Genomic DNA, 72089 nt, shown 5'->3' with positions numbered 1-72089 from the left:
AATTGGGCTTTAAAAACAGTCAGTATGAACCGTGTTTGTTTGCAAAAACTACTGGGAAAGTTAAGATAATTGTCGGGCTCTATGTAGATGATTTTCTGATTTTTTCAAACAGTGATAGCGAAACTGAAAAATTGAAAAATGTATTAAGTTCACAGTTTAAGTTAAAGGACCTAGGCCCTGTAAGACAGTATCTTGGCATGAGAATAAATTTAAATAAAAATAAAGATGTAATAACTGTAGATCAAGAACATTATATTGAACAGTTAGTATGTAAATTTCAGATGTCAGAATGTAAACTGCAAACTACTCCTATTGAGCCTAAGTTAAATTTGGAAAAAGCTGAAGGAAGTTTACCTAATGTGCCTTACCAAAAGTTAATAGGAAGTTTGATGTACTTGGCGGTCTTAACAAGGCCAGACATAGCATATGCGGTAAGCTATCTAAGCCAATTTAATAATTGTTATACCAGTGAACATTATAATTATGCAAAACGAATTTTAAGATACTTACAGTGTACAAAAACCTATTGTTTGAGGTACAGTAATAATAATTGTGATTTGCAAGGTTTTGTAGACAGTGACTGGGCAAGTGATGCTATAGACAGGAAGTCTTATACTGGTTTCTGTTTTGTTATGTCTGGATCAGCTGTTTCTTGGCAAAGCAGAAAGCAGAAGACTGTTAGCCTTTCAAGTACAGAATCGGAGTACACAGCTTTGTCAGAAGCTTCTAGAGAAGCTGTTTACTTAAGAAACTTATTACATGAAATTATAGGTGAATATCATGTAATTAATTTAAATTGTGATAATCAGAGTGCTTTGAAATTAGCATCTAGTTGTCAAAGTCATAATAGATCAAAACATATAGATGTACGCTATCACTATATTAGAGATGTTGTTAAGTGTAACTATGTGAATATTAAGTATATACCTACAGAGGAAATGCCTGCTGACGTACTTACCAAAGGTTTGTGTTCTGTTAAACACTACAAGTTCATGAAAATGATTGGTATTGTTCCTTTGTAGATTTATCTCATTTACCCAATTATGTATGGGATTTTTGTAGTTGAGTTTTTTTTTTGTTTGGATGTGTATCCATGTATAAGAATTTAGCTTATTTTGATAAGTGGGGGTATTGGTATGTATATCAAAATGTTAATTATAGTTGATTCGTTACTGCTAGCGCCATCTATGCTCCCAATGTATAAAACTTATTGAGTACCGTTACTTGTCAAATAAATCAGTCTGTTGCGAATATTCACGGTGTTTTATTAACTTTACACTTAGAAAACTTCCATGACTCAGGAACAAATATCTGTGCTCATCACACAAATGAATGCCCTTACCGGGATTCAAACCCGGGAACGCGGCTTAGCAGGCCAGACCGGTCGTCGAACAAAGGATCTTTTCAAATCAGTTACACCATGGCTGTACAAGTGTTAGTACACCCCTCCTACCTCAATAATCGACATTGTATATTTACAGCCAGGGCCAATAGCCAACCTTTTACCCTTCCCGCAATTGACAAGGTTAAGGAAATCACGCAAGGCCCTCTCGGTTGGGCAACTATGGGAAGTCCGGGCAGATTTGGGAAAGACAAAAAATGGAAATGGGGTGTCTAAGGGAATAATGGTATATTGGGTTAGTAGTACATGATGGGAAAGACGTCATTTATTATGTTCTGGGTTATTAGATAATTAAATTAATTTATTTAGAGATTTTAGTTCATTAAATATTTCAAACATAAAACGCAAAAAAATAGAGTAAGATTTTTTTTCGTAAATGTGTTTTTTTGTCATATTTTGGTAGTTGTGGCTATAACCTTTCTATTTACTATAATGGAAATCGCATATGTTTCGTAACGAACGAAACACGATTGCACTAAATATGGATAATCAATAATGATAAGCGTTTTGCTTCCACAACACACACCATACAATGTGCTTGAATATTTTGTGTGGTCTAAATTATTTCCAACAATTTTTTGGCCAACAGCAAAGGACCATAAAGCAAATGCGGTGACCCTTTGATTTATGGTTGTATTGTCCTAGGCTTATGGGAAGCAAGGGTCCACTTGGCAAGAACTTCCTAAAATTGTTTTAAGTACAATTTTTATAAACGAGTCCCTTGAGACCCGGATCCTTGCGATTTTTTCTTTAACCAAAATCATTTTTTTTATTATTATAAATGGGCTTACTCCTGTCCACAGACTAGCCAAAGGCAAAGACGCGGCCTACAATGGAGTGAGCTCGCCCAGAAGATGCCTGGTTATACAAAACCTACACGTGATAACAATTATGTAATGCTTTCAAGTAAAAGGTAGAAAATAATTTTGACGCTTACCATAAGAAAGAAGTTAGAAGATAATAAGATTAAAATCATAACCTTTAAAGCGTCCATGTTCACTTTATTTCATCATTATTCATTGAAACATTAGCACAAAAGTTTACAGTGTTACACCAAATCACTCATGGGGTAGGTAATACCTACCCCATGAGTGATTTGGTATACCTACTAGGTATACCTACTAAAACAACAACGTAGTTACATTAAATAAAGAGACAATTATAACAATGAAACTTAAACATTTATAACAGTGAGATCGAAGATTATATCAAATCAATGCAATACTTGAGACACAAAACTTTTTCCTACCCACTGCCTTGCCACTTCCTTATTTTTAACAAATCACTTTTTTGTTCATTATAATTATTGACACTGCATTTTATTTTCTAGCTTCTAAAAAAAAATCTTTCTTTCTTTTATTTCTTCTTTCTAGCTTCTCTCTTTTTACTTCCTGGGCTTCACGGAAGACCAGCGCTATAGCATTATACACCGTGTTTTTTTTTTTGTTTTCCGTTAAATTCGACACGTTGCGTTGTTAGGTTCGTTATCAGGAACTTACCTGTATATCAGTTTTAGTTGAATTCGCAATTTTTTTTTTATCGTGTTCATACATAATAAATGAATTAATCAGTGTGAGAGACCCTTAAGGATAACATTCCAGTTAGTGTCAAGTAATTGACGTCACATGTCAAAACAAATAACATTAGGAAGTGGTAAAGGCTGTCACACACGTACGCAGTAATAATTTTTATTCTTTTAATAAGATGCTAGTTTCTTAAATAAACTAATCGTATTTGATCTAAAGAACCTTCCAAAGGTAACAGAATTCAATAAAAACACGGTGTATGCTGGAGCATATGCTGAGTGGAGTCCTTTTGTGGCCTCTATCTGCAGCATCGGCACTTTTCGTTGCATGCTAATAATAGTCAATTAATATAGTTTTAAGTATTTAGATCAGAAGATCTCTTTCCTTCTTTTTTCAAATGTCTGCCGGATTTTCAAATGTGGTGCTGCATGTATATGGTTTCTGCAATAAACATTTTTGTCTTTCTTTCTTTCTCCTTTCTTTCTTTCCAGAGAACGGCACAAATCATAATGCTGACTGTATTTCCTTGTTTACTTTATTGATGAATAGAAATAGCTTTCAGTAAGCAATTTCGATGGCCCCTTCGAGTAGCGGAGGTTACACGCAACCGCTGCCCTTGGCCAAGAACCTTGATTAAGAACAATTTGAGGGGAAAAGTGGCCAGAATGGTACAGTAGGGAAACGTGAATGAATCTCGTAAAATAAAGTATGTCATTTTTATACAGCCGGAGAAAAGTATTTTATAATAATTTTATTATATTTTAATACTTACTCAAAGTAAGGAAGAGGTAATTAATCATTTTCAAAAACATTAAACAAAAATACGAATTTAATATTCCATTTTTAAATGTTTCAAAATCTTAAAAGACTGGTTATCCAAAGTTGCAGGAAGCCTAAGATCACCTAAGGACGTTATACCGTTTCAATCACCTGGCGTTTATAAAATTGATTGCAGTTGTGGTAGCTCCTACATTGGAGAAACTAAGCGCACCATAGAAGAAAGGGTAAAGGAGCACATCGCGGCTGTGAAAAATCGTCAGGTCAACAAGTCTGCCGTGGCTGAACATTTGTTAGAGTCAGGGCCAAACCACTGGATCGAACTACATGACCCTAAAGTCCTTTCCACGGAACGCCATTTCTACAGTAGAAAAGTGCGTGAAGCCATTGAAATCAAAAAACATCGCAATTTTAATCGGGACGAAGGTTTCAGGATCTCATCCACATGGAATCCTGTCATTAATAAGTGTAAGCCGAAAATAATATCGACAGTCGTTAAATCAAATATCGTCAGTGTTGTATGTCGACAGAGTAACATCCCTAGTGCGCAAACAGTTCAAGTTGATAATCAAAACCAAGTGCGGGTAGTTCGAAAAACTCGCGCGGCTGTCAGAAGGTGTTGATGTCATTTCAAGCCAGTCTTCTCCGAGACCACGGGGACAACGCCGTCCTTGAAACGTTGGAGGTCAGTTTAATATGTAGTTATACGCGATTAAGTCCCGATTTTAAAAATAATGATGTGTGATAATCGTGAAAGTTTAAATCAGTGTTCTTAAAAGACTGGTTGTCAATTTTGATGTAAGTATGTTTTTTGATGCCTGAAATTAAATTTTTCTACTCGTCGACTTTAATCTGTCAATTAGGACACCACAGACTAAACTATATGTGCCGATTTTTCAGTGTTGGATAGTCTTTGACACTTAGTAAACTATAATATTTCATTACACTTCACTTTAGTTAAGTGAAAAAATTTCAAAAATAGAACTTCATACAAGTTCTTTACTAATTTGCGATACCTGGCAAATTTTTCTGCATCTGAAACACATTTTTTTTATATCTATCGTGTTATCGACCAATCAGAGACGGTTATTACAACCAATTGGTTGCTAGGTAATTCGATGTTGAAACAACGGTGAACGACGCTATTAACATTAATTTTAACTTGAATGATGATACTTTTCGTCCATTGATGATGAAAATGATGACTCATAGAAAAAGTATTGTATACAATAGTGATATAATTAAGCTTTTCACTCTCGTACCGTACTATTAGGCCACTCAGCCTAAACATGGTACTCGACTGAAAAGCTTTGTATTATATCACGATTGTATAAAATACTATAAATTGTCATGATTACTTGCTACAAGCAATCCTTGCGCATAAATAAATAAAATAAATAAATATTATAGGACATTCTTACACAGATTGACTGAGGCACTCGAGTTAGTAATATTCATACTCCCCGAGTTACACACAATGTTTTTCATCACACTCGCAATGTAAAAAATATGTAAATTGATGTAAAAAAGTTAAGTACGGTACAAGAAATTTCATTATTCCCTTGGGAGAACGATTTTTCTATAACTCACGTTCCGTCTGCGTGCAATAGCACATTTAAAGTGCGGGTGTGATGAAAAAGTATTTGTTTATTATATAATGTCGTTGTCCGGGTACTCACAACACAAGCCTTTTCAAGCTTACCGTGGGACCCAGTCAATATGTGTAAAATTTTTCTATAAAATTTTTCTATTAATTCTTTCTTCCCGTGTGGTGACGGGTTAAGAATTTCACCACCCCCTTTCTTCCCGTGGGTGTCGTAGAAGTCGACTGTGGGATATGGGTTGAATTGTGGCGTAGGCGAGAGGCTGGCAACCTGTCACTGCAATGTCACAATTTGGATTTCTTTCAACCCCTTTTTGCCAAGAATGGCACTTAAACTTAGTAATTCATGTGCTCTGCCTACCCCTTTATGGGATACAGGCGTGATTATATGTATGTATGTATTTTTTTTACATAAGAAACGTAAACGAAAAAAGGTTTCCTATTGTAAACCTACGTAAGCATGGTAAAAGTATATCAATCTCATTCTAATAATACATAAGTGGAAGCAATGGACGCACGCCATCGCTGCCCTTGGCCGAGCCTTGATTGGGTAACAATTTGAGGGTGAGCGCGGGCAAAATGACCCGGAAGGAAAAGTGGATTAGTCGACCTTCGAGATTGTTAATATGAAGGAGTAGTTAGTTGCTATATTAGTATTGACATTTATGAGAAAAAGGTATATAAAATGTTTTTCCCCTCACTAGCTCGGAAACACGTGTTTTGTCCTTTAATACCAGCGGGTAAAAACGCATTTTATCCACTAGTGGGTAAAGTAATTTGACCTTGAATAAAGTCAAATTAACTGCTTTAAAATTGATAAAAGTAGGTGAATTTAGTAATAAAGATGATTTACCACCTGTGGAACTACTGGAAGCAGTGATAAACGCATTTTTTTCGTTGTAGTTTCCTCGCTATAGTGAGGGGAAAAGTTTTGTGTTACACTCGGGTGCAAATGTATTTAACTTCTCGTGTGTTAAAAAACAACTTTGCCCCCTTGTATAACAAATAACTATTATTTTATTTTAGAAACCGGACCAATAATTATTCTTAGGACTATAATTAGTCTTATATCAAATAATAAAATACGTGCCTTTAACCTACTTAAATAAACCCACAAAAGCAAGAAATAAATGAATATGAATATAAATTGAAAAATTATTACCTACTTAAAAATAAAACCATATGTGAGTGTCCACGGGAAAAGGTCCCACTTTGTCGATTGCTATAAAGCCGCTTTGTCAGTAATTTATATAAAGATACAAGTAAATTAATGGTTACCGACAAAGTGGGACGTTTTACTAAACACACTCACTTATTTTTCAATTGAATATTTTTATACCCGTTGAGGCCACAGCCTATTTCTTTATACAAAATTATTTATAATTATGTGAAAATTATCGGTTCTAATTTAAAAAAAAGGCGCTTACGTCCTTTTCTCCAAGGCTATTGAGCTCGTTGAATAATACAAGCAAGTTAATCTGCGGCGGGAGGCCGGCATATTAATGTGATGATAAACGGATTAAGCGTAACCAGAAGGGTTTTACACTGGTAAATACGTGGATTTTTTTTTTATACTACGTCGGTGGCAAACAAGCATACGGCCCGCCTGATGTAAAGCGGTCACCGTAACCTATGGACGCCTGCAACTCAAACAGTGTCACAAGCGCGTTGCCACCCTATTAGAAACTTGTACACTCCCTTTTGCTGTGTTAAGTACACAGCAAAAGGGAGCTTACTTTTTTAATCGAAATTGTCTGAAAATTAGAGACATTTTTAGTTGACATTAAGTAGTAGCATCAAAAACTTTATTGTACAAAACAAATAAAAAAGTGATACTGAGTGTGTACAAAGGTGAACTTATCCTTTGAAGGGATCTCTTCCAGCTAACATTTATTGGGTTGAAAGAGAGAAATTGGTTATTATTGTAAACAAAACAAAAATATGAAAGATTAAGTCCAACATGTTAATAATATTTAATAGAAACTTATAAAAATATTATTTTACAGATTTCGCACTGAAAAATGTGTGAAATTTTAATGTACCTTTATTTGAATTATCTATTAAATTAATAAAAACGGTACATTAAAATTTCACACATTTTTCAGTGCGAAATGCGCGTATTGTGCGTATTTGAATTATCTATTAAATTAATAAAACTGTCTAAATGAGGAGGCACTCTGACGTTTTATCCCGCCAGGCCTGTCACTGTCATTCATAAAAACCGCTCAAGTGCGAGTCGGACTCGCTCACCGAGGGTTCCGTACAAACTTTCAATAGTTGAATCATCAAAATGTTATTCATAGAACTCTACAGATTTTACTAAATCCCTCAAGACTTAATTTCCCACATAACAAGTAATATTTTAATATACAATTTTATTGGTAGACAACGTCCAAATAAAATCAAGACTATTAGGCTTCAATAGTTTACGACTTACGACATGTCGCAACGACGCTCCTGAACCGACCTCATTATATCAGGAAAAACGCGATGTAGGAAATGAGCGTTCAACGTACAGCGACATCTATCGGCAAATTGAGTAAACTAATGTGCACGAGCTAGTATGGAAGATGATTTTTATGGAATATTTGTTTATTGCGTGAACCGATTTTAACCATTTTGCCTCTATTTGAAAGCAGGTAATTTCATTGTTACTATGTTAAAAAATACAGGTACAATAAACACCCGCAAGGGTGTTGAAATTTAAAATGTAAATCTGAAAGGTTTTGTATAAGTAATTAAAAAAGTTTTCAAGATACGTGTACGATTTTATTTTTCCTGTAATATTCATTATAATACCCATGTTTGGTGAACATTTCATACATTTATGTTGGTAAACTTCGGAGATAAGGGGGGGGAACGGTATTTTTTTTTACATTTTCCTTCAAAAAACATTTTTTTTCCACAACCAAAAAATTATAAAATAGTTTTGATATGTACAATTTGAGCTCTTTCTAACGATACCCCACTTGACCTAGTTACTTGAAATTTTCAGTTTGCCCCCCTTTCATTTTGGCCATTTTCTATCATTTATATTAATTAATTAAAAAAAAATACTTTTAACTTATAGAGGTTCACAATGTTTATAACTATTCCAAATTTCATATCGATAGCATAAGTAGTTCTCGAGATATTTAACAATGTGACAGACGGACAGAGTCGCACCATAAGGGTTCCTGTTGTACCTTTTTGGTACGGAACCCTAATTATGTGACAGAGAAAAAAAAATCATCTTCTCGCTTTCACGTATGAAATTATTTATCTGTGCAATGGACTAATAAGGTGGCGCCATCTGTCATAGCCTTTGAGTGTGCCTACTCATTCGATCTATAAGCAGTCAGAGAAAAACTTGGTGTGAAAATTAAATTACATCTATAACGGTCCAGCTACGACATTGGTCTAAGCGCGACAGTGGTGAGCGGCGGCCATACATTGGAGCGAGACACAGCGATGGGACTTTTCATTCGCACGTATGGCTGCCCCTCACCGCTGTCGCGCTTAGACCAATGTCGTAGCTGGGCCGTAATTATGAAAAAAAAGGCAATACAACCACGTTTTGTAATGGCAATTCTTTTCTCAATTTTAAACGTCCCTTTCGCCAAAATGACAACTTCATTACTCACTTTAATTAGCAAAACCTCATTCTTACGGGACCCTCAACTTTATTGGACGTCCCTTGCAATTTCCATTCCATCTAAGTACCCGAGGGTCGTGGAAGTATAATCAATGCCTTTATCATGGAGATTGGCAGCAAATGGGTTCTTTTATGCTATTCCTATCAGCTCATTCCTATTTCTTGACCACTGGCGAGCTATCGCTAACAAAACCAGGGTACACTGAGAGAAAATACAACCAGTTTTCATGTTCGTTCAACAAGTTTTTTGGTTAAAATAGCGCCTACGTGCTCTTTGGTTCAAACTACAAGCTACTTGTCATTTGAATCGGCAATATATTTGAATCAACAAGTCGATTTTATAAAAACAACCTGACATATATTGTTTTAAACATACGTTTGGCTGATTCAAACAGATAAACCGCAACAAGTCGAACTTGTTAAATTCACAATGCAAATTTCTCTCAGTGTAGGGTTAGACCGGGGCTAGTTGACTATGTAGGCGTAGGTTGAATAACTATTAAAAAATTGAGCCAAAAATCAAACTTGAGCCAACCAGTGATACGGTATGAGGTACGAGAGGCTCACCGGTGACTGAGCGGAGGGAGGGCGACGGGCTGTCATACCTCACTGGTTGGCTCAAGTTTGATTTTTGGCTTAATTTTTTAATAGTTAGTCAATTTATCCCTATAGTCAACTAGCCCCGGTCTTTCCTACCTGGATATGTAGCTGAATGCACAAACGCTCACGACAATATCTGTTTCGTAAATATCTATCTCTATCGCTCTTGCGTATTGGCGCGACAGAGTCAGACTGCATTTCTGTCGGTGTTTGGCGTCAACGATTGCCATTCGGCAACGCAGGCTGGATCTAGGTAAAATGTTTAAATCACATTTTTTATGGAATGTTTGAAAGGCTGTCGTGTAAATCAGAGATCATTAGGTCTATCAACACCATCTACGTTGAAATGAAAGAGCTTATTCACTATCTCGAAATATTATATGGAACTACAGTAAATAATGCATAATATGGAAGATATTTCGATTCATTGGCCTACAGTTACTATTATGCCGACTGACCTTACCTGGAATTAAAGCAGTATACTGGTTCTTGGTAGTTGGTAGGCGAGAGGCTGGCAACCTGTCACTGCAATGTCACAATTTGGATTTCTTTCAACCCCTTTTCGCCAAGAGTGCCACTGAAACTTAGTAGTTCATGTGCTCTGCCTACCCCTTTATGAGATACAGGTGTGATTATATGTATGTATGTACACTTAACTAGTTCTTCTACGGAAGAAACTCTCGAAGGGCTGTGTACAGGGTAATTTCACATGACTGAACTTTTTTTTCGCAAACACGGTTTGGGCTTTTGATGAATGGACTCAGTAACGCGTTTAGACTTCGGAAGGTCGTTTCTGAATTTACAAACTTGTCATTAATTTGTGATCTATTTTGATATGACTTTGACGGTAAACACAGCGTTTAGTGGCTCATCCTGATTCAGCGTTAGTGAATCATTCGGATTGGATATGAAAAACCCCGTTATTACATAATAATATATTTTCAGCGAGGCCACATCTAGTTGTTTCTGTTCAACGTTTTCCTTAACGCCGGTCCGATCAACATGCGAGTGCCGCCCCGCGCGCCCTGTTGTCCATTTACCCTCAACCACAAATAATGATACTATGTATCTACTACCTATGTGTGAATGTGAATTTTAAACATGTAATTTTTATTTTTGTATGTAGCTCTTGTCGTGTATTTTGTTAGCATTAATAATAATATCTGGGCGACCGAGCTTCGCTTCGACCGTTCTATTTTAATATATCACGTCTTTAGATAAAAAAAAACTCTTATTGGTACAAAAACAAAAAAAAAAGACAAAAACAAAAACTTATTTGCTGGCTGGGATTCGAAACCCTGACACCTACGATCTATCTGCGTACATTAGACCGACCTCGTATGACTGAGCTAAGCGGAGTCGAAACGCGCGCAGCGAAATTAACTACCATATTTTACGTTTACAAACGCGAAAGAAAAACTCATGAAAACTCGAAAATTCGCGTTTTCCGGGATCTAAGGCTACGTCAGATCGATTTTTCACCCCCGAAAACCCCCACATAACAAATTTCAGCGAAATCGTTAGAGCGGTTTCCGAGATCGTCGGTATATATAAATAAATAAATAAATAAAGAAATAAATAAATAAATATACAAGAATTTCTCGTTTAAAAGTATAAGATTTATATTCTCATTTTAAGTGAATTGTACAAATTCTTATGGGAATAAAGAATCTTTTAACCTAATATATTTTCGTCATATTAATTTTATAAAAATATTACGGATTTTGTATACATACTTCCTAAATGTGTCGCTTAATTCAGGAAAGAAACCAAAAAAGTAATAAAACTTAAAACACAGGATTACAACAAACAATAAATTAAAAAAAAACACTTGGTAGCTCAATGTAAGTAAAATTTAAACCTCATAATTATTTATTAGCAAAAGGCCGTAAAAAAATATTGAGTAGAGAAACGGATCAAATCAAAATGAAAAGCTGCATACTCAAATAAAACGACTTAAGATAAGTACAAAATAAAATGAAAACCACATCAAATTGTGACAGCAGAATTTATTTTCGTATGTAATAACGTGTTTATTGGCATGTCTAATAAAATTGAACACGCATTGAATTATTCAGTGAATTTAAAAGGAATTGGTTATTAACATTTCTAAGAAGCGGAGCGAATTAGATTTAGATTTAGATTTAGATTTCTTTATTGGTAAATTTATAACCAAATTTACAGGTCAACAAAAATTTGTACATTACAATTACAATGTGAATAAATAATATAATATAAAGACTTCATAAAAGATGCATTATTAAACGTTAAAATATATCAGAGAAATTTCAATTTTCAATCTATTCAACATTAACATTTGCCCGTGGCTTCGCTCGCGTTAGAAAGAGACAAAAAGTCTAACTATCAACTCTACTCTCTATCTCTTCAACTATATCTACTTAAAAAAAATCACGTCAATTCGTTGCTCCCTTTAGCCGTGAAAGATGGATAAACAGACGCACACACTTTCCCATTTATAATATTAGTATGAATTACACGTCATGTTCATCACAAAAAAGATATTAATATCATTTCAATTTGATTTTCCAATATCATTTTTATACGTACATTTTATTTACACGAGTTTAATGTAGGCAATTGCAACTGTATTAGACTGTGTTTTTTTTATGGGCATAATTCAATAAACAAATAAAATAAATGTCCAAGGAGTGTCTTCACGAGAAAACGAGAGTTTTGCACAAGTATATTGAACTCAATATCTATAAAACACAATACCTATAATAAATTTAAGTTGCTTAAATAAATCGTTATATAAACAAATAAAAAATAAATCATAAAAAAACCTGCAGACTGGGATTTTCAATATACTAGTAACATTTTACATTCTCGCGTTTAGGGCCAGTTGCATCAACCATATTTGACAGACACATCATCGTCAAGTAGCAGACGTCTATGGAACTTTCCATACAATAAAATTTAACGAACACTATAACGGTGACTGACGGTTTGATGCAACCGGCCCTTAATATACGCCGGTTAAAATGTAAAATAATGATATTTATTCACGTTCGACCCTGTTAGTGATTTTAAATCTATAGATCTCAGGCTCCCATGAGCCGTGGCAACTGCCGGGATAACGCAAGGAGGATGATGAGTGAAGGTTAGAACCAGTCTTGACCTCATGTCCACAACCAGGGTCCTGAGCGAAAATCAGCCTTCATAATTTTCGGAGTCAGAGTGTAAAGTACAGATGAACACAGTGAAAAAGAGGAGAAATTTTGCCATTTTTATCTTATCCTTATTTAAGTCGCAAAAATGACGGGGTTTTATAAATTTGACGTATCTCACTGATTTAAACTTTCAGTGTTGCAGGTCAGTTTAATATGTAGTCATACGCGATTAAGTCCCGATTTAAAAAAAAAATATTTTACGTATCTGTTTGTCTGTCTGTGTCATTGTAGCTCCCGAATGTCTGAACCGATTTAGATTTAGTTTTTTTCAAGCTGAATTAATCGGGAATGTTCTTAGCCATGCTTGATGGAAAGCGGTCTGCTATGTCGGGTTTTTTTTTTTTCAAAATTTAAATTTTGTGGTTGGGTTATTTACATAATTATCAAACGCTACTAGACAGTATCAACCTCTTACAATACAATATAATATAATACACGTACTCTGTGAAATACACTTTATTGCACACTTCAATACAGAAAACAACATAGTAAGAATAAACAACAACTTAATTAAGTAAAACTAGAGGCGGTTTTATCGCTAAAAAGCTCTTATTACTTCACTGAGAGAAATTTAAATTATGAATTTTACAAGTTCGACTTGTTGCAGGTTTATCCGTTTGAAACAAAAGTATTTTAGTAAACGGAATTTGGAATAAATCACAATATTGCTGATACAAGTCGAATTTGTTCGAACAACAAAGTCAAACTTGTTAAAACATGTTTGATTGAATCAGCCAAACATATGTTTAAAACAATATGTGTCATGTTGATTTTATAAAATGAACTTGTTGATTCAAATATATTGTTGATTCAAATGACGAGTGACTTGTAGAATATACTTATTACACTTAAAAAAATCTAACTTTTTTTATGAACATGAAAACTGGTTGTTTTTTCGCTCTGTGTTTATTTACATTCAGTTGACGAACGGTTTGGCTCAGTCGGTAGTGATCCTGCCTGCTAAGCCGCGGTCCTGGGTTCGAATTCCGGTAAGGGCATTTATTTGTGTGATGAGCACAGATAATATTTGTTCCTGAGTCATGGATTATCTATTAAAGTATATATATCGTCGCTTAGCACCCACAATATTATACAAGCTTTGCTTAGTTTGGGTCTATGTTGATCTGTGTAAAGGTGTCCCCAATATGTATTATTATTATTTATTCGTTTAATAATTTTATTCTGTTAACTGAACTGTTCACTCAATATTCGCACATTCTGACACATCATATTTTATCTCCGTTCATCATTAAAAAAGTTGAATAACCTTCGATATTAAAATCGAGAGAAATTAATTAACTTCACGACATATAACTCAGGGCGCACGTTTCTTTGATGGCCCCAAAGTCGAGGGCTGAATTCTGCAAATAACTCGATTCATATTAAATTCAAGCTGATTCGAAAATGGAATGAAATCGGAATGATTTTGAATTTCGAATGAAAATTGTCGTTTGATGCGCTTCGGAAAGCTACATTATGATTGGTTGCTGAGTATGCATCACGCGCGTCATTGGTCGCATAGACACGCTTGGCACGCTTGGCTCGCATTCGTGCACAGATGTATTACTGACACAGCTGTGCCGGCACCATTTGCCCCGTATGCCAGGTGCTCACGAAGCAATTTAATATTGATGAATTATTCCGTTTCAAGTGCATTTTTGGATGACCGATTGGTTGTCGTCCGATAAATCGACACGAAGTCAAATGCACAAACACGTAACGTAAGGGTTGCCACAGGTATTTCTATCGATCTTCCATAATTATTGGCGTGACAGAGCCAGCCTGCGTTTCGATTGTCATTTGGGCTTATTTGGTTGGTATCGCTGGGAAGACCTGCGTATCTGCTTTGTCTCCACGTTGGCAAATGATCCTGCCAATTACGCAGAATCGTTACAAAAGTGCTCTTGTTTTGGAGGCCAATATGCATTTTGGACCACTGACCCAAAACATATTGTTAAAGAATAACCCTGAAAATCAGCGCCATGGCTAACTTAGTCATTGGCATATGCTAGGTGGCATCCATTTTGGTGTGTAAGTGCTATAGACTAAGATGTAATAGGTTAAGTTTTAAAACATCAAATAAACATTTTCTATTTCTGTTTTCTAAGTTTTGCATCTCGACCGAACCAATTTTAGGAAAAGCACCAGCAATATGTACGAAACTGAAAGATATCGGTCAGATATCGTACGATCTTTGTGTTCGAATTGGCCTGATTGATCGTTAGCATATTGAAAGGTGATGAGCTCTTTGAAAAAACGGGTCGTAAAAGTTGAGAAGATACTCGTTACGCTTGAGGCAATGAAACATGTTTCCTATACCTACTTTACCCTTTTAAGATGCCGTTTACACTCAAACTGCACTGCTTAAATATCCTCCCGTCTCGATATAACTTTTAGTCTGAGTAAAGAATATCAAAATTTACTGTAAAGTCGACCAATTTGAATCATATATCACTGTAGAACCTTCTCACAGTAAACTTCAAAGTCACCTCTATGGCAAGTAAAGCACGGTGTCAATAAGATTAGGTTCTAGAGTAGCTTAGGATTTAAATTGGTTGACCGTACTTCAAAGAAAAGAGCTTCAATCATCGCCAATACAATTCGTATTCAATTACTTTTCGATTCTAGCAGTGCAGAATAAGTCTGGCTCGTAGCCAACCATTGGGGTGTTAGGAATCTTCATTTTATTGATGTTGCAGAATTCTTGAGATATTTTAGATATTTTTTTCGAAGTAAATGACGTCTGTTGACAAAATTAGGAGTAGTGAACTGAGGAATGGAGAAAAAATGTCGCCTTAAGACATATTTGAATTTTAAATTCAATAATTGAATGATACGTCAAATTATACTTGACTTGAAATGAAATAGGTATAAAATAAAACAGGAATCAAAATATACCTATATGAAATAAAATGCGGTTGATTAAGGTGAAGACCAAGGTTCGATTACTGGCTCAGCCACCGATAGACTTGTGAACCGGTAGCCGGGTGTGGTTAGTATCCATACAAAATAATTCGGCCCGCAATGTAACAAACAAATTCGTATTAAACGCTCGTTGGCGGTTATTGTCATCGCAGCCATGTTTACAGTACATTGCTGCTGAGAACATTTTCAATAACCTACACTGAGAGAAAATACAACCAGTTTTGATGTTCGTTCAACAAGTGTTTTGGTTAAAATAGCGCCTACGTGCTCTTTGGTTCAAACAACAAGCTACTTGTCATTTGAATCGGCAATATATTTGAATCAACAAGTCGATTTTATAAAAAAAACCTGACACATATTGTTTTAAACATACGTTTGGCTGATTCAAACGGATAAACCGCAACAATTCGAACTTGTTAAATTCACAATGCAAATTTCTCTCAGTGTAACCACAAAATTTAAATTTTGAAAAACCCTCGACATAGTGAACCGATTTTCATGAAACATAGCTATAGTATGAATTTTCTGAGATGAACTTTTCGCTTTAGCCGTAATCTGTTAAACAAAGGCCTTTGTGTCTATTGTTGACGGCGGCTAGCTCCCGTTTAAACGGCACGTGCTATAGTCTCAGTGTAGTTAGAAAGCAACTATCATGGTAGTAATAAGGTTCAAATCCATAAAAAGCCCTTTCGGAGATAACACGTTTTGTCATCTTCAAAGTTACCTGCATACTACAAACTGTTTAATAAATTTGAACCTTATTGCTATCATGATAGTTGCTTTTTAACTACACTGAGACTATAGCACGTGCCGTTTAAACGGGAGCTAGCCGCCGTCAACAATAGACACAAAGGCCTTTGTTTAACAGATTACGGCTAAAGCAAAACGTTCATCTCAGAAAATTCATACTATAAGAACACTCCCGACTAACTTAGCTTTCAAACAAAAAAACTAAATCTAAATTGATAAATTGACGACCGGCCTGCCTGCTACGCCGCGGTCCCGGGTTCGAATCCCGGTAAGGGCATTTATTAGTGTGATGAGCACTGATATTTGTTCCTGAGTCATGGATGTTTTCTATGTATATAAGTATTTATATCGGTTTCTGAGTACCCACAACACAAGCCTTCTTGAGCTTACCGTGGGCCTCAGTCAATCTGTGTAAGAATGTCCTATAATATTTATTTATTATTATTATTTATTTATTTAAATCGGTTCATCCGTTCGGGCTATGATGCCACAGACACACAGACACGTCAAACTTATAACACCCCGTCGTTTTTGCGTCGGGGTTAAAAAGGAAAGGGCTTGAAATGAAAGGAAATTTTTAATAGGGGTGACTTAAAACAAAACGGAATTAAAGGACAATTTTAATAGGGGTGACTTAAAACAAAACGGAATTAAAGGACAATTTTAATAGGGGTGACTTAAAACACCTTAATTAGTGAATAGAAGACCGCAGCCAAATAGCACTAGACCCTACTCATAGTGTTGTGTTCCTGCCGGCGAGTAAGGCTGCCAGAGCTCAACGAGGGTGCGGTGTGCTGGTGACGGAAGGGTCGACGGAACTAATTTGTTCCGTCTCACCTTTGAGTCGTCGGCAACCCGAACCCTCCTTGGAACTTGTACTCTTTTTTGCTGTGTACTTAACGGTTGGCAACGGTTCACGGTGATCGCTTTCCATCAGGCGGACCGTATGCTTGTTTGCCACCGACGTAGTTTAAAAAAAAAAGAATACACATCTTATAAGCTTTATACGTACAAAAATTAAACGAGACATATAATACATATTATACATATATGTCTCGTTTCATTTTTGTTCGTATAAAGCTTACAGACTATAGAGAGACATAACTTCGACACGCTAAAGATTGAGCTCATGACTAAAAGGCCAGCGGGGCTATCATGCTTGCAATTTTATACTTAGAATAAATTTAAAAGTGGAAAATGTCTGCCCTGGGTGAGACTTGAACTCACGGCCTCTGGATCGATACTCCAGCGCTCTGCCAACTGAGCCACCAAGACTTCAACCAAGCCAGCGAAATTTTCCACTACTAAGGTCAATGGGACCCGTAGCGACATCTACCGTAAGAGTGTTAAACTTCTTAAACGGCAACCGGAGTTCCAAGTCATATTGGAAATTCACCAGTTACGATCAGTCAGTCAGTTCTAAGCCTAACGGCATCGATTGCAGACGTTTCTGCTAATCAGAAGTTAAAATTTTATACTTATCAACGTGGATAAGACATCTGTCACTATCACACTGACATACTTGCCAAAGAGCTACACGAGCTTATTCCACCGTCCCCATTCTACCATCGGACTCTTAGATGAACGTAACGGATGCTTTATCCGTTACGTTTTTTAGGGTTCCGTAGTCAACTAGGAACCCTTATAGTTTCACCATGTCTGTCTGTCCGTCTGTCCGTCCGTCCGTCCGTCCGTCCGTCCGTCCGTCCGCGGATAATCTCAGTAACCGTAAGCACTAGAAAGCTGAAATTTGGTACCAATATGTAAATCAATCACGCCGACAAAGTGCAAAAGTTAAAAGTGGAAAAAATGTTTTATTAGGGTACCCTACACGTAAAGAGGGGAATGATTTTTTTTTTCATTTCAACCCTAACGTGTAATATATTGTTGGATAGGTATTTAAAAATGAATAAGGGTTTACTAAAATCGTTTTTTGATAATATTAATATTTTCGGAAATAATTGCTGCTAATGGAAAAAAAGTGCGTTCCTCCCCCTCTAACTTCTGAACCACAAGTTTAAAAAATATGAAAAAAAATCACAAAAGTAGAACTTTATAAAGACTTTCTAGGAAAATTATTTTGAACTTGATAGGTTCAGCAGTTTTTGAGAAAAATACGGAAAACTACGGAACCCTACACTGAGCGTAGCCCGACACGCTCTTGGCCGGTTTTTAATAATATTTCCGTAGCGTATCACACAATAGGCGGCTTAGAAACGTATTTCGTTATCGGAATATTGCTGAAGTGAGATTGCACGATTGGCACTCGAAAAGGATTTGGCAACGATAATATGTTGGCAGTACGAGAATATGTAGGTATGGAGTACATAGACAACGTACCAACGACTTTAACTTGTTAAGTATGTAGTTCCGTAGATCCTTCGGTCACCAGCTCACCGCACCCTCGTTGAGCTCTGGCAGCCTTATTCACTGGCAGGAACACAACACTATGAGTAAGGTCTAGTGCTATTTGGCTGAGGTCTTCTGTAAGGCGGAGGTACTTCCCCAGGTTGGGCTCTGCTCTAGATCCGAGCGAGATGATATCCGCTGTGCTGTGCCCTACCACACAAAGCGGGATATCATTCGCTATGCCCTACCTCCTTCTCTATAGCACATCTAGTCATATGTATAACCTCATCTGCTCTCGTACAAAACCTGCCTTATAATTTCCGCTCCGCGCATTACCAAACCTCACGTGGCGCATACAATTTATTCCTTACTGTTGAGGACAGCCTGTTCACTTTAAGTTTCCTGCCCTCAATTATTTTGCAATGAAGTCATCATCCTCCTTGCGTTATCCCGGCATTCGCCACGGCTCATGGGAGCCTGGGGTCCGCTTTGACAACTAATCCCAAGATTTGGCGTAGGCACTAGTTTTTACGAAAGCGACTGCCATCTGATTGGAAGGCCGAAGGGTAAACTAGACCTTATTGGAATTAGTTCGGTTTCCTTACGATGTTTTCCTTCACCGAAAAGCGACTGGCAAATATCAAATGACATTTCGCCACATAAATTCCAAAAACTCATTGGTGCGAGCCGGGGTTCGAACCCGCGACCTTCGGAACGAAAGTCGCAGGTACTTACCGCTAGGCTACCAGCGCTTATTTTGCAATGAAGTATCATACGAAATTAGTACTACGATACAAGTGAGTAAAGAAAGAAAGTTACAAACGAGTGTTTTAAATCGACACGAGTTACGAATTTCCTTTCCGCACGTGTATCGTACGTCACTAGTGCGAGAAGTATCGGGTTATATGTCAGGTCAAAACTTCGGAGGGCCATAGATGTACTGAAAAACGTCTTACGATACACGTGCGAAAAGGAAATTCGTAACTTTTGTCGATTTAAAACATTTCTAACTTCCTTTTTTACGCACTTGTATCGTAATGTACTATTTTTTTTTACTTTAGTATTAAGTTGACGACTTTTTAGCAAACCGGATAATTAAAAAGAAAAAACCGGCCAAGAGCGTGTCGGGCCACGCTCAGTGTAGGGTTCCGTAGTTTTCCGTATTTTTCTCAAAATCTACTGAACCTATCAAGTTCAAAACAATTTTCCTTGAAAGTCTTTATAAAGTTCTACTTTTGTGATTTTTTTCACATTTTTTAAACGTATGGTTCAAAAGTTAGAGGGGGACACACACTTTTTTTTCCTTTAGGAGCGATTATTTCCGAAAATATTAATATTATCAAAAAACGACTTTAGTAAACCCTTATTCATTTTTAAATACCTATCCAACAAGATACCACACATTGGGGTTTGATTGAAAAAAAAAATCAGTCCCCACTTTACACCACCACCACCACCCTAACAAAACATTTTTTTCCACTTTTTATTTTACCACTTTGTCGGCGTAATTGATATACATATTGGTACCAAATTTCAGCTTTCTAGTGCTAACGGTTACTGAGATTATCCGCGGACGGACGGACGGACAGACAGACATGGCGAAACTATAAGGGTTCCTAGTTGACTACGGAACCCTAAAAAGGATTGTATAATAAGAGTACTTAATTGGTACAAGTAATAATAAAATAAAAATAATAAAATAATAAAGTCACTTAAAGTATTGTTTAAACATTCAAGTTAATATTTTAAGAGAACAAGTCCTGTAGAATTGATGGAAATTATAATACAATGAATTGTTAAAGTATGTTTGATATTAAAATGAAATAATTCTCTGAAAAAATTGTATCATAATAGTCATACTATATCAGTCATAAACTATAACTGTTTAATGAAACATTTCCCTACTAAGTAATGTTATGATACAATTTGATTACATAAATAATAATCAAATACAGTAGCATAATTGGCGACATCCATAAAAGCAATTCAGACAACAATAAAAAGTCACGCGTTGTTAGTAATCTAGGACCGTCATAAAAAAGCAATAATTCTGTAATAGCACTACTCAGCTCTGTCTTTTATTTTCAAAACGTCACGGCAAGACAAAGAGCGGTATAAACTTATAAATAATAGTATTTTATGCAACTGGCGTTTAAGTGAGGTCAAAAAAGACGAGTGGCGTGAGTAACAATTTGAGGCGAAGCCGAAAATTGTTAATAAGTAAAGACGCCACGAGTATTTTTTGACTCAGTTAAACCCCGTTGCACACAATACTTTTTCTATGACCATGCACTTAGTTTTTAATAGTTTTCTAGCCTCCTGAGTCCCGGGCCAATTTTTCCGATTTTGAATTTGGAACTTTCTTTTATTTGTTTAAGAGTTCAAAACTCGAATTTAATTTGTACTTGTACAAGTACGCGGGGACTCAGGAGGCTAGAATAACTTTCGTGAAATTCGCACTGTTTCCTGTATTTTGTCTTGTCGGCCTCCCCTCTGTTCCTGCACTCACCCTGTCGCTCGCACTCCCCCGCGTCGCCGCCAGCCCCCGGCGCCCCGCGCCCCCGCTATATCCATTAAAGGCCTCCTAACAATACTTTAAGAGCTATATCGTATGCGTGGGTGCGCGGGGCGCCGGGCCCCGGGTGGCATCTTTTATGTAGGGTTTTAAAGATCTATGCACGACACTGTAAATGACGAATAACACTACGGGAGTAGAAAAAAAAAAAAAAAATATTGGAGACACTCTTACATAGATCAACTCAGCCCCAAACCAAGCAAAGCCTGCTAGGCGACAATATACGATAGATAATATACTTATATACATAGGAAACATCCACATGAAACAACTTTATTGATTACTAGCTATTGCCCGCGGCTTCGCTCGCGTTAGAAAGCGACAAAAAGTAGCCTTTGTCACTCTCCGACCCTTGAACTATCTCCATTTAAAAAATCACGTCAACTCATTTGTCTTTAGTATTTTGTACTGATTATAATAAAGGTATTAACGAAGAAAGAAAGTTTTAAGCTAAATTTATTACTTACGAAAACATGGGTCGATAGACCTGAAATAAAGAATTTAAATTTCAATTATTTAGTTGAGATACAATCAATTTCTCTAAGAAACTAGCGTCTTAACTCTTACGGTTATCAAATTATTAAAAAAATAAATTTAATTACTGAACATGTGTGTGGCATCCCTTACCACTTCCTAATGTTATTTGTTTCAAAAACCGTCAAACACTTGACAATGACTTTAATGTTATGATTAAGGTCATCTCACACTAATTCATCCATTTATTATGTATGAAAACGAAAAAAAAATCTTAGAAAAAGATACAAAATCGCGCAATTCTTCTGTATTTAAAAAGTTTGTTCTCCCTGCGCTCTTGGCCCGTTTCCAAAATACTCTGTATGCCAAATGAGGGTCAGATTTGACCTTCACCGGCGGATCGATGAGGAATTTTCAGCACCAGCCGGCTGCCGAGTGAAGTTTCTGAAACCTGGACTTTTATGGAACATCACTTACTTTTTATGATTGTTCAAGTTTAAACTTCATGAATATACCTATAGTATTTTATACAATCGTGATATAATACAAAGCTTTTCAGTCGAGTACCATGTTTAGGCCACGAAGCTTGCTGAGTGGCCTAATTATATCACTATGAAAAGCTTAATTATATCACTATTTAATTGTATACAATACTTTTTCTACGAGTCATCATCTTCATCATCAATGGACGGAAATATCATCATTCATGCAAGAAAAGTTAAAATTAATGTTAATAGAGTCGTTCACCGTTGTATCAACATCGAATTACCTAGCAACCAATTGTTTGTAATAACCGTCTCTGATTGGCCGATAACGCGACAGATAAAAAAAAATGTGTTTCAGATGCAGGAAAATTTGCCAGGTATCGCAAATTAGTATAGAAATTGTATGAAGTTCTATTTTTGAAATTATTACAGTAAACTAAAGTCAACTATAATGAGCTTATTATAATTGAGTTGGAACTGCCATAGAGTATCCAACACTGAAAAGTTAGCACTTATAGTTTAGTCTGTGGTGCCCTAATTGACAGATTACAGTCGACAAGTAGAAAAAATATTTTTCTGGCATGAACGAAGTGACACGAGTGACTTCCTTCCGATATTTAGTTCATCGATAACTTACATTATAATATGTCATTAATTATGTACCTATCAATAAGCTGAAAAAGTGGATACATCTCTTTGTAGTCGACTGTACATATATGTCGGAGAATGACCAAAATGTGGTTTAAGATACGTTTTATGACGCTATATTTGACAAATAGAGCAAACAAGGCTGTCAATCGATCTGCAGGGGAAATAGTTGAGAAGTGCTGGCGTTGTTGGGGATTCATCGGTCTAATCCGGTAGTTTGCTCGAAATAATAGGCGGAATGTATTACTATGACGTGATTTAATGTATAATTTAGATTAGTTTATTTTAGTTACTTTCACAGCATTATGTCATATGGTATTTTACTTTGGGGCAGTGCTTCAGAGATAAATACCATATTTATTCTGCAGAAGAGGGCTATTCGAGCAATATATAAAATGAACCATAGAGACTCACTTAGAGATAAATTTAAGGACATTAATATAATGACAGTGCATTGTCAATATATTTATGAGAATATTATGTATGTACATAAAAACATTTGTAATTTTAAGAAAAACTGTGATGTACATAATATAAATACTAGAAATAAACATAAACTCGCGGTGCCCTTCACACGGCTCTGTAAAATTAAAAAATCATTCATGGGTAATTGTGTTCGATTTTATAATAAACTTCCGAATCATATTACTGACTTGTCAATTAATAAATTTAAGAATCATGTAAAGCGTGTACTCATTTCCAAAGCTTATTATACAACACAAGACTACATGAATGATAAAACAACGTGGGATTAATTGTTATTCGAAATGGTTTCTTATTTTTACGTTTATTATTATTATTATTGTTGATGAAATTAATATTGTATTTTTTTGGACATTGGATTTTTCCTAGAAATATTCTAGACATGTATTTTTATATATACATATACCTAATTATATATTTTTTGTTTAACGATTATTTTTATATGAAATTGTATATTATAGACTCAATATTATTATGAACAATAATTTACAACAATAAATTGCTCTGATAATTAGGTTAGATTAAGATCATAATATATATGTAATGAACTATTCATAAGAGCTTGTAACTAGGCCTACATGAATAAAGATATTTTGAATTGAATTGAATTGAATAATCGGTTTTGTCCAGTAAATTCTATGATATGGACATGGTATTTCATTGAAAGCTCTCATAAACAACTACGGAAGGTCCTGACAACGATTCTGGTATGATACGCCCACGATCTGACACGGCCTGGTATTCGATTCTGTTTTTTAGACAGTAGCGTATCTGACGTTTTGGCAGAACTCAGTCGAATACCAGCCAGGTTGTACAAAGTTGTAAAACCCTTGTTTGCTCTATTTGTCAAGCATAGCGTCATAAAACGTATCTTAAACCACATTTTGATCATTCTCCGACATATATATATCGTTTTGTATTTAGATAATTTGAAATTAAGTATTTATGATTTTACCCAGAGAAACAAATCATGATATTTAGGTACACAATTATTATACTTAAACAGTGCAGACGCGAAGCGTTTCGTGCGCTCGCCCCCGCTCCGAGTCGTTCCTGGTGCAAAAGCTTTCCATTGTTATCCGACGCGGGAATGCATTAAGCGTTATGGGCACTTTTGCATCGGGAACGGCTGGGAGCGGCTTTTTGGTTTAAATTGTTTATATACTTATTTTTAATTTTAGTTTGTACGTACGTTTATTTTTAGTGTAATTTTAGTGTAATTTTTGTTTGTATTTTGTAATATTATGTTGTACTTTTGGTTCATAATTTAAGATGAAATACCTAATAAAATAATAAATAATACTTAAAACATTCATGTGTTTATATACAACATGAAACACAACCCCAAAAGTCAGCGCTCTATAATATTTTCCAAGGGCGAATAAATTTGCAGGGTGATGAAATTTACGACTTTTTCGGCACTAGAGCATAAATTAGGGTGATTACAGCCATGGCCGTCAGACTGCAATTTTGGGGAGATTTATTAGTTATTACGAAGGTTTTTTTACAAGCGTCTGTTTTTTATCAGTATCCTGGTTTCTTCTATAAACTTTTTTTTTATGATTTGGTTTCCTTAAATCCTTTAATAGGGATACTTAACGAGTAGAAATAAATTAAATGATTTATACTACACCAACGGTAAAGGCTGTCTTTGTTATTGGAAAACAGATAGCAAAATTGCATTGCCACATGAGTGCAAAGTAATTTCATACAAATTCTAAAGGAGTGGAATGCCCTGCCTGAGTCTGTGTTTCCACATGAGTACAATCCAGGTCTCTTTAAAGCAAGAGTAAATAATCTCATAGGTAAGCGTGCTCCACCGTAGACCGCATCATTACTTACCATCAGGTGTGATCATGGTCAAACGTCTACCTATTCATACTAAAAAAAAAAGATGTCTAGTATAATTTACCTATAAATAATGATTTTCAATAATTAGCTCATTGGAACCTGAGATCTGATTTTAAAACTAATTCCAAGACTTGACGTTGGGACTAGTTTTATTTATGAAAGCGACTGCCATCTGACATTCCAACCCGGAGGGTTACTAGGCTTAAGGATTAGTTTTTTTTTTAATTATAAATGGGCTTACTCTTGGCCACAGACTATTAGCCAAAGGCAAAGACGTGGCCTACGATGGAGTGAGCTCGCCCAGAAGATGCCTGTTCACTCTTGATTTGAAGGTTGCCGGGTTATATGAGCTCGGAAATATAGCCGCCGGAAAGGAATTCCACTCCTTGGCAGTGCGCATAAGAAAAGAAGAAGCAAAGCGCTTCGTGCGAATTCGCGGAATATCTACCAAGTAAGGATGGAAACCGGTAGTTTGGTTTAAGATATTTTTCGTCACCGAAAACGACTGGTAAATATTTTAACATGATATTTCGCACATAAGTTCAGAACAAGTCATTGGTACGAGCCGAACCTGCGACCTCCACATTAAAAGTCGCTCGCTCTTACCGCTACCTAGACCATCAGCACTTTTTTGACAGATTAATAGGTATAAATATAGAGGATTAAGAAATAGTAAATCTGATAATAACAATAAATTGAGATGTACATAAGGTACAAGGTACTGTTAAGTAAATAAAAATTAAAATTTTGAAAACACCCCCAACCGCGACATAGGTATGTAGTAGACTGATTTTCATGAAACATGGCTAAGAACACTCCCGACTAACTCAGCTTTCAGACAAGACAATTAAATCTAAATCGGTTCATCCGTTCGGGAGCTACGATGCCATAGGCAGACATACACACAGACATACAGACAAACAGACAGACAGACAGATACGTCAAACTTATAACACCCCGTCGTTTTTGCGTCGGGGGTTAAAAATACAAAATAGAAAAATTCCTTCTTTTCACTGTTTTTTTGGAAAAAGTACCAATCTGTTTACTACGTTTAAAGCTTAAACATTTTTTACCTACTTTTATAAACCTGACAAGGTGCTTCTTACCCTGATTACCTTAGGGAACATCACGTAATATCGCTGTCATAACATTTTGCGTTGCGAATTTTTACCAAAATAAGTATAATCTTATCAGAGAGCATATAAAAACTGGCTATTTTCTTATCTTCTTCTTTTTTTATTTTTTTACGTGGCATCTCTGTCCCGGAGGTCAGAGTCTACATGTATTTAATACAAGGGGGCCCTGTAATAAAAGCAAATAATTAAACTGTAGGCTTACTACATAAATTAACCGACTTTTGTTCAGAGACTTTTAAAAAATATGAAGTCATCAGCGACGAATTGACGTGATTTTTTAAGTGGAGATAGTTGAAGGTATGGAGAGTGACATAAGCTACCTTTTGTCTCTTTCTAACGTGAGCGAAGCCGCGGGAAAAAGCTAGTACAAAATAAATATTGCCTTCAATGTTCACCATTAGTGTCAGTTGTCATTGACGTTGTCCATCATGCTTTAGACTTAACAAAATTTGCAAAAAATACCCCGTAGTACGAGTATAAACTTTCAAGGGTGATAAAAATCAAAATACCAATTCATTATTTTTAAAATCGGGACTTAATCGCGTATAACTACATATTAAACTGACCTCCAACGTTTCAAGGACGGCGTTGTCCCCGTGGTCTCGGAGAAGACTGGCTTGAAATGACATCAACACCTTCTGACAGCCGCGCGAGTTTTTCGAACTACCCGCACTTGGTTTTGATTATCAACTTGAACTGTTTGCGCACTAGGGATGTTACTCTGTCGACATACAACACTGACGATATTTGATTTAACGACTGTCGATATTATTTTCGGCTTACACTTATTAATGACAGGATTCCATGTGGATGAGATCCTAAAACCTTCGTCCCGATTGAAATTGCGATGTTTTTTGATTTCAATGGCTTCACGCACTTTTCTAAAAAAAGAAAAAAAAGAAAAAAAAAAAGAAAAGAAACGGAACGGACAACGCCGTCCTTGAAACGTTGGAGGTCAGTTTAATATGTAGTTATACGCGATTAAGTCCCGATTTTAAAAATAATGAATTGGTATTTTGATTTTTATCACCCTTGAAAGTTTATACTCGTACTACGGGGTATTTTTTGCAAATTTTGTTAAGTCTAAAGCATGATGGACAACGTCAATGACAACTGACACTAATGGTGAACATTGAAGGCAATATTTATTTTGTACTAGCTTTTTCCCGCGGCTTCGCTCACGTTAGAAAGAGACAAAAGGTAGCTTATGTCACTCTCCATACCTTCAACTATCTCCACTTAAAAAATCACGTCAATTCGTCGCTGATGACTTCATATTTTTTAAAAGTCTCTGAACAAAAGTCGGTTAATTTATGTAGTAAGCCTACAGTTTAATTATTTGCTTTTATTACAGGGCCCCCTTGTATTAAATACATGTAGACTCTGACCTCCGGGACAGAGATGCCACGTAAAAAAATAAAAAAAGAAGAAGATAAGAAAATAGCCAGTTTTTATATGCTCTCTGATAAGATTATACTTATTTTGGTAAAAATTCGCAACGCAAAATGTTATGACAGCGATATTACGTGATGTTCCCTAAGGTAATCAGGGTAAGAAGCACCTTGTCAGGTTTATAAAAGTAGGTAAAAAATGTTTAAGCTTTAAACGTAGTAAACAGATTGGTACTTTTTCCAAAAAAACAGTGAAAAGAAGGAATTTTTTCTTTTCTTTTTTTTTTTTTTTTTTTTTCTTTTTTTAGAAAAGTGCGTGAAGCCATTGAAATCAAAAAACATCGCAATTTCAATCGGGACGAAGGTTTTAGGATCTCATCCACATGGAATCCTGTCATTAATAAGTGTAAGCCGAAAATAATATCGACAGTCGTTAAATCAAATATCGTCAGTGTTGTATGTCGACAGAGTAACATCCCTAGTGCGCAAACAGTTCAAGTTGATAATCAAAACCAAGTGCGGGTAGTTCGAAAAACTCGCGCGGCTGTCAGAAGGTGTTGATGTCATTTCAAGCCAGTCTTCTCCGAGACCACGGGGACAACGCCGTCCTTGAAACGTTGGAGGTCAGTTTAATATGTAGTTATACGCGATTAAGTCCCGATTTTAAAAATAATGATGTGTAATAATCGTGAAAGTTTAAATCAAAATACCAATTCTTTTCAAAAATCGCTTCAGAACAAAATGTTGGAGTACGTAATAGGTATGTCGTAGGGAAATAGCCAGAACAGAGTTTTGATCAAATATCTGAGGGATATGATCAAATCACGCACGATGTCAAAATGGCGAATCCATTTCATCATTTCTCTAGAAAATTTCAGTGATTTGATAAATCCCTGACCTGTTTAGTGAAATCGTAAAATCGGCCAATAGACACGCCACGTTTCGTCATTTAAATAGATTTGATTAGGGGTTTCATAAAATCCCTAAACCACGACAGTAAGTTGACGAAACGAACTTACAAAGTCAACTAGTTTTATGCTCTTCACTTTATTCTGTCTTTTCTTGTCTAAAATACCATTATTTTCAGGAAAATTACTAATTTTCTTATCACAAGCAATTGACGCTTTATTAGGTAATTTTTCACTTTATCGCTTTAAGTTTCTTTGAGAGTAATGCCGTCTACTTTAGGGGATAATAAGTTATTATTTCAATAAGTTATCTACACTTTATAAAATGAAGTCCGTCGTTGCGTCTGTCTGAATTTCTGTATGTTTGTTTATATGGAAGTCAAAGGACTCTATTCGGATTTCCTTGCGGTTTTCACCTATGAATTTGCTTGAGGGTACTTTGAATAATTTGGCAAGAGTTTTTGTGCAGTACTCATTGTGTAGGTACACTCGTAGAAATATCACATCCATTTTTGATTTTACTAATCTTCTAAGAAGTCTTAAAAAATCACGGTAGCTAAAGAGCGTTTTTCAATAACGTTGCCCAGTCCGTTTGAGACATAACAACACATTATTATGATGAAATTAGGTATGTATCTTTTATAAGCCTACCAAAAAAATTTGCTATAATCCAACCTCTAATAGGCCACAGTAAAAGTACGTAAGCCTATTTGACTTTAGATATTCGAAAGCGGTTAATAAATATTTATATTTTAAGGATATTAACTTAAATTATTATTATGCTTTACTCCTAGTGCGAATCCAGGGCGGGTCGCTAGTTACTTCAATAAATTTAAAGTCTAATTCTGAAATTCTCGGCACTTAGGTGGCGGAGTAATTTGTCTTCGTTTCATTATCTTGTTCGTCCCTTGTCATATCATTAGCTAAATGCTTCATTTGGAAATCTTTGCGAAAGTTTCTTGTAATATTTTATGAGTAATAAGGGTCCTATAGTATAGACCTGAGGTACACCAATTTTATTTTCAATATTTTACGGAAACAAACCATTGTTTAAGAATTATTTGGAAAACCAAGAGGGTTTTGATGTCAAAAGAAAAAGAAATTTTATACTCTTACTTAATGTATGTCTATTTCCTTAACGTTTTTAATATCTATACTAATATTATAAATGGGAAAGTGTATGTGTGTCTGTTTGTTTGTCCATCTTTCACGGCAAGACGGAGCGACGAATTGACGTGATTTTTTAGGTGGAGATAGTTGGAGGGATGGAGAGTGACATAGGCTACTCTTTGTCTCTCTAATGCGAGCGAAGCCGCGGGCAAAAGCTAGTATAGTAATACGAGCTAAATGATCGCTTCACTAGTCTGCTATGTAACTATACCTAATATGTAGGTACGGAGACCTAAATGAACTCGGACCCAACCTCAGATTATGAGCTTAGGTCGAATCAGTGGGCGGTGAGTCCAATTCGGTCATCTAGAATGAATTATGAGTATAATCTACTATAAATTAGCCTAGATTATGTCATTTAAACAATATATGTACTATATAGAGGCAATGTACTGGCCACCTTAATAGAGAGTGATTATTTGGTAACTTGCAAACATTTCTTGGGTATATAAAAAGTCATACTAAACAACTCCATAAAGATTAAAAATAGTCTGTTTCATACATTTTGGCTATCTGACTATAATGTTCCATAGATGATTTTTTATTATTATTTTGAATTTGGTAATAAGTTACTCAAAAATAATAAAACGAACTTTTTAAACCAAATCCTAATTCACTTCCATATTCTATTATTTAATGGCGTCCAACTTCCGTTAATTAACGATTCTTGTCAAATGTAACAATTTCATTGAGATATTTTATTATAATGAAATTGTAAATTTAATTTCAGATTATATTTAATCCGTCTTTGATTGTTATTGCAGTTCGTGAAAGGAGAAATTTCAAATATACCTACATAAAATATGCAAATTCTTGTAAAGGTATTCAAAATGTATCCTTAATACAATTAACAAGAGCTACAGAGAATAATGAGCAATAGAACTCGACGATTTATATTTTATGATAGCCTCTTTTCCATAAGTAAATTTTCCCTTCTTATGTTTTGGTGATAAAGTATTTGTTTTGACCATTTCCAATTAACAAAATTAATGCCTACAGATAATAAAAGGTTATAAGATAAATAAGGTCTTTTCTGACTTCCGGTTTGAACGCCATCTTAGCTGTCTCGTGTCTTGAATAATTTATTTTTCTTTTGCTCATTAATGTTGTTTAAAATGTAATATCGATAGCATATTATGCAGTAAACTAATGTTGTAGTGAGAAGCTGACGAATAATTAATCTCGAAACGCGTTTAGCCACTTTTATGTCGTCAACGGCCAGTAGTCCACGTGCTCAAATCTAGCTATCAATTTACAAATGCTGACTCAGTGTACACTGTCGTACTTACCGTACCAAAATCACTAATTAATATTGGCTCATATAACCTTAACACTGGCGAAATAATCCCAATAATGGACTGAAGCCATTTAATTTTAAAAAACTAACTAAGGTCTTTTCTGTATCAAGGCGTTTATGATTGAAGTATGAAAGTATTCCGATATATGTGGTGGTGGTGTATCTTCATTCGACGCCCCTGCTGTGGTGTGAGTGGTCCCTTCCGCACTGGGCGCTGTGGGGGCTGTAGCGGGTCGCGCCTCTTCTTCGTGAGGCGGTCTGCCGTCATCTTTTGGAGGATGACTGAGCTTCCGGTAATTGCTAGCCCTACCGCTACCGGCCGTTATTCAACCCCGCGACCCCCTAGCCACGGTGATACCGTTTGAGCGGGGCCAAGTTTCGGGGCCGCAGTGAAGGCGACCGGCAGCTCGGGCTAGCGTGGGCGATTCAATGTGTATCAATCAACTATTCTACGTAAAATTAAAGAAAAGTATTTTTGGAGAGTGTATTATAGGTACTATCAGCTGCAAAAGTACATGGCGAATTTATCAATGAATTCATTCATAATTTCTCCATGCACTTTTGCAGCTGATAGTACATTAACTATGTTGATTTAATGTGAGGTTTTCTTAGAAATATAGAGGCTGGACCAAAGTTTAAATTTCGTCCTTTTGTCGACAGATGGCGCTCTTCGCAGCGAGGTAGAACTGCGCGGGCGCGGCACCGAGCCAGCGTTCCTCCACGAGCTTCACTCGACGCTGGCTCCGCCCGCCGCGCCCGACCACCACTGGCACCTCACGCTCCTGCTCATCATCAAGGCCCTCATCTTCTCCACGATCATCCTTGGCGCCCTCTTCGGCAACGCCCTCGTCATCATATCAGTCCATCGGCATCGAAAACTTCGCGTCCTCACCAACTATTACGTCGTCAGCTTGGCTGTCGCTGATATGCTCGTCGCCTTATGTGCGATGACGTTTAACGCCAGCGCTGAGCTCACCGGTGTTTGGCTGTTCGGACCTCTAGTCTGTGATATGTTCAATTCCTTTGACGTTTACTTCTCAACCGCTTCCATATTACATCTATGCTGCATATCAGTAGATCGCTATTACGCTATAGTCAGACCCTTAGAGTACCCAGTCACAATGACACACAGAACTGTATGTTTTATGCTTGCTAATGTCTGGGTCTGGCCAGCTTTGATAAGCTTCGTCCCAATATTCATGGGCTGGTACACGACGGAGCAAGATCGTCAGTATAGAAGAGCGAATCCTGACGTGTGCATATTTAAAGCTAACATGATTTACGCTATGGTATCCTCAAGTATTTCCTTCTGGATACCAAGTTTAGTAATGATATCGATGTACTGTAGGATCTTCAGAGAAGCGATAAGACAAAGAGAGGCGCTGACGCGGACTTCATCGAATATACTTCTGAATTCAGTCCATTTGCGGCATACGTCGCACGCGGCGCATCATTCGCACTACTTACATCCAGACAGACGTCCATCAGACATAAGTCCAAACTACAGTACATTTACTGAATGCCCGGAAGAGACAGAGTTCGGAGAAGCAGTAATGACAGTTGGTGATGTGTGTACGAGTAAGGAGGCTAGTCCGAGGAAGTCTGTGAACGTGAGCTGTGACACTGCCAGCTCGGGGTACTGTTCTGGAGGGTCTAACAAGAGGTCGTCGAGTGGACAGCCTCCTACGGGGTGGAGGCCTAGCTGTTCTTCGGCTGTTGCTTCGAAGGAACTTGCGAAGGCTGCGACGGAGCTCAATGCACAAGGTAATTTTACTTTTTTTTTAATTTCATTCACCACTACCTGCTTTAGGGTGATCTGAAGTTCTTAGGGTAAATTTAGAAAATAAGAGAAAAAGAGTACCTAATCGCGGATCGTATATCACAGGATGTTACTGTAAATATATTTAGTAAGTTTAATTTTTTCAAATGTTAGGTAAGTATGCATTTTTTTTAATGTAAGTGGCATTATAATTCTATGAGGATTCCATAATAGGTCGAATTTGAAAACAACCAGTGCCAAGTTATAAATGTTTAGAAACGTTTACAAATTTATATTGAGTATCTAAAAACTTAAAGTTTATCATCATGTTTGTTATTTCGTAACAAGTAAGGTGCAAAAGTGATGCATGAAACAGGAAGCAATATTAATTACAATTTTAAAAATTAAAATTTTGGAAAAAACCTCGACCGTGACATAGTGGACCAATTTTCATGAAAAATGGCTAAGAACACTCCCGACTAACTCAGCTTTCAAACAAAAAAAAACTAAATCTAAATCGGTTCATCTGTTCGGGAGCTACGATGCCACAGACAGACACACACACAGACAGACAGACCGACAGACAAGACTACCAGACCTACAGACAGACAGACAGACACGTCAAACTTATAACACCCCGTCGTTTTTGCGTCGGGGGTTAAAAATTCCTTCCATCCACAGATAATCTTTCTCGAAATAATTTCGCATAAATCCCTATATCTGAATTCTGAATCCACCTCTAAATAATTTTGCATAAGCCCCGTTACCTGGCCCCGTAGCCGAATGGCATTTCTCCGACGCCAAACGAAAGCGATACGCCGCTGGCTCTGTCGCGCCAATACGCAAGCGCGATAGAGATAGATATCTACTAGCGCTTCGTTTCGTGAGCGTTTCGTGAGCGATTGTGCCATTCGGCTAGCCACCCTGGGATGCTTGAACCATATTCAAAATAGTTCCGGCTTCTAAAGAGAATATGCAATTGCAAGGAATGCTTTACAAGCAATACCCGTCACATACAGTCAGCAACAAAGCTATGAATACAGCCAAAGTGTCAAAAATATGTATACAGTACTTTATTACATACATACATACATTCAATCACGCCTGTATCCCATAAAGGGGTAGGCAGAGCACATGAAACTACTAAAGCTTCAGGGCCACTCTTGGCAAATAAGGGGTTAAAACGAAACTGTGGCATTGCAGTGACAGGTTGCCAGCCTCTCGCTTACACCACAATTTAACCCATATCCCATAGTCGCCTTCTACGACACCCACGGGAAGAAAGGGGGTGGTGAAATTCTTAACCCGCCACCACATAGGTCCCCGCCCTTTATTGCCCGTACATTAAGATGTGTGTACATTTTGCCACTTTGTCTGTACAGCTTGGTTGCTGACTGTACGACGGTCTAATTTCACAGGCAGGTTTTCGGTTCAAATATCTATCCAATGTGAGAGGGTCTTTACATGATCCTTTCGACAAATACATCCAAGGCTAGCCGAATGACAATTATTGAGGCTAAACGCCAATCAAAACGCAGTCGCGCTCTGTCGCGCCAATACGGATGAGCGATAGAGATAGATACGAAAGCAATGAGAATTTGTACATTTGGCTACGTAGCCTGAGGGTGAAAGCGTTGAGTTCGTGAGATTGCTTACAAGGCGTGTCCCGTCGATGTACTTATGTGTATCCTTATGGTTATAGTACAGATAGCAAACGAAGTAACTGTTCTATCTAAATTTTGGCCCTTCTAATAAATGACCTTTTTTTTCATTTACTGAAAAGTGACACAATACTATTGTGACAACACTCATATCCATATTTAAAAATATTTTAAGCGGGTTACTCACGTATTAAGTCGATATAGCGTTCGACATGTTCGATCTCGCCACGGTGACGTCGCCCGCGCCGCCGACCCCCCCTGCGCCTGTCCTCAGCAGCCGCGCGCACCGAGCAAGCGCCCGCAGTATACGTCGCGCTCTCGACATGTAAAGGCGGGGTCGCTACTCTTGAGAAAGGTTCTCGAAATTGAACCGAAACATGTCGAACGCTATATCGACTTAATACGTGAGTAACCCGCTTAAAATATTTTTAAATATGTATGAGTCTCACGGGAGTTTTATAGTTAAAACACTCATATCCCTTTAAAAAAAAGTAGGACATTTCTTCCCTTAGCGCTCAAGACACAACCCCTTTCCGAAATAATCATCCTCCTTGCATTATCCCAATATTCGCCACGGCTCGAGGGAGCCAAGTCTGCTTTGACAATTAATTTCAAAATTTGGCGTAGACATTAGTTTTACGAAGGCGACTGCCATCTGACCTTCCAAACCCGAAGGGTAAGGTCCGGTTTCGTCACAATGTTTTCCTTCACCGAAAAGATGATTGAATGTTGTACCGACCCCACATAACGTGGGATAAGGGTAGGAGGAAGAAGAAGAAGGTAAGAAATTACAAACATCTGGTACACCAAAAGGGTTTCGTACCGGCCTTAAGAGAAAATTCTTTGTAACTCTGACATAAAAAATAAATCGCAAAACTTATACTTAGTTAAACTCTCTTAAACGGGAAACTTTGCAAATTTACCTCAACCCTTAAGTTGAAGTTGTTAATGTCAATTACGTTGAGATACTGAGACAGTTTCTTCACAGCCTACAGACAACATTAGGCTGGTTGCACATTCACTTAATAAATAAATAAATATTTAAATTTGTTTTTTATCATGCAGAAACGTCTGCGAGCGATATTACATATTTTTAAATTAAAAGAAAAATGGAAAAATTCACACCTCCGGCAGGAAGGCCAAAGGCCAAAGGTCGCAGGTTCGAGTCCTGCCGGAAGTGTGAATTTTTCCATTTTTCCTTTAATTTAAAAATATTAAATAAATATTTAGTTATTAAAAGATTGACTGAGCACGGTAAGCTCAAGAAGGCTTCTGTTGTGCTGATACAAATACTTATATACATAGAAATCATCCATCATGACTCAGGAACAAATATCTGTGCCCATCGCACAAATAAATGCCCTTATTTTCGGGATTCGAATCCGGGACCGCGTCTTAGCAGGCAGGGTCACTAAGTGCTAGGCCGGACCAGTCGCCAAAATACTATACATTCAAATACTTGAATAGAAAACCCCATCGCAACCTCGCTACGCTCTAAATTTGCGGAATTATAAGAGCGGAATTTAAATCTGCACTACGTACTTGCCAAGAAAAATTAAATTAAATATTGGAATCTTTGGCTATCTCGTGTGTCAATATTGGCACGTGCGGTTAAACAACTATTCCCCCTTGTAAAACAAAAAAACTAATATTGAATATTTATTTAATAATCATTTCCTCGTTGTTTTGTTCAATGTGCACCCAGCCCTTACTCGTATATTTGTACTTAGAGTTGCACACTTGTACATTAACAATTTTCTTTAGTAAAAAGTTATAAACTTTCTTATGATTACTGAGACTAAAATGTGCTTCTTATTGCTCAAAACTTTACATATCTCAAGTAACTCGTCTAAACTCGTTGGGATGAGTTGAGGAAGTCAAATGTATGTCATTTTACTTTACGCGACTTTCTTCAACTTGGGACGTTAAGATTCATGAGATAACTTAATTACGTAGACTCTGAGTTTATACTTTTGATGCGCTGACTTTTCGCTTAATTTATTACCTACATTTTTATAGGTACTATTTATGTTTTGTTTTTATAAGAAATATTTTATTTTCTGCGATGGCTCAGCGACCCGAAGTGGATCTTGGCCTCCGACACTAGATTCCGCCATTTGCTTCTATCCTGTGCGATCAGGCCCCGTAGCCGAATGGCATTTCTCCGACGCCAAACTAAAGCGATACGCCGCTGGCTCTGTCGCGCCAATACGCAAGCGCGATAGAGATAGATATCTACTAGCGCTTCGTTTCGTGAGCGTTTCGTGAGCGTTTGTGCCATTCGGCTAGCCACCCTGATGCCACTCCGTCACTATAATGCCGTGTCTTGCGTGGGCGACGGTCGCGCGACAGTCGCCGTCGTTTCTCATCGCATCGTCTACTTCCATATCGATAAGGTTTGATTTCGTATGCGTCGCGTCGCCGTCGCGCGACCATCGCGCGACCGTCGCCCACGCAAGCCACGGCGTAAGAAATGATGAATCATAATTATCTATAAGTAATACAGATATAGTGCGAAAAGATTTGCCTTCGTATTGTCACGGAAACGTACGAACGTGTCATGCTATTTCAGCCAGTCTCAGTACAAGATGTACTGACATTGACTGAACTAGCATGACAAATACGAAAGTTGTTGAAAAAATACGAAGGAAACCCTTTTCGCACTATATTTGTATGTACCTTGAAACGAGTAATTCTTGTAAGTATATTTTTTTTCGTTATACATACATACATACATACATACATACAATCACGCCTGTATCCCATAAAGGGGTAGGCAGAGCACATGAAACTACTAAAGCTTCAGGGCCACTCTTGGCAAATAAGGGGTTAAAAGAAAACGAAACTGTGGCATTGCAGTGACAGGTTGCCAGCCTCTCGCCTACACCACAATTTAACCCATATCCTATAGTCGCTTTCTACGACACCCACGGGAAGAAAGGGGATGGTGAAATTCTTAACCCGTCACCACACAGGCAATAAGAAAAGAAAACTCACAGTAAAGTTTTGTACTTATTTTTATTTATTTATATATACCGGCGATCTCGGAAACCGCTGTAACGATTTCTGAAATTTGTTATACTGTGGGGGTTTTTGAAAGTGAAAAGGGAAATTTCATTCTAACTTAGGTCCCAGGAAACTCAAATTTTCGAGTTTTCGAATTAGGAGCGAAGTTCGGTCGCCCAGGGTCTAAGTAATAAACGAAATACATAAAATTTAAATTTCGAAGTAAAATCTGGAGAAGACTTTGGTTGGTAACCAAAAACAATCAAAGAAAGCCGTCTAGTAAATATAACTTATATTTTCAAAAAACTGTACATTGTTAATGTAACCACAATTTTCATTATACATATTTAATACATTTTGTGAACAGTAAGAACCTTTAATAACAAAACCACGACACGGGTAAGCGGTTGTAAACATTTTGAGGTATGATAAAAAATAAATAAGTACTTCTTTTTTAAGAACGTTATTCATTCTACACGTTAACACAAGGTATTGTTATATAAATCTTCAGTTTTTTTTTTTATTACATTTGAGTTTTGATATAAAATACAAATATTGTGTTTAATATTATTTTATCAATTTAAGGAATGTTTTCCTCTTGGTTTTGTATATTTGTAACATAACTTGTCTTGTTTACCTACAACCAATTTACAAAAAAAAAAAAAAACGTCGGGAAATTTGGCGGAAAACTGTTATATAAAAACCCAGTGTGGGAGCACCATTAAATAAAAGTAACAGTGATAAACACGCCAGTGACCAATAGATAACACTTTTCTGTAATATGCATTGAGAACAAACCGGCCATTTTAGACAACTTTTATTTTTACCCTAAGTAGGTAGTTAAAATTGTAAGTAAATAAATAGTTAAATATAAGTTATTGTCCAGAATAACAATGAAAACAAAAACCGCACATCGTAAACCGCTTAAACAAACAAAAACCCATGCGGTTTCACGGTTTTCGCGACCCGACCGTATTTGTCTTATCCCACAAAAGGTCCCCTATATTTTAAATTTAAATTCGCCCGAAACTTTTAGTTTCGTACATTTAAATGGAATTTTGTTTGGGTCGAATAAATTTTCGTTTATGAACGTCCTTAATTGGGTAAGTAACTGGGGTGTGATTAAAATGCTAAGGGATCCTGTTTTGTAAAACAAATCACGTAACAAAGGGTCCCCAAGGTACTCGTTCAGGGATAAAATTGGATGCCAATATACCTTTGGACCGATCGTTTGATGAAGTAAGAGTTTTATTATTATAATTGGGCTTAGTCTTGGTCACAGACTAGCCAAAGGCAAAGACGTGGCCTACGATGGAGTGAGCTCGCCCAGAAGATGCCTGTTCAGTTGTTCACCCTTGATTTGAAGGTGACGTATGTGGCAAACTACCCTACTTAGCAGCCTTTTTTTGATACTCACTTTTTTGTTCGAACATATAACATACATAGTATATTGCTTAGTTACTAGCACTTCCAGAATTATTATATACGGGCGCTTTGCTCCGTTCATACTATACAACACAATTCATTTATTCGTTATAAACATTACAAATAATACAATACAAAAACTTTTTACAACTTATTACAACACGATATAAAATTGTCATTTACCACGAAATGGCTACTATCTGCCGACGTACCCGAATGGCAATCGTCGACGCTATACGCCGGATCTATCGCACCAATACGCCAGAGATAGATTGAAATAGATATCTACGAAACTGATATTATCGTGAGCTTTTGTGCATTTGGCTACGTACCCTGATCCAGTATCAGAAGTAGAAATGATGTCAAAGGAAAAAATCACAGATGCAGCCTAAATATATAAGTTATTGGTCCTTCATCCGATATAATAGCGGACATCGGATAATGTAAAACGCACTAACACTGCTCTCTCACCACTGTTGACCTCTAATAATTTTATTTTTGTATAAAAAAATACCAGCTTGTGAAATACTCGTTGAATTGAAAAACAAAGTTTCGATTTCCTCAACCTATTCCTGGAGGTATTTGGGCATATTTTTATTTTGTCGGTTCCACTTTTTTTTCTTCCTGGAATTTTTTGCACTTTTTCTATTCAGAGCTCTTTCAATTCTACAAGGAGGCAAAAAATGTCCCAAATATCCATACATTTGTTTGCCTTGCTCTGTGTTTCAGTCAAACAAGTTGTATGAAAAATTGTAACTCAGTGGAAAAAATAATGTTGGTAAGATATTTTTTTCCTGCGAAATCGAAAGAGCTCATGATTCTGAGTAGAAAAAGTTCCCACAGTTGGAAAGAAAAGTAGAACAGACAAGAAAATAAAAATATGCACATCTAACGGGTGATAACGCATACATACGAAACCGTCGTAAATAATGCATAATTTAGTTGACATTAACAATTGGACATGTAAAAATAATTTAAATATCAATATGACAAAGACATTTTTTATTCAATTCTACTCATATAATAGTGATCCAATTAAATTAAATATCAATTATAATAATTTATCAATATCCAAATGTGAAAATATTAAGTTTTTAGGTTTATTCATTGACCAGCATCTCAACTGGAAGGTACATGTAAATGCTGTGTGTAGTAGACTAGATAGGTTTGTCTTTGCGCTAAGAAAATTAAGAAATACAGTAAATTTTGAAGCAGCGGTCACAGCCTATCACGGCGTGGTATCTTCAGTTCTAAATTATGGACTATTACTGTGGGGAAATTCTGTTGATTTCGAACGAGCATTTATATTGCAAAAGAAATGTGTCCGTGCAATAATGAAAGCCTGGGTAATGGATACCTGCCGGCCACTATTTCAGAAATTAAAAATATTACCACTGCCTTGCATGTATATTAAAAAAGCACTGTTGCTTGTAAAAAGCCGTCCACTTTATTCCATATGAGATCGGAGTATTTCTCAAGCCAAAGAACCCAATACCAAAACCTTCTATACCAACCTCGGTGCAACTTGGATATATATAAGAAGAATGCGTACAACATGTGCATAGTTATTTATAATAGTCTTCCCGATACTATTAAGACACTAAATGCTCTAGAGTATAAGAAGAAAGTCACCAGTTTTCTTCTAGAACACTGTTTTTACAGCGTGAAAGAATATTTAGAATATGATAGTTGATAGAATTAGAATAATTAAAATTAAAATATTAAGCATGTATTACGTTGTGAATCTTTTATTATGAATTATGTTGTTGAAATGGAATTGAATTTTAAATTATAGCTATATTTAGTATAGGTATAATATAGTATTTTTATGTAAAATATTTTGCATGTCGTTTTGTGCGACTGAATACTGTACACCATCCTACATAATAACACCTGTGTATTCTAGAAATAAGTATTCTTGCAAATAAACGATTTATCTTATCTTATCTTATCTAACATTATTTGTAATGTTCGCACCACAAACCAAAAAAACTTTTGACAATAAAAAATAAATAAGTATGAAATGGGAAGAAAGAAACACGAATACGAAGTTGTTACATTAATATTCTAAAAGCGTTCTTTCCCCAGCTCTCTTATTGATTCAAAAAAATATTCGATTTTTCCAAGAATTGTACCGAAAAGAATAATCTAATTATGTTAAGAAAACTTAGTCAAACAGAACGAAGTATAATTTAATACATTTTATTACTGAAATTGACGGATTATATTAGATTGTCTTGATTCGCTTAAAACTTTTTAATTTGTTGAAGATAAGGTTAGAACTGTGTAAAGTTTGGAGACAATTCAATACTCTTTAAAAATTGCAATTATTCTTATTTAATTTAGAAATAAAAAAATGTAATACCTACGCACGAATAGATATAAATTTATATGTATCTTTGCATAGATAATAAATATTTCACAGCGTAACTCTATATTATTACTGAAAGCAGTAGGCGTCTCTATAATTGAATAAATCTATTACAGTACATGTTTTATAAAAAAAAAAAAAGTTTTCCTCTACAAAGGTTAATGGAATTGATAATTAGAGAAGAATTTTCCTTTTCACTTAAATGTGTACTTTATAAATTTATTACGGTACCATGAGTTCAGAATACATAACTTGATAAAAAAAGTTTAACAGAAAATGTATGTCACTGCGTCGAAATATCGGGAGCTCGACTAAAATCAAAACAGTGGTCACGGTCTATCCCGGTCAATTTAAAATATTCAAAACTCAATGTAAACCTACATTGGTATAACTATTTGCGATTTTATCTTCCGTTTTTTTTTAATCCTTAAGATCAGATGACGCCGCAAAAGAAACGAACTTTAACAAAACACTAAAGTCACTATAAATCTTTAACACAACCGAAACTGAACCTAAACACAGTTTCATTAAACTTGGCAGAATAACGAGGGGCCCGTCAGTAAACTGCCAAACTGATGGTATCTGAATAATGGATTAGTCGGTCTGTCTGCAGCAGCTGTTATAACTCGATACTTTCTTAGAAATGTTGCCGACCCATGGCTTGATGACGTTCTAAAAATAAGGAAGTAATGGATTAGGAAATGATTGTCATTTGTTCACCAGACCTGTTCGTCGCCTTGCTATTTCCTGTTTGCCCGACCCAACCATACGCAGGCTGGCCCCGACTCCAAAAATAATTGATTTGTTTATAATTTGGATGTTTAGATTATTGCAATCCGATAAGAAATCTGAATTCGAAGGTTTATTATTTTTGGCTTTTTAGTTTCTCCGTATTTTGTAACACGCTTTTTTTGAAGGCGGTTTTATTTTTTTGTTAAAAAGTTAATTTATTTGTTGATTTTTAGTGGTTCCTAGTGATATTATATGTATCAGTCTGAATATATGTACAGTAGTGAAAGAATTATCCTTTAACTCCTAACCATTGAGGAGTTGACCTTCCATCATCAGCTCGGCCACTTAAAATTATTACCATCAGGCGTAAATACTGGTGTACCTTTGAAAAATACACTAAAAACATTACATGTGCCTATAACATTTGAAGAGTTCCCTCGATTTCTCCAAGATCCCATCATCAGACCCCGACTTGGTGCCAATGGGACCATCTCGGGGTTATACCCGTTCGATCAAAAAAAAAATTTTGAAAATCGGTCCACGATTCTCGGAGATATCGAGTAACATACATACAAAAAAAAAAAAAAAAAAAAATTCAGTCGAATTGAGAACCTCCTCCTTTTTTGAAGTCGGTTAAAAATAAGTTACTATTTTGAGAACAAATTGACAAATATGTTGGTGACCCCTGACTTGATCAGATGGAAATCAGATGCGCGGCACTTTTTTTCTAGAAATGTCAAACCTCTGATTTTATGACGTTCTATATAGTACATTACCAAGGATCGGACAAACGCCCGTCATTTCGAAAATGTAACTCTGTTCCGTACAGTAGAGACTTCCTTATTTTATGATGTTAACATTTTTTTATTTTATAAGATTTTTTAAATAACACTGTGACACAAAATATCTATTTAGACGGTCCCAACCCTTTCTGATGACCATGATTGTGACCAACAAACGATTATGAATATTTTATATCGAATTTTTATCTATTGAGTAAAACTAATTTATCAATATTTACCTACTTCATATAGGATATCATCAAATCAGATAAATACATACTCATACTTCATTTCGATGACATTGTTTACTACTGGCCATTTAGATTAAATACGTAATATTTCGATCATAGGTATTTGTCAGGCTTTGACATTGTCTCTTTAGAAACACATTTTCTTTAACCAAATCGATTTCTTTAATTATTAATTATGCCTCCAAGACGTCCGGCAAGTGAAGAATGTATACGATCATGGATTTCTTCCTATCCAGATTTATTATTCGACGGATTCCAATTGCGTTGCCGTATTTGTCACTGGATATAAATTATATGGTCCAATAAATTTATAAAACACTTACAATTTTTTTATTAACATAAGGAAGTCTCTGCTGTACGGAACAGGGTTACATTTTCGAAATGACGGGCGTTTGTCCGATCCTTGTACATTACGATACAAGTTCGGTAAAGGTTAAATTTGAAACAAATGACGATAAAATTAAAACACGACAAAAGGGAGAGTAGTATTTACGACACGAGTTCCAAATTACTTCTCCGCGCGTGTAACTTTCGACATAGATACATAAAGTACTACCATTACGTATTAAAACAAAATTCCTTTTCTCAAACATGCAATGAAATATTGTCTTCACGTTCCTTAAAATGGGCTGGGAAGTAACGCTTTTTGGGCGCAACAACTCGAGAGGACTGTAAAGGGATTTCATATTATTTTTTAGGCCTAGGCCTGCAAAGTAACTTTTTTTTTATAAAATATTGTCCTTTAGCGCATTTTTTTTTATTTCATTGTATGTTTGAGAAAAGCACTATACATGCCTCGGCGTGAAAACGGATTCCCGGCCTCGTATCCCTATCCGGCCTCGCTCGCACGCTCGCTCGGCCGTATATACCCACTTGGCCGGAAATCCTCATTTTCCCGGCCTCTGATGTAATGTACTATTAATAATTGCATGTATTTTGTTGTAACTGTATGTATATATATGGCAATAAACTTTTCTTATTCTTAATCTATTAGTGCGGAAAAAAAAACATCATTATGTAAAGTATGTAGGTAAATATTTCTTATAGGGATGTACCGACTATTGATTTGGCCGACTAGGCCGACTACCGACTAGTCGGCGCTTGGGTGGCCGATTAGTCGGCCGACTAGTCGGCTAGTCGGCCAGAACATAATTTTCGAGTAATTTATCAAAATTTTTGAATTACATTGGTCGTTTGTTGGCGCTTTTCATTATTTTTTAAAGGTTCAAAGGTCAATGAGAATATTGATATACAATTTCCATTTTTAACAAACGGTTTGGCTTGTACGCTCCCTAATAATGATTAATAATTTACAATAAAACTATTTGGGATCACCCTATGCGGAGCGTGACGTCAGATTAATGTCATCGGCATGAAAAATACGCTCCCTGAACATAACAAATAGGTTCATAATACAACAATATCAGCTGTTAATTTATGTTTGTACTGTTTTTCTATCACTTATAATGTGCCGACTAATCGGCCTTTTTCGCCGACTAGTCGCCGACTAATCGCCGACTACAAATATGGCCGGATAGTCGGCTTTCCCGACTAGTCGGCGACTAGTCGGTACATCCCTAATTTCTTATTAGAATAATTTGGTAAAATTTTCTTCTTCATCTGCGTATCACTTTTGACAGAGTGGTCGTGTAATGTTGTGTCCTGAGAGATACGTTTTGCAATTTTCCACCATTCTTCTCTGACGGCTGCCATAAAAAATTTTTGACAGAGTGGTCGTGTAATGTTGTGTCCTGAGAGATACGTTTTGCAATTTTCCACCATTCTTCTCTGACGGCTGCCATAAAAAATTTGTTATTTGTCAAGGGGGCAAAGTTGTTGTTTAACCGCACGTGCCAATATTTATATCCGAGCAAGCGAAAGATTCCAATATTGAACCGCGAGCGTAGCGAGTGGTTCATAAAGTGGAATCTTGAGCGTTGCGAGGGTTTCAAGGCACGAAGGTTAAACAAACTTTGCCGCCGAGTGAAACACAACATTTTTCACTACACCAATACGAACAAAATACCGACTATAAAACATCAAACTAAATCAAATCTATCAATTTCTTCAATATTTATGATTCAAAATCATCGTTTATAGGTAAATTCTACCAGCCAGCTTAAGACATGAAGTTAAAATTTGTATGAAATTACTTTGCACTCTTGTGGATAAAATGCAATTTTGCTAATTGTTTTCGAATAGCAAAGTAAGCCTTACCCGTTCGTTGGTGTAGTGAAAAAAAATTTGGTCTCCCTGAAATGATCTGATTGTTCAGATAGGTAAATACTAAAAAATGTTTTTGAAAGGTTCAGGGCGGCACTTTTGTTTAAGAACGTAGGCGACCTCCGATTTGAAAACGTTTTAAGACGCTACGGAAGTGAAAATGCTGAAATGGAAAGGAGTCCCCCTTTCAAATTGGGAATTTCAGTTTTACTAGTGTTACAACAAAGTGTGTCGGACAACAAAGTGAAAACAACTTGGAGTATCCTCCTAAGGCCCAAGGTCCTTCCTATAGTAATAATTAAGTTGGTCATTCAGGCCCAGCTTCTTCAACGACTATATAGTCATAGCGTACCACGGTCCTACCAGTAGGACTTATTATAAAAGCCGACATTTTGATTTCAAATTTCGCGCCAATCTAAACTGACGTATCCGATTTTCTAGAGGGGTGTTTAAGGTTGAATGTGAACACACTCATAAGCTTGAAAAATAAAAACAAAGTGTCAAACTGACAAGTTACAGACGGCGACATGGGTATTCCGTGAAGGAGAGGTTACTAAATCCAATTTTATTCATGTAATTTTCAGTACTTTCTTACTAATTTGTAAATAATCTTCTTTTTTATTAGTTATTTTACGAAGTTAAGTAATAATTTCATTGATTTTGCTTATATTTTACGAAATACGGGATGAAAAATATTAAGTCCTATGAGTAGTACCTCGGTTTTATACAACTACATAATTTAATAATAATGTTTGTGGTGGTTGCAAAAACTGACACATATTGCTTTTATTGTTGTAGGATTAAATGACAAAGAAACATAATTCGCTCTTAGGGAATCAGAAATAGAAACTGAAGATGAAAAAACAGACTTTTGCCACATAAAACTCATAGAAACAAATTTTGTTCAAACCAGATCCCGGTATGCTTCCTCTAGTTCCTATGTCGATATTTCTCTGTCAGAACTAATTAATTCCAAAGCCTATCCACGGCAGGACCCGATATTTCACCTTGCAGCTTCTGCAGAAGGACGTCGTGGAGCGCCTACAAGAGGATGATCTCACGCTCGTAGTGGAATAACATTCGTCGAAGAAGAGCGTAAAATCTTAATTTTTAAGTGATTTAAAAGTGATTGGTGCATTGTATTATTTTAATAAGACTATTATTTTATCTCATTCTTTCTATAAAACTAAAAAATAAACAAATCTTAAGTGAGTTTTTTCATTTCGTAATATAAATAACGTTTCTTTATAAGCCCATGGTCCTTCCTGTAGGACTTTTTTTAATTAAAATCAAATTATCCTAAAAGGCATCGTAAACTGATAATAAATATGCCCCAAAGCTGTTGGTGGCATACAAGTACAATAACATTTAAAAAATGTATTCCTAATGTTTGGGCCTGAACGAGTATAAAACAATAGTACTACTGGTAGGACCGTGGTTCGCAATGACTAGTAGCCGAATTTTGCCTTGGGCCTTAGGAGGGTATTATAAATAAAGAAGCTGGTAAATGTAAATCACGCGATTGTCAAGTCAACATTGTATCAGATAATCAACAAATAGTGTCGAACAGCGATGTTGCCTCGGCATTCGAAGATTATTTCTCAAATATAGCCGTTAACACCACAAAATGTTTACATTCTTCTGCGGCTCAAGCCCATTCATTACTTTGTGCTAATGTTAAGAAATGTAATAATTCATTTGAATTTAGTCAAGTAGACTCTGTAAATATTGTTAAAACATTCAAGTCACTCAATTTAAAGAAAACTGAAGACTTATGGGGAACATCAGTTAAAGTAATTAGTCATGTCATAGATATAATAGCACCTTACTTGGCCGTAATATATAATATTTCAATTTCACAAGGCACCTTTCCAGATCTTATGAAATGTAGCAAAGTCATACCGCTTTTTAAATCGGGTGATTCGAGTGATATAACCAATTTCCGTCCCATATCAATACTTCCTGTACTAAGTAAAGTCTTTGAGAAGCTAATGTTAAATGATCTACTGGGACACTTCAACAGACATAGATTACTTACAAGCAAACAGTTCGGTTTCACAAGGGGCCGTTCCACGACCGATGCTGCTTCGGTACTCATTAAACATATATATAATTTTTGGGAAAATTCTTGTGATGCAATTGGCATATTTTGTGATCTTTCAAAAGCCTTTGATTGTGTGGATCATGGAACGCTCATTTTGAAATTAGAACACTATGGTTTGTCTATAAATGCCCTAAACTTTATGTCTTCTTACCTTAGCAATAGAACACAAACAGTAGTTGTTAACAAAACTCGCTCTAGCGGGACTGTAGTCCAATTAGGAGTGCCACAAGGCTCAATTTTAGGTCCATTCCTGTTTTTGGTTTATATAAATGATTTGCCATATATAGTAAAAAACTTTTGTGAAATAGTACTTTTTGCTGATGATACATCACTGCTTTTTAATGTTGACCGAAAATCTACGGATTACAATGTAATTAATAGCACGTTAGCTGATGTACTGCAGTGGTTTACTGTCAACAATTTACTTCTTAATTCTAAGAAAACCAAATGTATTCGATTTTCTCTGCCGAATGTTAAACCAATCGATACAAAAATACTTTTGAATGATGAATGCTTAGAGATGGTAGATACAACACTGTTCCTTGGTTTAACATTGGACAAAAATCTACAATGGAGTCCTCATATAAAGAAACTAGCAAGCAAATTAAGTTCAGCCGCATACGCCGTTAGGAGAATCAGGCAACTGACTAATGTTGAGACAGCTCGCCTAGTGTATCATAGTTATTTTCACAGTGTAATGTCATACGGTATTCTGGTTTGGGGCAAAGCAGCTGACATACAGACTATCTTTGTATTACAAAAGAGAGCCATTCGTTCTATTTACAACTTAGGAACACGTGAATCAGTAAGAGAACTCTTCAAAGAAATTAATATCTTAACTGTAGCTTCCCAATACATTTATGATAGTATAATTTATGTTGTTAAGAATTTAGACTGTTTCACTAAGAATTCTGATATCCATAATTATAACACTAGAAACAAAAATAAGCTTGCCATAAAGAAGTTTCGTGTCCGTAAAGTACAGAAGTCATTTGTTGGGCAATGCATTCATTTTAATAATAAGTTACCTGACACTGCTTTGAGATTACCCCTCCCAGCTCTTAAGAACTACTTAAAAAAAACATTGATGTTAAAGGCTTATTACAGAGTCGAGGACTATTTGACAGACAAACATGCATGGCCCGAACCAGAAACTACAAAAAACGAATAGCAATTAAAATAATTGTATTATGTATAGAGGACACAGTTCAGATAAGAAAGCACATCAAATATTTTATATTTTATGTTGTGTAGGTAAATTACATATTTAATGATATTGAGATTCATATTATCTTTTTCTTCTGTGACAATTTGATATGTTTTCTCTGAAGAAGAACGACGTATTATTAAGCAATAATATAATTTATTGAAATTAATTTCCATAGAGTACCTAGTCTGTTCATATTCTTTGATGAATGATACTTTTGCATGTTAAATTGTATCTTGTTATTTAATGCATGTTAATTATAAGATGTAATGTTTTGAAAAGAAGTTGCCCGCCGAGTTTCTTGCCGGTCCCATAGTGGATACCCCCCACCCAACTGAGGGGGGACTGAAATCTTCTCGAGGCTGAGGCGTAGGGTTAGAGTCGGCGTAGCTTTATTTGACGTTCATATGCGCATTGTAATATGCCTACTTGAAAAATAAATATTTCATTTTCATTTTCATTTCATTTTCATTTTCGTTATCAACTAGATTTATCGAAAAAAAATGTCCATTAAGAACAACTCAGTTAAAAGATATTGCGAAAAAATCTTTAAAATCGAGGTTTCGCTCTCGACTGTTTCCTCCTTCAAAACTTATTTAAACGGCACGAAATTTGAGAATCTGAATAACAATGAAATAATCTGTGTCGGACCGTTTAGATTTTTTGGCTAATTGTTACCGATAGTATCACACCTTTTTTTGAGCCATATTGAAAAAGGCCGTTTTTAGAAATTTTGGATTGGCTCTAGCGTCTTTTAAAATAAAAATAGCAAAAAAATTAAAACGGTCCGACACAGATAAAAATAATAATAATCTGTGTTGAAAAAATCATTGCTCTATCTTCAAAAACCAGGGAGGGAATAGTCGAGAGCGTTTGTATGGCGAATTGACCTGTATCGTATCGTTTTAAAAATAAGAATGTTGTATTGGATGTTTTATTTATAATTTTATATTGTGTTGTCGGTTGGCATTGTTTAAGTAAAAAAATATTGAGGACGATTTAACTTCATCTTCATTTACCTACTTATTACGTATTTGTAAGAATTATTAATTTTATATTTTTATCATGCAGAAACGTCTGCGAGCTATTCATGCTAATATTATAAATGGGAAAGTGTGTGTGTCTGTTTGTTTGTCCGTCTTTCACGGCAAAACGGAGCGACGGTTTGACGTGATTTTTAAAGTGGAGATAGTTGAAGGGATGGAGAGTGACATACACTACTTTTTGTCTCGTTCTAACGCGAGCGAAGCCGCGGGAAAAAGCTAGTATTACATATTACGTGGCTAATATTCATGGAGCTATGTAGAATCGTTTATCATCAAGATTATTTTATTTAAGTACTAGCTTGTGCCCGCGGCTTCGCTCGCGATAAATTCGAAAATTGCGGAATGCTCTATACAAACTTCCACCCCCCCATTTTAGGGAAGTGGGGGATTCGAAAGAGACAAAAAGTAGCCTATGTTACTCTCCATTCCTTCACCTATGTCCACTTAAAAAATCACGTCAATTCGTCGTTTCGTTTTGCCGTGAAAGACTGACAAACAAACAGACACACACTTTCCCATTTATAATATTAGTATGGACAAAGACATATGTAACTCCGTATAGACAGATAAAGTCTAAGAAAAAAACGTACCTCAAAGTCCTAGAGAAAAAGGTACGGTGGCCTAGATGGCGTTACACCCCTGGGGAAAGCTCGGCTAGATGGCACTAATATTAATATTTGACATCTGAGGTTCAAAAGTTTTAAGCTTGTGTCGAGAGATGGCAGTCTATGCACTGTGATTACACATTTTACTCTGACAGTAACTCTCTATAATACTCGATGCTCTTTGGTATGGATGCTTAATTGTATATCATCAAGATGATTTTATTTTAGTGCCTATTTTCATTCGCTAAATTATATTGTGTCCTGTTATTTTTACCTATATCTTTAGAATATCTGCACGCCTGGCATACCAGTGTGATAATTTATGTACTATCGCATCGGTGCGTCCCTCACACACTCAAAGAAAGTGCCAAAAAGAACCGGCCAAGAGCGTGTCGGGCCACGTTCAGTGTAGGGTTCCGTAGTTTTCCGTATTTTTCTCAAAAACTACTGAACCTATCAAGTTCGAAACAATTTTCCTAGAAAGTCTTTATAAAGTTCTACTTTTGTGATTTTTTTCATATTTTTTAAGTATGGTTCAAAAGTTAGAGGGGGACACACACACACACTTTTTTTTCCTTTAGAAGCGATTATTTCCGAAAATATTAATATTAGCATAAATTAAATAGAACAAGATCATACCATCCCATACATTAAAATGCGACCGCCTACGAACGCGCTTACACTCCACCACACATAGATGGCGCCACAAAAAATGCCTTGTTGCCACCGATTATTTGTAGATTGGCATTAAGTGTCAATTCCGAGCCGTATATCTATGTCAAAAGTGACACTTAACGCCATCTACAAGTAGAATCGAAAGCTACAAGACATTTTTTTTGTGCCGCCATCTATGTGTGGTGGAGTGTAAGCGCGGTCTTAGGCGGTCGCATTTTAATGTATGGGATGGTATGATCTTGTTATATTTAATTTATGATATTAGCAAAAAACGATTTTAGTAAACCCCGTATTAATTTTTAAATACCTATCCAACACGTTGGGGTTGAAATGAAAATAAAAACAGTCCCCACTTTACATGTAGGGGGACCCTAACAAAACATTTTTTTACACATTTTATTTTACCACTTTGTCGGCGTGATTGATATACATATTGGTACCAAATTTCAGCTTTCTAGTGCTAACAGCCACTGAGATTATCCGCAGATGGACGGATGGACGGACGGACGGACGGACGGAAGGACGGACGGACAGACAGACATGGCGAAACTATAAGGGTTCCTAGTTGACTACGGAACCCTAAAAAGATCACGCGACCATGCTTACCCGCCCGATACACAAATATTTATATCTGAAATATCTTCAAATTTAACTTAATTCTAGTGTATAAGTTACAAAATGTAATTACATTTTCTCATTTGTAACACATAAAATTCTCGAGAGATTTTTTTCCTGAATTGCTTAAGTTTATTGTAATCCCTCGTCGACTTAGCAATTACTTTAATAAAAACTAATTTATTATCGCTTTCATCCAAATTGTTCGTAAAATACATTTCAGTAAACGTGATTTCATTTTGGTAAAAAATCTGTTACCAAAGTTTTTTGTAAAGGCACTTTCATTTTTTCCCGCTTTTTAAGTTGTAATCATTTTAAGATGTTTCGAACTTAAGTTTTTTTTTTATAGATTTTTTTGATGAATACACAATCGAATTATATATTTTTTAATAACAATGAAAAATAGGGAACAAACCACTCAATCTAAACGATGTAGGGAACGAATAAAATTCCCTACATCGATAGATGGCAGCACCATCTCTCTCGCTATATCGTAATCTTGCAAAAGGATTCATATAGGAGGTGCAACCACAAATTGCTCGTCATTAGAGGTGGTCAAAGGCGCCTAGCCTTCAGAGATAACATACACTAGAGGAATTTCGACGGGTACCTCGGCGGTCGAGGTGGTGTAATGGCGTCAGCCGCGATAGCTGGAGACCCGGGTTAGTTTCCCGGCTTCGCCACCAGTGGGCTTGATCGTTTATTTCTGTAGTGTATGGTATCTATTTCAGTTTATAATTTACACTCAATCTAAAATTAATATGATGCAACAAATAAAAATAAAAACATCTAAAATTTGTTCATATTTAACTCGTAGACCAAGGTTTTTAGAGAACTACTTAAGGAGCTTCAAAATCATATCAAAATATTAAATTAGGTATATCTCTAATAAAAGCTAGTCATTAAAGCTTTCTGAAGATCTAGTTTTGGTATAAATGCACATGAGATCTCAAAAATGTGCATTTTTTCAAATAAAACACAGAAAAATGAACACAGGCCCCGTAGCCGAATGGCATTTCTCCGACGCCAAACGAAAGCGATACGCCGCTGGCTCTGTCGCGCCAATACGCAAGCGCGATAGAGATAGATATCTACTAGCGCTTCGTTTCGTGAGCGTTTCGTGAGCGATTGTGCCATTCGGCTAGCCACCCAGAAATCATTATATTCGTCTTCGAGATCCCCGAAATAAGGTATTTAAGTGCGTGTCTGGTCGTTTGCCTCCTTTTTCATAAAAAAAAGTACTCTCATTAACGACCCCATAATTAAATTTTCAAGAATTTCTCATTAAAAATAAAGAATGTACTAGATAATAGATGTAGGAAGATCAATTAAAATTTGAGCCTCCGTTCCTTTCCATTTTCCCCGGGTTTTCCTCTTCCCCTAACTTTGGCTAAGAAGATTACCAAAAGAACATTCATCATTGTCACAAGTCACCGGAGGCAGATTTGAGTTGTTTTATATTAATTCGTGACATGGCGAGCAGCTGCTGCTCGCGGTTTGTTTACGTTTTGATACCTCGTTGAAATTAGGGTTTTGGCATACCTCACCTTTTTTTTTTATAGACCACGTCGGTGGCAAACAGGTATACGGTCCGCCTGACGGAAAGCGGTCACCGTAACCTATGGACGCCTGCAACTCAAGGGGTGTCACATGCGCGTTGCCGACCCATTAGAAACTTGAACACTCCTTTTTTGAAGAACCACATACTCATCAATCATCTAATCTGAGATGATTTTAAACAAAATGTTATATACAAAAAGTTTTTGTATCAACAATTATAACGGCTAGCTCAAAATGGTTTGGTATTAATTACTATACTATTAAGGTCAGTGTCGGGAAGACCGTCTACCTGAAAGGACCGTCTACAGAATATAACTTTTGTAATTATACTCTGTCAAACAAGTCTGTCAGTAAATAAGAACTAAGAAAACTATAGGTGTCCTTTTCTCTAGCACGCTAAAGAAAAGGATGCATAATATTGCATATAGTTTTCTTTGTTCTTATTTACTGACAGACTTGTTTGACAGAGTTTAAATCGTTTTTCATCCTTAATCCATTATTCAGACATATTCGTTAACCATTTTTCCAAGATTTTTATTTCCATTCCGCTACTAATAGGATAACTTTGTGTGGAGGTAACATACTACCTTTCTATTAAGATTATCTGCTTTATTTTATCCACACTAGATTTTTATCAAAGTAAATCTAGTGTGGCAAACAGTACGCAATCAAATGGCGCGGCTGCATCATTATAAATAAATAAATAAAAATAAAAAAGCCGTTTATTTCTCACCAGAATAATTAATATTATAACGAATGAATGAATGAATGAAAGTTTATTCACAATAACACTAATTAGTAACTAAGTAAGGTAAGTTCAGGAGTCTTTTTCCTGAGTGAGAACCCCTTTTTATAGGGTATAGGCCTCCTCCAAGGATCTCCAGAGCTCTCTGTCTGAAGCTGTCGTTATCCAGTTGGGGCCGGCGGCGGCTGCATCATTAGCAGACCTTAAATGTCGCAAAGTATGTCTCTGCAGTAGCTACAAATTTGCAGCGCAGCGTTTGGGGTCAAAACCCTGGGGCCGTGGGGGCTAGTGCGCGTCGCATCTATAAGCTGTCAAAGCGCCTCATAAAGGCGTCTGGTGAACAGAGGGCTGGCCAATACTTCGCTTAGCTTAGCGGATCAGCATTGCCGTCCACCGGGGTAATGTGGCCAGCCCTGGGTACCTTACCTAACAACGGGGACCTAGGTTATTTTGTTTTATTTGTAGGTTTCTGATGTAAGCACAGAATATATAATAGTACAAGTACAGAAGGCCCACTGCTTTGATGTTTACGAAATGCCGCCTTTTTAAATGCCTACAACATTCTAACAAAGAAAGGAGCCGCACGTGCGCATAGTCGGACGATAAAATATTATACTATTATAGTCAAGTTTTGGGTACTCTCTAGGTATATATACAGTATTTATATATCGATACCTTTGGGTTCAATTGGCGTAAAGGACAAAATGCAGGTTTTCAGGAGAAGCAAAAAACAACTTTTTTTTTAGAAAAATGTTTATATCTTTTTTGTTTTTTGACCTATATTTGTGACGTATATAGAAAAATATGTAGATTTTTAGTATCCTTAACCTAGTGTAGCAACCGTAGTGATAAACTAAACGGTTTAGAAGTTAGATGGTTGTAAAGGACACGTCAAAATGCTATGAACGTCCTTTACACCCACGATTTTTTTGAACAATTAGAGTTGATAGGGTCGTAAATGACGGTCTTAGATGATTTTTATACAAATACGGGGCGTAAATGTAACCGGAATGGTACAAATGGCAACTGTTTTTAGCTTAGTTTACAATTGAGAAACTTGAAAAATGTATCAAAACGTAGTTAATATGGCATAGAATAGCCACAATAGTGTTACAGTGTATATTTATCTAAATATTTTTAGCAAAGACAAAAAACAAGACTATTTTATATCCAGTTTTGCAATAAAGAAACAACATTTGCTTAAAAACTATCTAATATTTTGGAAAGTTATTATTTTAGTACTCGCCGCTGTCTCAATAAGTTACGCATTCAGTATTTAATTCTAGCAGGGAAACGCTTTCGTAGTTTAAGTAAATATAAAAACACTAATGGTAATCACGTAAACTTTAATCAGCAACTGTGAACAGTAGACTATATTAATACGACAGTAATTTTAAGTCTAAAGTTGAAAGAAGTTCTAAGAATAACTAAAGAGTTAAGTACCTATTTATAAACGCAAGTTAGGACGCGTATACAAACTGTGACCAACTAATAAATAATAGTGACTGTAGTCAAGACTACCTACTAAGTATGTTGATTCATATTTTTGATAATTTTAAAACAGAAGATTGTTATTTAGTCTAAAACCTGTTAAATAAGAATAATCTTAATTATGAGTTCAATCCTAGAAATATTATAGTCAATGCTTTAAGTACCTGGGTACATAGCCAAGTCACCACACGCTAACGCTCATTCGCTAGCGAAACGCACCTGTTATTGTCGCACTAAATGTTAGTATAGTCTACTGTTAAAGTTTCCTGCCGGCGTAGCTGAATGGCAATCGTCGACGCCAGACGCCGACAAAAATGCAGTCTGGTGCAATACGCAAGAGCGATAAAGATTTATATAGCTACGAAATAGATATTATCGTGAGCGTTTGTGCATTTGGGTACGTACCCTGATTACTATAGTGTTTTTTTTTTATTACCTACATCTCGCCGCAGTATAATAATACTACGAAAGCGTTTCCCTGCTAGAATTAAAGGCTGAATGCGTAACCTAGTGACTATTCACACAGCGGCGATTACTAAAAAAATAACTTTGAATTTGTTGCCAAAGTATTAGATAGTTTTTAAGCAAATATTGTTTCTTTATTACAAAACTGGATATAAAATAGTCTTGTTCTTTTTTGTTGCTAAGATAGCTTAGATAAATAATACACTGCATTAAACTAATGTAGCTATTCTATGACATATTAAGTACGTTTTGATACATTTTTCCAGTTTTTAATTGTAAACTTAGCACAACATTTGTAGTACCATTTCGGTTACAATTACGCCCCGACTTTGTATAAAAATCATCTAAGACTGTCATTTACGACCCTATCAAACCATGGGTGTAAAGGACGTTATAGCATTTTGACGTGTCCTTTACAACCATCTATCTTCTAAATCGTTTAGTTTATCACTACGGTTGCTACACTAGGTTAAAGATACTCGTAATCTGCATATTTTTCTTATACACGTCACAAATATAGGTCAAAAAAACAAAAAAGTGGGTTTATCTTTCTCTTGGAAACCTGCATTATATGTCCTTTACGACAATTGAACCCAAAGATATCGATTACAGTTGCGGATAAAATATTTTTAGTGCTGGTCGTAAAGGACGAAGAACAAAAAACTTGTCCTTTACGCCCAACTTTACCACACTACTATAGAAAGTGATCCTTAAAAAGTAAGGGCTTAAAGGGCAACAATATATATCAAGCTGACTTACGACTATATTTTTATTTGTAGATTTCCTTTACGACACAAATAATAATTTATAATTAATGACTTGATATTTACGCCCCTTCAGAAAAGCTATTTTTGCAAGTCCATAGTAGAAAATCTTGGTCGTAAAGGCAACTTTTTAAGAGATATCGAAATTTTAACTATACAGATCGATAGCGCTTGAAATTCTGAACAAAACTGTATATATAACTCATTTTCGCCAAAATGTCCTTTACGCCAATTGAACCCAGAGGTATCGAATTTTTGTAAGTCCCAACATCAAAAGCCTTATTGAACTTTTCCGTGGGTATGTCCCAATAGTGGATATGTGTAAAATTGTCCTATTTTATTCATGATGTCTATTTAACTAAACATTATTAGTCATTCCACATGTGGACATCGCATATGAACCTTAAAAAAAACTCGCGACGTAAAGTAACAATAGAAAGTACGAACGTGCGTTCCATGAGAACGCGCGCCACCCCTGATTAAACCGCGAACTCGCGGCCGCCAGCATGTACTTGTAGCGGGGCGATAGAATCGCGGAGTGAGCCGCCCCTGATGTAAGTGTATTTTTTATCATGTGTTTTACGATGTTCAAATTAAAAAAAAACTGAACAAAATATATCCCTTCTTTAATTTCATTTAAAAAGTCGCTTACTGACTCGACGCGGGTACCACAAGTTATTAATGTATAACATTGCCGCTCGAAAAAACAAAAATTAATTACACTCCAGCGCTCCTTTTATTAAAGTCTCTTGTATAAAGTACTAAAGTCTTATTAAACCCATTAGTTAGTTTGAAAGTCTTCCACATTTATTTTAAGTTACTTTTTTTACTTACACGACGCAAAACGACGGGGTGGTTTACGTGTCTGTCTGTCTGTCTGTCTGTGTGTGTGTCTGTTTGTGGCATTGTAGCTCCCGAAGGAATGAACCGATTTGGATTTAGTTTTTTTTTGTTTGAAATCTGAGTTGGTAGGGAGTGTTCTTAGCCATGTTTCATGAAAATCGGTCCACTATGTCGCTATGTCGGTTTTTTCAAAAAATGTATTCATACTAAATTACTGTCACCGCATACATCAGAATATCAGCGCTCTCTTGCTTATAATAGTCATATATTTTTGGTCAGGCTTTACATTGTCTTTATTAAAGGAAGAGAAAAGAAAAACACGTATATCGTATAATCGTAGTAAGCCTATGTGGTTCAGTTGATCACAGATCACAGGTCGCAAGTTCAAGTTCAGTTAGAGATATTTTTTCCCGATTTTTCTATAACTAAAAAAATGTTTTAACCCGTGTGGTGACGGGTTAAGAATTTCACCACCCCCTTTCTTTCCGTGGGTGTCGTAGAAGGCGACTGTGGGATATGGGGTAAATTGTGGCGTAGGCGAGAGGCTGGCAACCTGTCACTGCAATGTCACAGTTTCGTTTTCTTTCAACCCCTTATTTGCCAAGAGTGGCACTGTAACTTTAGCAGTTTCATGTGCTCTGCCTACCCCTATATGGGAAACAGGCGTGATTGTATGTATGTATGTGTAAAAAAATGTTTTTATGTACTTCCTCAAAAACCTTCAAAATCCACCTACGCAGTAACAAATTGATACATAGGTAGAAAGTTACATAAACATCATAACAGCTCTTTATCGCCCACTGCTGAGCATAGGCCTCTCTTCTAGTATGACACTTCTCCCGGTCCTCGGCTAGTCTCATCCAATTGTGACCCGAGATATCGACCCAACGAGCCAACGGATTCCAGTAGTTACATATAATATATAAAATAATATATAATATACAAGGTGCTCGCGAGGAACCCGCATAACTTGAACCACGCGTTTCTGAGGCCAAAAGAAAGAAAAAATGTTATAATTGAATTTGAAAATTTTTGACGAAAAAAAACAATTTTTTTTTGTTTCTTTTTTAACTTTTTTTGGACGTATTTTCACATAAAAAGTAATTTTTATCCATAAAGTTGGCAATGAAAATGAGTTTCTTTTTTATTTTTCTAAAAACCAAATTTTTTGAAGTTCTTCTCGTCACATTTTGACATCTATCAATGACGACTGTGAGACTATGCTCCACAATTGCGCATCAGCGCCGTTAAGAAGACCTTTTGTACTGAGTAACAATGCGGAAATGTTTTTTTTAATTGGCAATAACTCTGAAACTAGACGAAATCTAGAAAAGTTTATATGACATTTTAGTCTTTAAATGTGACCAAGAATATGCCGTTAAAGTTCCTCGCGAGCACCTTGTATAATATTTTGTTACCTTATTATGTCAGTATATTTTAATTTAATTATAAATTTTGTAATTATACTTATAGAACCTGCTAATATAATTACCAAAAGTTCTTACGGGCCCAGTAATAAGGCTTAATTTGGCTTAACAAGATTTATAGCAGTTTGCTACAATGTACAGTTTTCGAGTTAGGGACTTTGCAACTGGGCGACATTTAAAGTAGGGATTTGTTACTTTGTGCAAAAATCAGTACCTATTTTAACCCTTAAATGCATGGTGATGTATATATGCATCATATATTTGATGGCCCGTGGCTCGATATGTACCTATCCAAATTCACATTTATTGCTTAATTATTATTCATTATTTATTATTTTTTAATATACAATTAAATAATATAATGATTTACTATTTATTATTTAAGGATTAAGATGAAATGGCGGAAAAGTGTGAAAAAACAGGACGAAGGCGATTTTTAGTGTGTGATTTAGGCTGTTTTTTTCGGAGTTAGTAATAAGTTTATGTTTAAAAATTTTATCATAAAGGTTTCACAAATAGTGAACCTTTTTAATAGTAGTATTTTTTAAATAAAACTTACCAATTACGATATATTTATATAAATAAGATTTGGCCTATTTAACTTCTAACACTGATTTAGTATAAAAAACTATCTTAAATATTTTTTTTATTATTTTTCCCAGAGTCAGAAAACCATTGTCTATCACATATATTAATATCTCGTTAAAAGAAAAATGTATGCATTTAAGGGTTAAGGTATTATCGAGGTTTTACTATCAGCGAATTATTTTTATAAATGGAATCGTACGATCTAATATTACAATTGAATATTTTAATTCTAATTCAAAGCTTTTTTTTCAAGGAATAAGGAATAATAATTATATGTCTATAATTAAAATCACTTAGGTACCTAAGTAGGTACTTGTCTTCACAACAGCAAACTAAAATTAGTTCTCTTCCTACAAACTTCTAAGCAGCTTGTCAGATAAAAATTTACAAATTAAAAATGATATCTCGAGGGTTTACTGGTGAAACCCGATAAATTTGTCCTTGAAATAACAACATTGTGGAAATTGCACATAGTTCGAATTTCAAAAACCAGTTCGCTCAACTTATCGGGTTTCTGTTTTTTATTAAAAGTTTTTTATTTATAATAATTATAGAATACATGCTAATAAAGTTAAGCATTTTAGTATTTTTCTGAAATTGTCATCCCTACACCCCGAATTTGACTGTTTTCAAATTGTTCATTTATTTTACAAATACGAGTATTTAAATGATGTTTTTTATTTGAATGCTATGCTATTCAAAACAAATTTACAAAAACACAACAAAAACTTTGATATCTTCGGAACCTTTTTCCGACAAAAAAAGAAAAAGTGTCTTATAACAGATTTAACAAATTTAACAGTAATTTAGTCCAGTTTTCATTTGCAGTCACGTAAAGCCTTGACTTGGAAGGATTTTGGCTCGAATCTTTTAGTCGCTGTTGTTTTGTATTCACAGAGCACTTTACATACGGATTTAACCAACTTTTTATAAGTGTGAGTAACAAGTATGAGTATGTTGTGTTCCTGCCAGTCACTGTGTAACTGAAAAACGAGAAAAAACTAGAAAATTCAACGTGGGTGTGGTATGATAGGATCGGCAAAATGATTATAACACCTTTAACATGGCAAAAGGCACATCCCATAAGGACAGGCTTTATGTACCTACCTATGATTTCTAACGGAGTAGGTATAAAAAAAAAACTTTCCCTACATTTCCCCCGTACTTTTTTTGTGCTTTTGGTACCAATGTGACGCATAGACAGTAATTATTACTCCATATGAATTTTAGTTATTTAATATCTTTCTTCCTAAAGAACTGGCCGGAAGTAACGGAGAATCGGGAATTATGAGGAGAGGCCTTTGCCCAGCAGTGGGACACTCCAATAGGCTAAGAAAAAAATATATTTCTCATATGATACTGATCTTTCGGTATGTTGCCGTTGTCGCATTAAAAAAGCCGTACCTAGTGTTATTTTCTAAGTAGGTACTATCAGCTGCAGAAGTGCATGGAGAAATTATGAATGAATTCATTGATAAATTCGCCATGCACTTTTGCAGCTGATAGTACATTGCTATCTGGAATTTTCTTTTATTAGGCCGGCAACGCACCTCCAACACCTCTGGTGTTTCGGGTGTCCATGGGCGGCGGTGATCGCTTACCATCAGGCGACCTGTCTGCTCGTTTGCCTCCTATCCCATAAAAAAAAAAAATATTACAGATAATGTGGATTCCATTAAAAGTAGTCTATGTACGGCTCCTACTTTAAGCAGTTTAAAGATTTCGATGTTGATTTTGCCGAAGCGGTGCCTTGTTTCTGAATTGTTATTTTAGGAGAAAATCTGGTGAGGCCTGCTTCAGACACGGACTTACTGTTTCTTGCCATATTGTTATATTCTATCTCGAACGATGTCAATATTATTGCAAGGAATGGAAATTTCTTGGAAATGTCCGTGCAAGAGTAGATTATTAAGAGCTTATCATAATACATCTTTTGGAAATAGTCATTTAATATAAATAAGTACTTAATCAAAATTTTTGTCATAATCTTGTGTGGTTTTTTTTTCGGTCATTTTTTCCCCAAAAGATGTGACGGAGTGGAGCTTTTTGTACTGGAAAAAAAAAATTGTTATAGATTTTTATAACTTGATAAATAATCTACATTTATAAAGGCATAATGTACAATATAACTCGATTTAATTAAAAGTGTGATTATCACAAATTATGTGACAGAGTGGTCAAACAAGACATCTAAAATAATGTCGATGTACATACCCGTAATTTTTTTTGACATAACTCGTGTGCCGCCGCAATACTGGCACTTAAAATTCTAAATATAATACAAAATTCATTTACAGATGTATTTTTGAACAGGTTTATACCTTTCTTTGTACACAGGGGCAACGCTACGAGCGGCGGGCAAGTCTTGGCGAGCAGAGCATAAAGCCGCGAGAACGTTGGGCATCATAGTCGGTGCGTTCCTTCTGTGCTGGCTGCCGTTTTTCTTTGGTAAGTCTCTCTGTCTCTCTGTCTCTCTCTCTCTCTATCTCTCTCTCTCTATCTCTCTCTCTCACACACACACACCCACACACATACATACGCACACGAGTGATGTGGCCACGGAAGACAAGTCTTGGCGCGCGGAGCACAAAGATGCGCGAACGTTGGGCATCATAGTCAGTACTCAGTGCCTTTTGTCTGTGCTGTCTGCCGTTTTTCTTTGGTGAGTCTTATTTTATTTTACTAAGTCTTTATCTATTTGTTTCTCTCTCTCTCTCTCTCTCTCTCTCTCTCTCTCTCTCTCTCTCTCTATTTCATAATTTTATAAGCATATAGTCCACTGATAACTATAGGCGATCGCAGCCTATACACCTTTTTGCATGTGTTCATTCTGGAAGTCTCGCAAGATGTATAGCATTTTACGCATGAACTACCCTTGCTAGCAATTTCTAATTCATTCGTTCTTTCTTGATACCCAAAACCCAAAAACCCAAACCCAAAAACAAACGGGCCACTCGTTTTTGCCCAGAATGTGCAAATTTTTTCTGAAGTGTTTCCCTTGTGCTAGGATATGGGGTTCTTCAAGAAGCAGGTATTTAGGGTTCTCAAAGGTCTACAATGCATAAATGGCTCCCCTTATGTAGCCAATGTCCATGGGCGGCGAATGGCGATGATTGTCCATCAGGCGATTCGTGTGCTAGTATTAAAAAAGTAGTAACAGGTCTGATTAAATCCGTTGGCCGTTGAACCCACCTCAGTCAAATTAATATTATCATCAAGTCTGCCGGACTAATATTTCAGATTTCTGTAAAGCCTTAAAATCTACAACTTTAAGCTGAAATATCAATAAGTAGAAATATATAGCTTATTCTATTTATCTAAAGACGCAAATAAAATTGTCAGGACGTCGCCGTAATTCTAAAAGCTTAACAAATTGTGCCTGAAACGTTTACATTACGAAATAACGCGTTAACACCTCGCCTCTTTAGATAAAACAAAACGTTTTCACTCACCCGAAACACACCTGCTACAATACAGTCAGCGACAAAGTTTATCTGCCACTTGAATAATGTGCAATAAACAAAATAATTATACATATTATTATACAATCACACCTGTATCCCATAAAGGTACCTTTGCTTACCAAAGCACATGAAACAGCTCAAGTTTCAGTTTCACTCTTGGCGAATAAGGGATTGAAATGATTATTAATTTGTGGATAACGTTGTTGACTGTGCATAAAACAATACTTATTATGTAATTCCATTTATAAAATGTATTTGTATAGTTGTTTGCTATCCCTTGAAAATTATAAAATAAAATAAAAATAAAATAAAATAAAATTGAAAGAAAACTGTGTCCCACGGTAAATTTATGAACGGTGGGAACCCAGACATATAAATGATTATAGAAACAGAAATATTTAATATAATGTAGGCACAAAAAATACATCCTGCTAATCATACAAATTAATGAACTGAACTAACCGCGAATTACACCCGGAAGCAGAGTTACAGACGCATTTGCCTGATGGACGGTCTTCCCAGCATTTTGTTCGTAGTAAACAAATTTTGTTTGTGTCAAAAGCAAAAATTGTATGGTATATTTTTTTCTGATGAATTCGACTGTACATTCTGTGCAATGGTGTGTTATAAGGACGCGTATTATGTTTCGCACTTGAGTTATTCACGCATAAATTATTTCTGAACGGTATTTTACTTCACAGTGACTTCACTTGAAAAAAACCTGTTGATGGTTTTGTACCTATTCCACAGATAGAATGGGAGAAAAATGTTTAATTGTTTATATCTCAAAATAACTATTTATCTCAAACTATTTCTTATTGACAAAAAAAGTGATAATCTCAAAATAAAGCACAAGATGTACTTAATCCGCCCAAGCATCGACACATATTTTTCCTATATTATTATTAAATAAAATTAAATTAATTTTGAATTTTTCTAAATTCTATTTTTTCAAGTAAGTAAGTAGGTGAGTGTCTAAGGCGCTGTTTACTATCTCCATACGATGAATTTCATTTACTGCGACGTTTATGCTATGAAATAAATTCTCAACGTCAAAACCTCATGAGTCACGATAGAGGCTCAGGAGGGTGATTTTGAATCTCGCATACGGGATTTTGTCACTAGAATACCGGTTGAAAACGGTGACTTGCTTATTATTTTCAGTGATAATTTTCTGAATTCGAACGCGTGAGACTCAAAAATCGGCCCGCAGATCTATCATTGTCTCCGAAACTTCTGTTTTTCATTTCAATACCTCATTATTCTCATTGATCTCCAGGTACGTTACAACCAACGTCTGCGGCGAACCTTGCGAGACGCCCGACGTGGTCGTCGGCGTACTCTTCTGGATCGGCTACTTCAACTCTGCACTCAACCCTCTTATCTACGCGTATTTCAACAGAGATTTCCGCGACGCCTTCAAGAATACGCTCATGTGCGCGTTGCCATGCTGCTTCAGTTGCTGGAAGGATACGAGTAACGCGCATTTTGTGTGATAAGAGTTTTAATTTTAGTTTATATTTAAGTATCAGTTTATGGGTTTCTTCAATTTCGTGAACCAGGTCATTTAAGCGTCCTTCAATAATAGAGATTTCTTCAAAAATACACTCATGTGTTTCATCTGCTGGAAGAATACAAGTACCTAATGCACATTTTTTATGATAAAACTTTTAATTTTAGTTGATGTTTGAGAATTAGTTTATAATGTTACTTCAACTTCGTCAACTGGTTCATTTACGTGTATTCAAATAGAGACTTCTATGCCTTCTAAAATACCCTCATGTGTTTCATCTGCTGGAAGAATACTAGTTATGCACATTTTGTGTTATAAGACTTTTAATTTTAGTTAATATTTGAGTATTAGTTTATATGTTACTTCAACTTCGTCAACCGGTTCATATACGCGTATTTCAATAGAGACTACTACGCATTTAAAATACTCTCATGTGCTACGTTACCATGTTGTTTGAGCTGATATGAAGACACTTGTAATGCACATTTGGTGGGATAAGACTTACTTTTAGTTGATATTTAAGTATCAGTTTATAGGTTTCTTCAAAGCCCCCAAAATTAATACGCTCATGTATTGTTTTACCATACCTGTTTTAGCTCAGAAAACACACTAGTTCCACGCATTTTGTGTGATGACACTTTTACTTGACATACTATTAAAGTTATTTTCATTACGCTTTTAAATATTGACATTGTAATTTTTGCTTACGCCTATGTTACCCAAAATGCAAATTAATGAAGTAACGCATACGTTAGCACTATTTTGTGCATTTAAAACTATTGTAGGTATTCAGAACCTAAACTTTTGGAATTGATTCCTGATACTTTAACATGTAGCTGTAATACATTATATACATATACATTTGTAATCCTTCCAATGTCTTAAAATGCTAATCTATTCAAATTACAAGCCATCCACTATCAACTTGAGCGTACATAATTAGTCTCAAAAGTCCCAAAGTCATCTGCATTAATTGGACTGCCAATTGGACATCGCATTCGACCCGAGGGATATAAGTTCTTCATCTGATTCGGTAAGTTTACATGTCCATGTATCATTGAAGGGGAAACTCAGTTACAAAGTACTTTAATCGCTTTTGCAGGATAGATAATCATGCTTGGGTAAAGGGTAGACATAGGAAACTGCTCAAGGTTTAGTGCGCTTAGCACGTAAAGGGTTGAAAGACGAAATTTTGATATTGCAGTGGCAGGTTGGTAGGGCATTGCCATCACACTTCTTAGATTTTGATGCTTCAAATTCACTGTTTGTGTTTAAAGTATTTTAAGCGGGTTAGACAGGTTTTAATTAAGTCGAAGTAAGGCTCCACAATCGGCACGTTTCGATCCATTTTCGAGGATCATTTTCATGAGTATGTCTCGCGTATTTTCAAAAACGTAAGTAACCCGCTTAAAAAAGATGGTTGAGTCTCACTGGAGTTTTATAGTTAAAGTTTACTTTTCGTATTTTTAAATTAAAGGAAAAATAATTTACTTTTCGTTTCAAAATATTGAACTATTGATATCTTACCTACTCTTGCTTGATGTCAACGACATATAAATATTTGTTATTCAATCTACTTATCTGCTGCTGTATTCTGTAACATTGGTAGACTTTTTTTAAGAAAAGCATCATTTGTACTTAAATAATAGTTTTGGTATATATTTTGATTGTTTTTGTGCTGAATCAAGTTAAAATTTGTAATTTTAATATACGTTTTGAGACAATTGTAGATATATTCCTAATTAAGTATAGTCTTCAGGAATTGCAACGAAAATCTTGCGATTTTGTATATTAAGAGTCGCGGTAAAGTATACTCTAGTAGCTGTAAGAAAATGTGCATACATGTAGTTTTAGCGTGACAAAATATTGTTACAATCATTGTGATTCAATACACTGTTAGTTGAAAGTGCAGTCTAATTTAGACCTAGTTGATTCTTGTTAAAACGGCCAAGCCGAAAATCTATCTTAAGGTTTTATTTTTAATAAACATTAGTAAATGATTAATTTTTTTCTCCTAAATAAAAAGCACAAGTGATTTCTATGCATATGACACATATAAAATTTCAGATAGATATTTTATGCCAATTATTTAAACTACCTTTAACCTTTAATGAAAAAAACTTGAAGTATTTATTTATATTCAAAATTAATTCGTTACAAACGATATCTATTTCGAAATCTACGGCCAAGATTTAAAATTCTGTAAAATAAAATTTACTATAAAGCCAAATTGGCTCTAACTTTCAAATAAATTATATAAAATTATTCTAAAATTCAAATCCATAAATTGCTTTTAATATTTAGTATCTTATTCTAATTTTTGTAGAAAAATATTTATTTGTGATTGTATAGATACCTTAAATAGAATTGTAGATGGCCCATTGCTTGACACTATTCCAGTCCTTAAATATAGAGTATATCCTTAAATATGGAGTAGAATTGAATTGAATTTATTTGTTTAACAAAAAGTACATAAAAATACGTTAAAATTACTTTTAAATTCATCATCATCATTCTGGATAGAAGCGATACTAGGGTGTCATTTAATAGGCATGTCAAGAATTAGGACATTTACCTTAATCGTAGTTTAAAAGGTTGTAAAATAGTTGCTCAATGATCGAGCCAAGTCCGAACAAAGGCAATAAAGTATTGCATGTTTTGATGTCGTTCACGGTTTTGTACTCGGGTGATATGTGTTTTGCTTTTAGCTTAAGAAGTAGCCGGTTAAAAGAGACTTATAAAAAGTATGAAAAGGTAAACTATACTACTTTTTTTCACTGTGGGTTAAAATGATTTTCACTATCTTAAAATGTGACGGAGTGGACTTTTGAAGACGTAGTATAAGTTTAGATTTTTCTTGTGAATACATAGGTATACAAATTGCTAATTTATGCAATAATACTAGATTGTATTGACATGTGAGAGTAATGTAAAAAAATCGTGACAGAGTGGAGCAAAATTTTAATTTGATTCTGATATGTGATAAAAAAATCATTGTTAATAACTAGTCATCCTGAAATCATTCCGATTTTTTATTATTTACAATGCTTGTCTCACGCTGTAAACTGGATGATATATAATGAAAACATAATTAAGTATCATTAAAAAATGTAATTACTTAAATAGGTACTATGTATTTGAAAATTGTCTTTAAAATATGACTGTAGCACTGTAAAATCCACGGAGGGATTTTCTAATCAAACAGAGGCAAGCCATCCTTTTGCGATTCAATTCTTCTCTTTCACGTTTATACATATTCTATAGATTTTGCTACTGCTTTGCAAAATTCAAATGTCTTTTCCCAAATGAAATACAAATAACAAGGATTTTGCATAAAAAATGGCAGTCACGGAACGATACAGATGTAATCGGAATTAAGTGCAAATAGACACGCCACATGACGTGAGTTCCAAGTATCTGAAACGGTTTGATAACAGAAAATTGGTGTGGGTTCATAGAATAAAGGGTTAAATGTTCAGGGTGACCGCCGATAAAGTATTTACTACCTAATAAATTAAACCTATCAAAATTTGCCGTTATCAATCAAAAGTGAACCTGCTTTGTCGGTTGTCTTTGATTGTGCTCCCACATTTGGCTGTTCAGTTATAAATGTTATATAACATAGTGTGTCAGGAATAGCGTAATATTAATAATATCACGTTGTCTCTGTCACACAATGCATTATGTGACAGGGACATAAGGTAAAGTCTACAACTCATATTTCAACACGTTCGATTCAGCGCCATTTTATGTTGTGCGGTTGTACTTTATAGTTTAAAGCAGAGCTATGTCATATTAAAATCATCATCATCATATCAGTCTTTCTCGTGCACTGCTGAGCGTAAACCTATCTTCCAAGATAATAGTATTAATGCTCGTGAAGTAAGCACGAGAACAGTAAACTCTTTCAACCATAAGTCATTGACAATAAATGTGATTAGGCGTACTTTTACCTTACGTCACTTATACCGGTCCTGAGCTCCTCTTCTTACTCCTACCCTTATCCCACGTTAAGTAGGTTCGGAACAACATTTCTTCCACTTCCATTCTCCTCTATCTTTCGTCATATCAACACTCACATCTTTCTTTCACAGAATCCATCCATCGTTGTTTGGGTTTACCCCTCCTCTACATCCATTATCATTCATCTCCAATATTCTTTTGCCTATATGACATTCATCCCTCATTTCGCCACGCCTCTACCACGCCAACCTGCCACTCCTCATCTTTCCGGTCCTGAGCATGATAGTAATAATATACCAAAAGACTTGGCTGGATGCACTACCAAGCCCCTTAATTCGTATTCAATTCTGTCCATGTGGTTTTGCCATACGTCCAATTCTATACCCGTTACGTCATCTAGGTTTTGCGGTGATCTATCACGATATGATATTCCAATTTAATTCCTAGTTTTAGTTAAAAAGATAGTCTTTGTTAAAGGAAATTAATATCGTTATTCGACGACTGGTCTAGTCTAGTGTGTATTGATCCTACTTGCGAAGCCGCGATTCTGGGTTCGAATATCGGTAAGGGAATTTATGTGTGTGATTAGCACAGATATTTGTTCCTGAGTAATATGAATATTATGTAACACGAGTCATCTTATATTAAAATTATAAGCATGAATTTCTGTTCAAATTACAGGTGAAAACTTCCACATTGCATTTGAAGCATAACCATGTAAAGGCATACATGAATCTTCTTTCTTCTTTAGTCGTTCCCTCAATGCTGAGGATCGTGACATCATGTCATTCTGTTGAAGACTAGGTCCCTCCATAGGCGTCTGTTCCTCGCCAAGCGCATGGCCTCGTGCAGTTTTAATCGCATGGGTGCAGTAATTTGAGCACACCATCTAGTAGGGGAGGTGCTTGAGGTCTCGTGCCTTCAACTTTGCCCGTCATAATTATTCTCTCCAGGCTATCTGGCGGGCGACGTGAAATGTGACCGAAATAACTAAGAGTATGGTCCTGGCATATTGTTGACTGTCGGCGCTTTATGCGTAGCTCCTCAAGAATGGACTGGTTAGTACGCATTGCCGTCCATGGAATCCGTAAAAGCCGGCGCCAGCACCACATCTCAAACGCATCGATAGCGATACGTTTATTCAAATTTGCTCGGATGGTCCATGTTTCCGAACCATACATAAAGACCGGGAACACCAGGGAACACACCAGTCTAACCTTGGTCTGTTGCAGTACATACATGAATATCCACAGACAAAATCATTTGTTTTAATAAACGTCACCATTTGAAAGCATCATCCCTAATTCTGAAATTTCCTGCATTTAAATAAAACCCAAATCTCATTCCTGACGGCCTAGCCGAAGTGGCAATCGTTGACGCTACGTAGCGATCTAAACGCAGTCTGTCTCTGTCGCACCACTACAAAAGAGCAGAGAGCTACCTACAGAAACAGTAATTCGAAAATAGAAGAATCCTCATTCGCTAGTCTATCTCAATTCATTTTGATCTTTACTTCAGCAGTTCAGTTATCTTTACCTGCTTTTTCGCATAAAGAGTGATAAGGACGACACGCTTTAAACATCAAATAATATAATTTTATCGGATTAATTGTATGACATTGAATGACATTATTGTCAAATTATTACTGTTAATACAAATATACCTGTTAAGCTACTGAACTGAACTAGTGAACTAAAGAGTGAAGTACTTCACTGTGTACGAAAGATACCTGTCACTCTTTTCTGTGACACATTAAATTTTGCGCATGTCTGCTACGAAACGCTTACGAAACGTAAGCGATTTTGCCATTGGCTAGGCACCCTGGAATTTACTGAATCTTATTTCCTTGCAATGTACGAAAATGATCCCACATTATGACTGGGCTATATTTGGAAGCTTTTGTTTCATTCTTCGTTCTCTGGGGGTATAATTGAATATTTTATTATACATGTTCCAAAGGATGTCTTCTTGGTTGATTTGTGAATCTTTCTCTGCATTCGTTTCTTGTCTACATTGTAGGCTTCACGGTTGTAATTCAGTGAGTAAAGAATTGTAATATTTTAATTTAACTACAATACTTATATACAATATAAAAACTTAATAATAACCAAAAAGCAATTTTGTGGGGGCCCATCTTGTGGGGACGAGTCACCGTCTGCCGGAAATAAAATTGGATACCGTTTATTAGGCAGGCGTCCGGTTTTTTATCCATAGCCCAGTATTTTAGTCCATCACTTTCATCAAAATAGCCCAGTTCATTTTAGATTCCATTAACTCTCAAATAGTCCTCACACCCTGGCGGGTGTTGCCTCTGCGTGTGTCCCATGATACGGGCAAGGGCAATATCCACTCGGTGTACCCCTTACATTTCATTAAAGTGTCGAAAGGGCCTCTACGCGTTGGCTTCGGCCCCGCGCACGCCTCCCAAAGGTCCGGAATACCATTGTTCCGTGATGGGAAAGACACCAAAAAGCAAAAACTTAAAAATAACTATATATACAAAACTAAAATATAACTAATTGAACTAACTACTTAAAAAGTAAACTTGTAATAAATAAAAATAATAATAACAGTTAAATATTTTAATTTCCTTGACTAAACTGCTATAGGTTTCTAACAAACTAGCTTTTGTCCGGCTTCGCTCGCGTTATGAAAGAGACGAAAAGTAGCCTATGTCACTATCCACTCTTCAACTATCTCCACTTAAAAATCACGTCAATTCGTTGCTCCGTTTTGCCGTGAAAAGACGGACAAACAGACACACACACTTTCCCATTTATAATATTAGTATGGATTAGTATGGATTACCGACGTTACAGTATTAACTTTCCAATCGTATGCTCTTTGTTACATATTGTACTTAAACCTTATCTTACAAATTTACCCTCTTTTACTACTCTCTACCTCTGCTTCAGCTTAAAAAAGATTTCAAAAAAATCAGCAATTAGCAATCCATTAATAATCGAGTAAATCCTAAATGGATATTTAAATCGAATTAAATTTCAAAGACCTGTTCAGTTAATAAATAAAACTGAAATATAATCGACAATTGAGCAAAATGTTCAAATGTAACCAAATTAAATTCACTCAAAAAAACCTCGAAAAACCCGAGTGAATCCATTAATTCTCACGTTGAGTTGGATTTTAAAATAGATTCGTACAGTTAATTGCTATCCGTCTATAATCCTCTTTGTTTCTCTCTTGAAAGCCTGACAAAGACTTCAATTAAATAGGATGAGTTTTCGTTCACTTGGATTAATTATATTGCTCTGAAGGGCTTGTTCGAAGACAGATCTTTAGTTTTTTTGCTTTATTAATTCCTTGATGAATACTAGTGATGAATAGATCTAAGAATCCATTAGTCAGTCCTTTGGCCTGATTAGAGTTGTTAATAACAACTTGTTATACGAAGATATCTTCAAATGTATGTTACATAGTTCTGTATTTAATAGGAACAGAGTTTTTTTTTCAAATTGGATATTTTGAATTTAAAAACAAATAAAGATGCTCTTGTTTTGTTTTTTGAAAGTTGTTCGTCGTCTTTCGTTCCGTATTCCACTCTGTCACGGTTGTATTTCTGTGCTTTATTAAATAATAAAGAATCGATGGTTATAATATTAGATACTTAT

At 35.8% G+C, this 72089-nt stretch overlaps 1 protein-coding gene across 1 annotated transcript; it reads left to right on the top strand.

The window, feature by feature from the left end:
• Positions 1-32086: 32086 nt before the first annotated feature.
• LOC125242001 (octopamine receptor beta-3R-like) lies at positions 32087-64480 on the top strand. The gene is made up of 3 exons (XM_048150699.1): positions 32087-32939; positions 61858-61972; positions 64264-64480. The coding sequence occupies exons 1-3, from the start codon at positions 32102-32104 to the stop codon at positions 64478-64480; spliced, it is 1170 nt and encodes a 389-aa protein (XP_048006656.1). The 5' UTR covers positions 32087-32101.
• Positions 64481-72089: the final 7609 nt, after the last annotated feature.

Source organism: Leguminivora glycinivorella, unplaced genomic scaffold (assembly GCF_023078275.1).
Source record: "Leguminivora glycinivorella isolate SPB_JAAS2020 unplaced genomic scaffold, LegGlyc_1.1 Scaffold1, whole genome shotgun sequence".
Taxonomy (NCBI): Eukaryota; Metazoa; Arthropoda; class Insecta; order Lepidoptera; family Tortricidae; genus Leguminivora; species Leguminivora glycinivorella.
This window is presented reverse-complemented; position numbering and strand designations above follow the sequence as displayed.

What these genes read in the sequence shown, in the direction of transcription:
- LOC125242001 (XM_048150699.1), top strand. Translation starts at nt 32,102, where the DNA reads ATGCTCGTCGCCTTATGTGCGATGACGTTTAACGCCAGCGCTGAGCTC. An exon ending in GACGGAGCTCAATGCACAAG is followed by an intron (nt 32,940 to 61,857) that starts GTAATTTTACTT and finishes CTTTGTACACAG; the next exon opens with GGGCAACGCTACGAGCGGCG. An exon ending in CTGCCGTTTTTCTTTGGTAA is followed by an intron (nt 61,973 to 64,263) that starts GTCTCTCTGTCT and finishes ATTGATCTCCAG; the next exon opens with GTACGTTACAACCAACGTCT.